Source organism: Nycticebus coucang, chromosome 6 (assembly GCF_027406575.1).
Source record: "Nycticebus coucang isolate mNycCou1 chromosome 6, mNycCou1.pri, whole genome shotgun sequence".
Lineage (NCBI taxonomy): Eukaryota > Metazoa > Chordata > Mammalia > Primates > Lorisidae > Nycticebus > Nycticebus coucang.
In genome coordinates, this window is record NC_069785.1 from 206,200 (window position 1) to 278,288 (window position 72,089).

At 40.6% G+C, this 72,089-nt stretch overlaps 1 protein-coding gene and 2 gene segments (V, D, J or C); all 3 read left to right on the forward strand.

Annotated features, from left to right (window-relative positions):
- Positions 1–11,841: 11,841 nt before the first annotated feature.
- Positions 11,842–48,907, forward strand: LOC128587709 (immunoglobulin heavy variable 3-23-like). The segment is given in 2 exon segments: positions 11,842–11,974; positions 48,543–48,907. Coding segments are annotated over 2 exon segments (411 nt in total).
- Positions 48,908–55,979: 7,072 nt separating this feature from the next.
- Positions 55,980–56,696, forward strand: LOC128587767 (40S ribosomal protein S9-like). The gene has a single exon (XM_053594130.1). It carries the CDS (start codon positions 56,024–56,026, stop codon positions 56,606–56,608), a length of 585 nt encoding a protein of 194 aa, XP_053450105.1. The 5' UTR covers positions 55,980–56,023; the 3' UTR covers positions 56,609–56,696.
- A 6,752-nt stretch (positions 56,697–63,448) lies between these two features.
- Positions 63,449–64,355, forward strand: LOC128587710 (immunoglobulin heavy variable 3-23-like). The segment is given in 2 exon segments: positions 63,449–63,596; positions 63,700–64,355. Coding segments are annotated over 2 exon segments (702 nt in total).
- Positions 64,356–72,089: the final 7,734 nt, after the last annotated feature.

A 72,089-nucleotide genomic window follows, 5' to 3' on the forward strand; every position in this document is an offset into this window, starting at 1 on the left:
AATTAGGGAACTTAAAGATGGAATGGAAAGTATCAGCAACAGGTTAGACCATGCAGAAGAAAGAATTTCAGAGGTAGAAGACAAAGTTCTTGAGATAACTCAGATAGTAAAAGAGGCAGAAAAGAAGAGAGAGAAAGCAGAACGTTCACTGTCAGAATTATGGGACTTTATGAAGCGTTCCAACATACGAGTTATAGGAATTCCAGAAGGGGAAGAAGAATGCCCCAGAGGAATGGAAGCCATATTAGAGAATATTATAAAGGAAAATTTCCCAAATATCACCAAAGATTCTGACACACTGCTTTCAGAGGTCTATCGGACCCCAGGTCACCTCAACTCTAACCAGCTTCTCCAAGAAACATTGTGATGAAACTGTCCAAAGTCAAGACAAAAGATAAGATTCTGCAAGGTGCCAGGAGTAAGCGCCAGTTGACCTACAGGGGCAAATCCATCAGAGTGACCGCAGACTTCTCTAATGAAACTTTCAAGCAAGAAGTCAATGGTCATCTACCTTTAATCTAAAGATAGATTAGATTAATCTAAACAGAACAATTTCCAGCCCAGAATTCTGTACCCTGCTAAGCTAAGCTTAAAAATTGACGGAGAAATGAAATCATTTACGGATATACAAACATTGAGGAAATTCGCCACAACAAGACCAGCTCTACAGGAAATACTTCAACCTGTTCTGCACACTGACCACCACAATGGATCAGCAGCAAAGTAAGAACTCAGAAATTAAAGGACAGAACCTAACCTCCACACTGATGCAAAAGATAAAACTAAGCAATGGACTCTCACCAAATAAGATGAATAGAATACTACCACACCTATCAATTATCTCAGTAAATGTTAATGGCTTGAATTACCCACTGAAGAGACATAGATTGGCTGACTGGATTAAAAAACACAAGCCATCCATTTGCTGTCTGCAAGAAACAAACCTGGCTTCAAAAGACAAATTAAAGCTCCAAGTCAAGGGTTGGAAGACAATTTTTCAGGCAAATGGAATTCAGAAGAAAAGAGGAGTTGCAATCTTATTTTCTGATACATGTGGATTTAAAGGAACTAAAGTCAAAAAACACAAAGATGGTCACTTTATATTGGTCAAGGGAAAACTACAACAAGAAGACATTTCAATTCTAAATATTTATGCACCCAATTTAAATGCTCCCAGATTCTTGAAGCAGACCTTACTCAGTCTGAGCAATATGATATCTGATAATACCATCATAACAGGGGACTTTAACACACCTCTTTCAGAGCTGGACAGATCCTCTAAACAGAAATTAAACAAAGATATAAGAGATTTAAATGAGACCCTAGAACAAATATGCTTGATAGATGCATATAGAACACTCCACCCCAAAGATAAAGAGTATACATTCTTCTCATCACCCCATGGAACATTCTCCAAAATTGATCATATCCTGGGACACAAAACAAATATCAACAGAATCAAAAGAATTGAAATTTTACCTTGTATCTTTTCAGACCATAAGGCACTAAAGGTGGAACTCAACTCTTACAAAAATGCTCGAGCCCACCCAAAGGCATGGAAATTAAACAATCTTCTGTTGAATAACAGATGGGTGCAGGAAGAAATAAAACAGGAAATCATTAACGTCCTTGAGCATAACAACAATGAAGACACAAGCTACCAAAACCTGTGGGATACTGCAAAAGCAGTTTTGAGAGGAAAATTCATCGCTTTAGATGCCTACATTCGAAAAACAGACAGAGAGCACATCAACAATCTCACAAGAGATCTTATGGAATTGGAAAAAGAAGAACAATCTAAGCCTAAACTCAGTAGAAGAAAAGAAATATCCAAAATCAAATCAGAGATCAATGAAATTGAAAACAAAAGAATCATTCAGAAAATTAATGAAACAAGGAGTTGGTTTTTTGAAAAAATAAATAAAATAGATAAACCATTGGCCAGACTAACTAGAAATAGAAAAGTAAAATCTCTAGTAACCTCAATCAGAAACGATAAAGGGGAAATAACAACTGATCCCACAGAGATACAAGAGATCATCTATGAATACTACCAGAAACTCTATGCCCAGAAATTTGACAATGTGAAAGAAATGGATCAATATTTGGAATCACACCCTCTCCCTATACTTAGCCAGGAAGAAATAGACCTCCTGAACAGACCAATTTCAAGCACAGAGATCAAAGAAACAATAAAAAAGCTTCCAACTAAAAAATGCCCTGGTCCAGATGGCTTCACTCCAGAATTCTATCAAACCTTCAAGGAAGAGCTTATTCCTGTCCTGCAGAAATTATTCCAAAAACTGAGGAAGAAGGAATCTTCCCCAACACAATCTATGAAGCAAACATCACCCTGATACTAAAACCAGGAAAAGACCCAAACAAAAAGGAGAATTTCAGACCAATCTCACTCATGAATATAGATGGAAAAATTCTCAACAAAATCCTAGCCAATAGATTACAGCTTATCATCAAAAAAGTCATTCATCATGATCAAGTAGGCTTCATCCCATTGATGCAAGGCTGGTTTAACATACGCAAGTCCATAAACGTTATCCACCATATTAACAGAGGCAAAAATAAAGATCACATGATCCTCTCAATAGATGCAGAAAAAGCATTTGATAAAATCCAGCATCCTTTTCTAATTAGAACACTGAAGAGTATAGGCATAGGTGGCACATTTCTAAAACTGATTGAAGCTATCTATGACAAACCCACAGCCAATATTTTACTGAATGGAGTAAAACTGAAAGCTTTAACTCTTAGAACTGGAACCAGACAAGGTTGTCCTCTGTCACCTTTACTATTCAACATAGTACTGGAAATTCTAGCCAATACAATTAGGCAAGACAAGGAAATAAAGGGAATCCAAATGGGAGCAGAGGAGGTCAAACTCTCCCTCTTTGCTGACGACATGATCTTATACTTAGAGAACCCCAAAGACTCAACCGCAAGACTCCTAGAAGTCATCAAAAAATACAGTAATGTTTCAGGATATAAAATCAACGTCCACAAGTCAGTAGCCTTTGTATACACCAATAACAGTCAAGATGAGAAGCTAATTAAGGACACAACTCCCTTCACCATAGTTTCAAAGAAAATGAAATACCTAGGAATATACCTAACGAAGGAGGTGAAGGACCTCTATAAAGAAAACTATGAACTCCTCAGAAAGGAAATAGCAGAGGATATTAACAAATGGAAGAACATACCATGCTCATGGATGGGAAGAATCAACATTGTTAAAATGTCTATACTTCCCAAAGCAATCTACCTATTCAATGCCATTCCTATCAAAGTACCTTCATCGTACTTTCAAGATTTGGAAAAATGATTCCGTGTTTTGTATGGAACCGGAAAAAAGCCCGTATAGCTAAGGCAGTTCTTAGTAACAAAAATAAAGCTGGGGGCATCAGCATACCAGATTTTAGTCTGTACTACAAAGCCATAGTGCTCAAGACAGCATGGTACTGGCACAAAAACAGAGACATAGACACTTGGAATCGAATTGAACACCAAGAAATGAAACTAACATCTTACAACCACCTAATCTTCGATCAACCAAACAAGAACTTACCTTGGGGGAAAGACTCCCTATTCAATAAATGGTGTTGGGAGAACTGTATGTCTACATGTAAAAGACTGAAACTGGACCCACACCTTTCCCCACTCACAAAAATTGATTCAAGATGGATAAAGGACTTAAATTTAAGGCATGAAACAATAAAAATCCTCAAAGAAAGCATAGGAAAAACACTGGAAGATATTGGCCTGGGGGAGGACTTCATGAAGAAGACTGCCATGGCAATTGCAACAACAACAAAAATAAACAAATGGGACTTCATTAAACTGAAAAGCTTCTGTACAGCTAAGGAGACAATAACCAAAGCAAAGAGACAACCCACACAATGGGAAAGGATATTTGCATATTTTCAATCAGACAAAAGCTTGATAACCAGGATCTATAGACAACTCAAATTAATCCACATGAAAAAAGCCAACAATGCCTTATATCAATGGGCAAGAGACATGAATAGAACTTTCTCTAAAGACGACAGACGAATGGCTAACAAACACATGAAAAAATGTTCATCATCTCTGTATATTAGAGAAATGCAAATCAAAACATCCCTGAGATATCATCTAACCCCAGTGAGAATGGCCCACATCACAAAATCTCAAAACTGCAGATGCTGGCGTGGATGTGGAGAGAAGGGAACACTTTTACACTGCTGGTGGGACTGAAAACTAGTACAACCTTTCTGGAAGGAAGTATGGAGAAACCTCAAAGCACTCAACCTAGACCTCCCATTCGATCCTGCAATCCCATTACTGGGCATCTACCCAGAAGGAAAAAAATCCTTTTATCATAAGGACACTTGTACTAGACTGTTTATTGCAGCTCAACTTACAATCGCCAAAATGTGGAAAGAGCCTAAATGCCCACCAACCCAGGAATGGATTAACAAGCTGTGGTATATGTATACCATGGAATACTATTCAGCCATTAAAAAAAATGGAGACTTTACATCCTTCGTATTAACCTGGATGGAAGTGGAAGACATTATTCTTAGTAAAGCATCACAAGAATGGAGAAGCATGAATCCTATGTACTCAATCTTGATATGAGGACAATTAATGACAATTAAGGTTATGGGGGGGAAGCAGAAAGAGGGATGGAGGGAGGGGGGTGGGGCCTTAGTGTGTGTCACACTTTATGGGGGCAAGACATGATTGCAAGAGGGACTTTACCTAACAATTGCAATCAGTGTAACTGGCTTATTTTACCCTCAATGAATCCCAACAATAAAAAAAAAAAAGAAAAATTTTATTCAGTGTAGGACTGAACATTCTAGCCAGAACAATTAGGATAGAGAAAGAAATACAAAGATCCAAATTGGCAAAAAGAAAGAAAAGTAAATTTCCCTTCTTTGCTGATGATAAAATCCTATACCTAGAAAATAAAATAGATTCTGCAAAAAAATTCTCAAAAATAATCAATGAATTCAGGATATTTTCAAAATACAAAATCATGGACACAAGTGAGTAGCATCAGTAGAATTTCCATGCAGCAGTTCTGTCCTAAAACCCCATTAACTAAAGCTACCAAAGATGCAAAACTTAGAAGTACACTCACCAATAAGGGGAAAGAAGTCTGCAAGGAGAACAACAAAACAAGGATGAAAGGAATTCTAGGTTACATGGACATATGTAGAAATATCCTATGATCATAGGATCTATGATCATAGATTGGAAGAATTAATCTAGCTAAAACCACCATACTGACCATAGTAATACACAGATTAAATCCAATCTTTACCAAAATGCCAAGATCATTTGTCACAGAATTATAAATCTAAATTATAGCATTTATGTAGAACCAAAATGGGATTTGAATAGCCAAAACACTCCTAAGAGGATAAAAGTAGGCTTGAAGCACCACAGTGTTTGACTTCAAATGATAGCACAAGAATCCACTAACTAATCAGCATGGTACTGGCATAAATGTCTTGGCGAAGTAACTAAGAAAATGCCAGGAGGGCTATGTCAACTAATGAGATGAAAATGTGTCAAATATTCTATGAACCAAGTGTATGGTGCCCCATGATCATATTGATGTACACAGCTATTGCAATCAGTGTAACCTGGCTTATTGTACCCTCAATGAATCCCCAACAATAAAAAAATAAATAATAAATAAATAAATAAATAAATAAAATAAAACACTTAATTCTAAAAAAAAAAAAAGTGCAGGTAGGTCAACAGAACAGAATAGAGGACACAGAACAGTTCACATACTTACAACTGATCATTGACGATGTCTATACTAACATACACTGAGGGAAAGGCATCATGTTCTTTTTTAATTTCAGATAATATGAGGGCACAAATGTTTAGGTTACAATGTTTGCATTTCTAATCTAAAGCTCAAGTTGTAGTTGAGCCATTCACCCAGGACTGTGATATAGACCCTGCACTGAGCCCCTTAGGCGAGAACTTACCAACCCACCTCCCTCCTCCCATTTTTGCTTTCCTTCTTTTCTTCTTCCCTCTCTCGAATATACATGAATTTTTACTACATCTGTGCGTGTAGTTCTTTATATGTTGGTTTCATGTTACTATTGAGTACATTGGATTCTTGCTTTTCCTTTCTCATGATACTTCACTAAGAAGAATGTGTTTCACCTTCATCCAGGTAAATACAAAACGTGTAAGTCTCCATCCTTTACATGGCTGAATAGTATTCCATGCACTATTCAGGTATACTGATGGTATACATATAGAATAGTTTGTTAATCCATTCATGAGTTGATGGGCACTTGGGTTTCTTCCATAAAGACAGTGTTTGCAATAGATGGTTCTAGGAAAATTGGGTCACCAGATCCAGAAAAATGGAAATGTACACCTGTATCTCACCAGATGTAAAAGTCAACCACAGATAAACTAAAGAATTCAATGTAAAACCTGAAACTGTGAAGACAGTATAACTAAACCCGCAGAAAACACTTCTGCACATTGATCGAGACAAGGAATCCATGACTATGACCTCAGAAGTACAGGTGACCACAGCAAAGCTGAACAAATGAGACTTAAGATAAAAAGCTTGTGCACAACCACAGACATAATCACGATAGTGAACAGAGAATTCGCAGAATGGGAGAAAATATATATGCACATTGTTAATCATACAGGGTGCTAATATCCAGAATTTACAAGGAACTTAAACAACTAACAACAAAAAGATAATAATGATCTCATTAAAACAAAGGCTGTATACATAAGTAGACTTTCTCTTTCCCTTTTTCTTTCTTTCTTTTTTTTTTTTTTTTGAGGACACATTGGGTAAAACCTTGTGGATGTTTCTGAAATGAATGGTCTTTTCAAAAGAAGATTTGGAAATGTTCAACAAGCATAAGAGAACACGTTCAACAATAATTATTTTCTGAAAAAGGCAAATAACAAATGGAGTGAGATAATTATCTTCCCAGCTGTCAAATATCTAAAACGCAGAAGACACAGGGTAACAGATATAGGCAAAGTTACCGATAAAAATAACTCACATAAGTGCACCCTATAAGGAAATTGCTATTGAGATGTCCGAATGAACTAAAAATAGAACTATGAATTTGATACAGCCAGCCCTCTACTGGGTATCTAAGCAAAGGAAAAGAAAGAATTATGACAAAAGTATACCCACAAGTGTACTGCAATTCTATTCACAACATCAAAGACATATAATCTACCCAAGGGCTTCTCCACAATGACTGGATGGGTGTTTCTGTTAATGGTGACATCATGGTCATCAGACTATGGCAGAAACAGCTGTCACTACCTCAGATGAAACAAGTGTCTAAACACATGAACAGGTGGACAACAGCACCAGGGCAGAGCGGGGGATGGGCAAGTCAGTATCCAGAGGTGCTAACATATGCTATCTCACTGTCTAGTGGTAGCAAAAGTTATAAAATATTCAGAGAAAAAACCAAAGTCCTACTAATGGACAAGCAAAAATTTTAGGTAACAAAATCCTTATATGAGTGAGGTCTGATGTTGGGCATCAGAAGCTGAGACTTGACAGCAACCATTACAAATATTAAAAATGATAAGGGAAATTATCTGCAGGAAAGTAAAGGTACTAATATAACAGGATTAAATTAGTTAATTCCGTGGAGAGATTTTTATAAGGAATGTAATGGAAATTGGAATTATTTTGGCCAGTGGTGTAATGTTACTTTCCTAGGTAGGTAATGCTTTTTATAAACATTTCTGTTTTTTTTTTTGTTGTTATTGTTGTTGTTGTTTTTATAAAAGTAAATTGATTTCAGGTTAACGTAACGGTACAAACAACCAGGTCAAAATATTTTATTTTGTCAGGTGGAGTCCCTCTTGTCTTTATGGTTCCCACACAAAAGAGGTGCCAAACAGGGCGGTGCCTGTGGCTCAATGGAGTAGGGCTCTGGTCCCATATGCTGGAGGTGGAGGGTTCAAACACAGCTCTGGCCAAAACTACAAAAAAAAAGGGGGGGCAGGGGTTCCAAATACCCTACCCCATTCCCATTTCGTGAGAGCACAACAAATGACTCCCCCTACCTAATTACCCCCCAATTTGAATTGTAATGGGTTTTTTCTCCTAACTGGCTGTACATGAGATTATCTGATGGCTTCATAATAGTATTGATACATTGGATAAATGATTTTCCATTCTTGTGATATCTTACTAAGAGGAATGTGTTTCAACTCCATCCAGGGTATTACAAGGGATATAAAGTCACCATCTTTTTATAATGGCTGATCTTTTTTTAATATGTTGATCTATTTCTGAGTTTATGGGCCTTTAGGTTCTTTCAACTTCTTGGTAATTGTAAATTAAGCTTCAATGAACAGCCTAGTGCAAAGTCCTTAATATAAAATGATTTTTTTTCTTCTGGGTAGATACCTAGTAGAGGGATTTAAAGACAAGATTCCCCATGTGTTTTTTGAAAGAACTCCTTCAGTGTATTAAATATTCATGTGTTTCATTACATTAGAAGGCTCTGCATGAAAATTAAAAAGTGCATTGTATTTTTTGAATAGCATCAAAACTTCATGCAACGTAGAAAGATACGTAAATATAGAAGAGTCCCCAAAATAATTTTACACATTTTTCACAAATAATATGTTACTTATGTGACCACTGTCATTATAAATTGACGTTAACAAATGCACTCATTTTAAAAAACACACTTTCTGAGCTTGCTACATTTGTATGTAAAAATTTCCAGTGCTCTAGGAAACAGAGTCCAAAGCAACTGACATTCAGAGAAACCCATTCTCAGAAGGTGACTGTCTGATGCCTCTACCTGGACCCAATCCAGTTCTTTATTAAATTCAATCAAATTCTCACTGAAATTGGTCCCCTGTTCCTGATTTCTAAGAGGTGACAGCTCTGATTCCTTCTTCCAGCTCCCAGCTCTATGCAAGGCACAGAGAAGAGGTACAATAAATGTTTAGGAACAATGCTCCCAACACCACTCCATGTCCCTGTGACTTTCAAGTCTTCCCATCTGAGGACACCCCAGAGCAGGTCACACTAGGGTGATCTGAAGCCCATCTCAGCCTCCCTGCTGAGTCCATGTGTCATGCACAGGTAGGATTCTAGGGCACTCAGGGGTCCCTGCAGGACAGGCTGCCTGGTGTCAGGCACAGCTGGCTGCTGATTCACAGGCACCTCTCACAACTCACACACTTTATGTCCCATGTGTGGCATGATGCTGAAACACCCCAGGGCAGCACCGCAGGTGATCCCACTGGGTCTGGGGTCAGACAGTGCACAGCACACCCCCTGGGGAAGGGCTCAGCTACAGCTCGGACCTCACCTGACAAACAAACTATGTAACCTAACCATTTGTACCTCATATTAATCTGAAATTTAAAATATAGCAATTTAAACAGGAATGAGAACATACATAATCATGAAAATATATTTTAGAAAAAAACATTAAGTTCAACGGAAGCAGATGGTCTGAGTGTTGTACTGTGGGGCTGAAGGGAGCGGCAAGACTGAGAGTGGAGGCAGCTGCAGCCTCTGCTTCCTCAGAAGAACCGAGACATCCAGGAGACACCCTCCCTTCCACTAGATTGTCCCAGAAACAGCACTTGAATAAAACAGAGAGGTGACAGGGGCCACCGGGGATGGACGAAGGGGCAGTGAGGCTGCCTTCCCAGGGTGCTCAGAGCACTGCCCAGCCCCAGACTGGACCCAGAGAGCTGTGACTGAAAGTCCCCAGGGCCACACGATTCCCTTCAGAACCTTTACCCTATACTCACATGATGTTTAGAATGTGCCTGAATTCCTCACTAAAGAGATTGAAAATAAACAAATGCACAGTTTTGTCCAGAAGGACAAAGAGAAAGACAAATAATAACATGAGAAATGTCTGCGATACATGAAAATGCACCTGTTTAATTCTGCTTCTCTTCACACGCATAAGGTAATAACAGGAGTGAAAAGACATCAAGCCATATTCCCATAAAAGTAAGAGGATCTGCGTGTATGATCACTCAGTCTGTCCTGGGGTGGTTGGTTCAGTGAGCATTTGGGTACAGGCATGAGAAGCACAGGCCCAGATATAGGGCTCATTCTGCCCAGGTGAGAGCTCTGAACACAGAAAGAGAATATGAGCCTCTCTTTGAAACTGTGCATCTGCACATAGAAAACATTTGACTGTACATACTGTGTTTCCTCTGCATGTGTAAAAGAAAAATGTTACCTGTAACAAGCTTTTATTAAACAGAGGGAATACTTGTTGACCAATTATACCTGCATAATATTCCATGGTGTACATATACCACAATTTACTAATCCTTTCGTGGGCTGATGGGCACTTGGGCTTCTTCCATGACTTAGCAATTATGTATTGGGCTGCAACAAACATTCTGGTGCTAAGATAAAACTGCTTTTGGGCTGCAGTAAACATTCTAATTGCTAAGATAAAACTGCTTTTAAATGTAAAAATATTTTTACTGAAATTAGATGATATCCCAAGGTACTATTGATTGCATTTCTCTGATGATTAAGAATTATGAGCATTTTTTCATGTATCTGTAGGCCATGCGCCTGTCTTTTTCAGAGAAGTTTCTATTCAAGTTCCTTGTCCACAATGAGATATGATCACTTGTTCTTTTCTTGCTGATATGTTTGAGTTCTTTGTTGATTCTGATTATCAAATCGTTGCCAGAGACATAACCTGCAAATATCTTCTCCCATTCTGAGGGCTGTCTGCTTGCTTTATGTACTATGTTTTTGGCTGTGCAGAAGCTTTTTAGAAAGAGTAGCCCACATCACAAAACCCCAAAACCATTGATGTTTGCATGGATGTGGAGAAAAGGGAAAACTTCTGCACTGCTGGTGGGAATGCAAACTAATATGTTCCTTTTGGAAAGAAGTTTGGAGATCATTTAGGGATCTCAAAACAGACCTGCTATTCCATATTGTAATCCCTCTACTAGGTATATATCCAGAAGACCAAAAATCACTTTATAACAAAAATATTTGCACCACAATATTAACTGTAGCCCAATTCATATTTGCTAAGTTATGGAAGAAGCCCAAGTGCCCATCAACCCACAAATAGATTAATAAATTGTGGTATATGTACACCATAGAATATTATGCAACCTTAAAATGGATGGAGATTTTACCTCTTTTACGTTTACATGGATGGAGCTGGAACATATTCTTCTTAGTAAAGTATCCCAAGAATAAAATAAAAAGTATCCAATGTCCTCAGACCTACTATGAAACCTTTATATAATCACCCACACCTCCATGTTTAAGCTGTAACCCAATTACAGCCCAAGATGAAGGGAAAAGAGGAGGGGAAGGGGAGAGGAAGACGGAGGATGGGTGGAGGGAAGGTAATTGGTCAGACCACACCTATGGTGCATTTTACAAGGGGAAATGTCAAATCTCCTAAGTGTAGAGTATAAACATCTTCAACAATAATTAAGAAAGTGCAGTGGAGGCTATGTGAACCAGTTTATTGTAAGAATTTCAAATTGTATGTAAAACCAGCACATTCTACCCCATAAAAGCATTATTATACATAGCTATGATTTTATGACTAAAAAAGGTAAAAATGTTCAAAATAAACATGTCAGATATGCTACACTTCTATCACAGCTCAACCTCAATCAATCACAACGTTCCAAATCCTACAATGGTTAAATATTTGCCCCAGCACACCCACACCTTCTATGGGCTCTGCCCTCCCTCAGCCTCCCACCCAAGACCTCCTATATAGCAGAAGCACATGCAAATAGGGGCTCCCTCTTCTCATGAAAACCAGCCCAGCCCTGACCCTGTAGCTCTGGGAGAGGAGCCCCAGCCCCGGGACTCCCAGGTCTGCCCACTCGCTGCTCAGAACTGAACACAGACGACGCACCATGGAGTCTGGGCTGAGCTGGCTTCTCCTGGTTGCTCTGTTACAAGGTGATTCATGGAGAACTGGAGACTTGGAGTGTGTAAATGGGTGTGAGAGAGAGAGAACAGAGGGTATGTGTGGAGGTTTCTGACCAGGTGTCTCTGTGTTTTCAGGTGTCCAGTGTGAGGTGAAGCTGGTGGAGTCTGGGGGAGGCTTGGTCCAGCCTGGGGTATCCCAGAGACTCTCCTGTACCGCCTCTGGATTCACCTTCAGTGATTACTACATGCACTGGGTCCGCCAGGCCCCAGGGAAGGGGCTGGAGTGGGTTGGTGTTGTTAGAAACAAAGCTAATGGTGGAACCGCTGAATATGCCACATCCGTGAAAGGCAGATTCACCATCTCAAGAGATGATTCCAAAAGTGTTACCCATCTGCAAATGAACAGCCTGAAACCCGAGGACACAGCCGTGTATTACTGTGCCAGGGACACAGCGAGGGGACAGCAGTGTGAGCCCAGACAAGAACCTCCTGAGGGCACAGGAGGCCACCAGGGGGCGCCCCGGACCCACAAAGCACATACTCAGCCCAGGGCAGGTGCAGGTGGAGACTAAGAGCTGGTTTCCTGCCAGGGTCTGGGGCTTCCTCCCCAGATAACAGTTTCCTCTGGAGAATGTCTCTACAGTTATAATCCTGTCTCAACAATCCCTAAATACAATACATTGTTGTTGTTTGGTTGGTTTGGTATCGTAAGGACTCTCTCCCACCTGCACAAAAGTCAGGAAATCACTTTAAGGGCCAAAATGACCCTAGAGTTGTCACCAGAAACAGGGTTCTGAGGAAGTTTAGGGGAATCTCATGTGACTTCCGTCACATTCTGGGCACAGCGCTCAGTGGGATTTCCTGATCAGGAGCAGTGGGAGATGGGACAGGGTCAGTGCCCTGGAAAGGCTGACGTTTAGAGTCTGTCCTTCTCCTAGTGTGTAACTGCACGTCTGACTCAGAACTGACCCCATTGTCCTCTTTTCTGCTAATCCATTTTTGCATTTGTATTTAGCATTCCCTATCTCAATTCCCTTTTCTCCACGTTTTTCCTGAAAATGGGTGGGAGGGTGCTTTCTATGTTCTAAATCCATGGGATCAGGCCCTTTACCTGCAGCTCAGGTGGGGTTCAGGCTGTGGCCACTGCACAACCTCAGAAAGGCTCATAGAAGGTTCTCAAACCTCCTGCTTCCCTAGTAACTGAATTAAAGACCATACCACTCACCACATGACAACCAATATGTTCAAAGACCACATGTGGAGCAAGGAGAGTGATTTATTCAGAAAACCATCCAACCCAGAAGATGGGAAGAAGTGTCCTAAAGAAACTTCTGAAGATGGTGTGAACTACAGCATCTTTCTGGCATTAAAGGAAATGGGAGAGAAGAGGAATGACTGACAGTCACAGATATCTAGATGCCAGCAGGCTGTGAGAAGGTTGTGAAATTTGTTTGATTTTCATCACCTGACTGTTGGCGATGTAATCTAGGAGAAAGTGTTCCTACAAGTCTTCACCATGAGACTATCACTTGTGTGTGCACTTCCTTATTTCATTAGGAAACAGTTTGGGGACTGGGCTATTATAATTTATTTTTCAAAGTTGAATTATAATCTAGTTCTTTCTATCATTAGCTAGTCTATGTGCAGATCGCAGCAAAAATTTTAACCTGAAGGATATAACCACAGGGTTCAGAGGAAAATGGATTCAGTCAGGATAAGCCTCCCTGTACTGTTACCACTGCTCCATCGCCAAATTTTTTTCCACCAACTTGTGGGTCTGGGGACTGAGAGGCATCATCTCTCAACTGGACACTCCCTGCTCTGAGGGGTCACTTGGGAAGACGATGGAAGAAAAGCCTTTGACCTGGATAGTATTATACCCTTTCATGTCCCATTAAGAGCAATGGTCACAGGTATCTCTTCTCTTGTTCTGATAGTTTCAGGCAGCCTTGCATAACTATGGGTCATAACACATGAGTTTTGCTGGTGTGAAGGTCACCATGACCAGAGAAGGAACAGGAAGGCCTAACTGAAGAATGTCTCCCATGAGTGAAGGAATTTTACATGTAATAGGAATCCAAGGATATAAATCTAGGAGCCAGTCTCTGAAGGATCCCAGATTAAACCTGCCCTAGTGCTCTGACAATTGCTGAGGCCAAGCGCCCTATTCTGTGCCTGTATCAATACGGCCTCTAAGCTGGAGGAGGGCTGAACAGGAGTGTAGGAGGGGGTCTGTGACCACACAGACTCGCTGCCCTGCAGTCACAGTCCAGGGTAATGTGATGTCAAGTGTTACTGTAACAAAGGAGTCTGAGAACTTTTTAGACAGCAAGGACAGAAACAGTTTATCAGTGACATGTTTATACTTTCAGATACATTTCTTACTCTGTGTTAATGGGTAGCCATAACCCCCACTTAAGAAGACCATAACCAAAGCAACATGCAACTGGGATAGCCCCTTGGAGGCCTCAGGCTACCCTGATGAACAGTTTAAGGGAGATGGTCAAACAGGAACCTTCTGGTATTGTATGTACAGAAAAGTGGGTAGTGAGTGTCCCCAACAAGCAACTTTCCCCACTGTCTTTCCCTTTAAACAATCATCTGCCTGAAGGGAACTTCCATTGTCCACACAGACAAACATTTTCCCAAGGTTATACAAACAGTGTCTGCTCCTATCTGAAAGTTTGCAGAAGCGTTCTGGGTAACATAAAGTTCAGGTTATTGAACCAGGAGTCTGGGTGAGGGGGTTGACCATGTCCCTCTGGAAGCTGGCTCTCTTTCACTTCATCTAGTCTTTGAGAAAACATTTTTTTGTTTGTTTGTTTTTAGAGACAGAGTCTCACTTTGTCACCCTTGGTAGAGTGACACCTCCAACTCTTCAGCTTAGGCGATTCTCTTGCCTCAGCCTCCCGAGTAGCTGAGACTACAGGTGCCTGCCACAATGCCTGGCTATTTTTTTGTTGCAGTTTGGCTGGGGCCGGGTTTCAACCTACCACCCTCAGCACATTGGGCTGGTGCCCTGGTAACTAAGCCACAGACATGGCCCAGAGAAAACATTTTTTATTAAGACTTATTTTATTTTATTTCAAAGTCTTATAGGGGTATAACTTTTCTTGGTCTCATACACCAATTTTTTTATGGTTGAGTCAGGGTTATAAGGGTGCTGATCCCAAGAATAGTGTTCATCGTACCTGTTGGTGGGTTTCACCCCTTCCCTCCTCCCCCTCCCTCCACTCGATTTCCACTGAGCCTTACTTGGCTCCGTGCACTTCTGTGCTCACTGGTAAGTTCCAGTTTAATAGCGAGTGCATGTGGTGTCTGCTTTTCATTCCTTAGATACTTCACAAAGGATAAGCATCTGTGGTTCCACCCAATGTAAAAGGCATCAGTTCATCCCTCTTCATAGCTGAGAGTATTCCTTAGTACACAAATACCATGTTTTGTTAATCCCCTCATGGGCTGATGGACACTTGTATGAATTCCACATCTTTGCAAATGTGAATTGGACTGTAAGATGCAAGACTAAATATTCATGATAAAATGATTTCTTTTCCCTTGAGTACAGCCCAGTAGTAACATTGCTGGATTCATGATAGGTCTGCTTTTACTTCCTTGAGGAGCATCCGCACTGCATTCCACTGAGGTTGTCCTAATGTGCAGTCCCTCCCACCATGTGTAAGCATTTCTTTCTCTCTGCATCCACACCACCTATACTGTTTTCATCTTATAATTAGAGTAGTTCTAACTGGGGGAAGGTGACAACTCATTGCAGTTTTACTTTGCATTTCTGTAATTATCAGTAATGTTCAGTGTTTTTTCAAAATTTTATTGGCCATTTGTGTATCTTCTTTTGGAAAACTTCCATTTACATCTTTCCCACACTATTCAGTGTGTTTTTTCTTGCTAATTTCCTTCAGTTGTTTATAGATTCAGGTTGTTTTCCCAAATTGTTGTTAGAATATAGATTCTGAATATTTTCTTCCATTCTGCCAATTAACTGTTTACTCTGTTGATTATTTCCTTAGCTATGTAGAAGCTTTTTGATTTAATGAAGTCCCTTTTATTTCTATTTTCTGGCCGTGATTTCCATTGGGGTCTTCTTCAGAAATTCTTTCCGTGATGTAACATTCTCACCAGGCATAAATTGACAAATAGGCGCCCAAGTGTTCCCATTTGAGGAGTTAAATAATTTATTAATGAATTAAAATAAAGAGGAAGCCTCTGAAAAGACTGAAGTTTGAGTCTCCAGAATAGGTGGCCAAATTAGGGAGACAATTTGGCCAGTAGAAAGGACCCCTGTAGACTGGTGGGTCCTTATCATTACTTTCCACCAGGGCCTGAGTAAGAGAGACCCACAGAGAATCAAAGTGGAGAGTTGTCAGTGGACGCACAGGTGCTCTGATAAACTGGCTACTCAAAGTCTAATGTGTAAGAGGAGACACGGGTACAACTGAACACAGCAGAAAACACAGGATCAGAGTGGCCCTGACCTGGCTGAGGCCGAGGCTCTCAACCCAGCCATGGGATAGGTTAGGGAGTGTAAATACACTGAGGTATCCTAAGTAAAGGACTGTTTTTCCAGTCAAGTGAAAATCCGAAAGGACAAGTCAAGCAAATGGTGGTCATTTCCAGTTCACTTCTCCTCTTCATGACAGAGCAGGTCCTCCAAGCCTCATAAGCCCCCAGTCTTCCTGCTTCCAGAGATGGCAGGAGTCTGCTGGACGTGCCCCTTAGACTGAGTGTTCTGAGCCCTCAAATTTTTTCTGAGAGTTTAACTGAGGAGTGAAGATGAAAGCAGCACCTTAAATGGTCTCATTTCCCAGGCACAATTGATCTTTGGGACCTTTTTCTGTCCATATCTGCAGGAAGCCCAACCTCTTGTCCAAAGTGGAGGTACAGCCCTGTCTGGGGAAGAGTGGTCCTGCTGGAAGCAGCCTTGTGAACAGAGGTCAGTACAGTGCCTGGAGTCATAACACATTTGGCAATGGTAAATCTCCTCATGCATCATGTGGTTGTTGTACCAAGGCAGGAACCAGATATGGCCTCCAATGTAATATTCTAAAGGGGCTCAAACTTAGCCTGCCTGTGGGAACCATTCTAACCCACAGCAGGATGACTGGCAGCATCTCATCCCCAGTCAAATAAGTTTCCTGACATACTTTTGCAATGTTTCTTTGTAAAGTGTGATTCATTTCTTCAATTTGACTCAACAGTGCAATTTCAAGAGGAATGTAGTTCTCAGCTAATCCGTGAGCTTTGCATGTTTGTTGAGTATGTTAGAAATGAAAGAAGGTCCATGATCACTTTAAAGGGTATTGGCAGAGTAAATGTAAATTTCCACATTCACCCGAGGTGCATTTTTCCTTAATTTCTCCTAGTCAGTGTTTCCACTGACATGAGGGATTGTTAAATGTACTGTGAGATGAATTGGTTGTCATATCCATTTGTTTCTGTCCACGTGCAGAAGTCCTGGGTAGAGTAACTTTAGTCACCTCCAGATACAATGTTACCCTGACCTAGAGCAAGAGCAGAGACCTCCCTGACTGCTGAGTTTGAGTTGGGAGCTTGCCCTGCCCACCTCAGAGCCTGCAGAAACCCCAAACATCACTCCATATATCAGGTGCTGCCCCGTGTGCAGGGAGCTCAGACTGTCCCCTCTGCTGACAGTGACTCAGGTGTGACTGTGGGGCACAGAATCAGGACAGTTGAATTGTATTCTGAATTTTAACCTTCCTCACAGATGTAGGTGATGATCCAAACCCCCTTCCCCTGACCTCTGTTTTATTTAACTATGGTTGAATATGTGAGGAGAGTAAAGTGCGGTCATAGAGTTGCCTCAGTCTCCCTCAAAATAGACAGAATTTGTCTGAGAAACAACAGATGGGACAAAATTGGGTTTAACTTTCATACCAAAATATGTGTGTTTGTCGTAAAGGCTATGATAACCAGTTTGAAGAAAATATTTGAATTTGTATATAAAAGCATCATATTGTATCAATTGCATTAATGCACACAACTATTATTTAATAAAAAAAAGTATCTTTGCAAATTTCAATGTTTTGAATGTTCCTAAACACCAGCAGTTGTACTTTTCAGTTGACTTGGAAACACATCTATGTTACAATGTTTTATAATCATTCCTGTTTTCTTCACTCCTTTTTGTCTTTGCAACTTGGTTTGCCTGACTTCCAATGACATTTTTTTTAAAGCCCTGACCTCACTTGCAGGCTGAGCCAACCCCACTGCTGAGTGTTCACAAGGCTCCTTCTATGCAGAGCACAGTGCTTCTGACTGTTAGGAAACTCCATCAGATATTAATGTTTCCATCTGTCAGCAGAGTCACTGTCAGATCCTGCAATCTTCCCACGTTGTCATGTAGAGTTTACTGAATATGCTCTTTTATTAGATAGCTCTAAGTGCTCTGTCATTCACAGTCATATTCAGATCGTTTGTCTACTACGGCTCTGGGCTTTCTCTCTGTTGTATCTCATATTTATGTTCATAACCACATTGGGTGCATTTTCTGCCTGTAGATTCTCATGTCCTACCTTTGCTAGGCACTTAGTCTACAGCTTCTTCTGACCCTCCTCAGAGGTCCCTGTGCAGTCTGTATTTTCAGTGGTGACCAGGGTTGAATCTGCTTCTTCTGCGTCCATCAGAGACTTCAGGTTTCCCAGTGACACCTTGTCTGTGCTCCCTGCTTGGCTTCATGTTCTCCCCTGTGCTCTCCTGCAGAGCCTCTGTCTGTTCCAACTATCCACATACAATCCACTATGAAACTCCCCTGACAACTGTCAGCGTATGGAAGGTCTCAGACTATCATCAGAGTCTCTGACCTTCTCCTGAGCTGTAATTCTAGGCAGGCTTTGGGACCCAGGGTCTGGGTGCTGCCTTCCTGGTGCTGCTGTCTCTGCCCCAGGTTTGTTGATTGTCCCAGTTTTCTTGCCTCTCGTCCTGGGAAGTGTCTCCTGTTAGTATTTATTGTTGTCTCTCACAGCCCCAGTGTTTTTCCATCAGGGTCCTCAGCTTCCAGATGTGATGCCCTTCTCTGCAGATCAAGGCCTTTATTCCACTGGGAAGGAGTTGGGGAGTGGTTCTGAAGAAAACTTTGGTGGGGACCTCTGTGCCCCTCTCAGCTCCTATGAGGACCACTGTGCCCCCAGGATGCCAGATTTGTAGATTTCATTGAAAATCAAGTTTTTAATTTTATAACAGTAATAAAATAGGTGAGTCAAAGTAAATTTCAGAAGTATGTCCTCTCTGTCTCTCTCTCCCACTGTGAATTTTGTGGAAAGGGAGATTTTTGTGACTGTCCTTTTTCCAAAGAAAAGAGATAAGAGGATAGACACCTCCTTGAGCTTGTGACCCCGGAGAATTTCCCACCATCAAGCCTTCACCACAGTTAGCTCCCCACGGTTAAATACAAATCCATTGTTTCAACTTCTCACACCCTACACTGTGTGTAGCAGCCTCTGCCCCAGATCAGATAATCCCAAGGCCTTGTTTACTCCTGCAAGAACATGTCTCTCCCCTCATGACAGGATTGTTGTGAGTTCTGTAACTTCAATTATCTGAAGTATTAAGGAATGTTTCCCACATTGCAGCTCTGCAGTTTTTGTGTTGTTGTCAGTGTTGTTCTACGGATGACAACAAGAAACTGCTTCTCACCTGTGTACAACTTCAGGATGTGTGAGAGACTTACTAGTTAGATGTCGAAAATGTAAGAGTTAACATGGTTTTTTTGTTTGTTTGTTTTGTTTTTTATTTATTTATTTTATTAAATCATAGCTGTGTACATTAGTATGACCATGGGGCACCATACACTTGGTTCAAAGACCGTTTGACACATTTTCATCACACTAGTTAACATAGCTTTCATGGCATTTTCTTAGTTATTTTGCTAAGACCTTTACATTCCACTTTTACCAGGATTCACATATTCCCTTGTAAGATGCACTGCAGGTGGGAATGCAAATTAATGCATTCCTTTTGGAAAGGGATAAGGAGAACACTTAGAGATCTAAAAATAGATCTGCCATTCAATCCTGTAATCCCTCTACTGGGCATATACCCAGAAGACCAAAAATCACATCATAACAAAGATATTTGTATTAGAATATTTATTGCAGCCCTATTCATAATTGCTAAGTCATGGAAAAAGCCCAAGTGCCCATCGATCCCCGAAAGGATTAATAAATTGTGGTATATGTACACCATGGAATTTTATGCGGCCTTAAAAAAAGATGGAGACTTTAACTCTTTCATATTTAAGGAGCTGGAACATATTCTTAGTAAAGTGTCTCGAGAATGGAAGAAAGAGTTACATGTTGATCAAGAGCTTAATAGACAATAATTACATGAAATTTCTGCAGTGGAATACTACCCTCATTAGAATTCATGACTGTTTCATACAGTCATCCTATGGATAGCAAGTATATATGCTCAGTGAATAAGCAAAAGTAATAAGCATAAAAACTGTAGTATTCCATTTATATGAATTCTACAAAATAATAACTCATTGAAAGTAGCATAATAATGATGAATATTTGCCTAGGGAACTAACAGAATAAGGAAAATGGAAAGAAAGAAAAATAGAAGAACAGAAGATAAGGTTAAAGGAATTGATTTGTTCACTATCTTTATAATGATTATTGATATGCCAATATTTATAACTTATGCACATTAAATATATGAAATTAGTCCATATGAATTATACCTCATTCAAGTAATTACAGAAATAATAAAATGCTGAGAGGGAAGAAGTGACAGAGATAAAAATGACCCAGATCCCTGAAAATTCAACTCCATCAAACCTAATCCTCTCCATTTGGGAGGTAAAATCTCAAAGCAGCAAAATTACAAATGTTCCCATTACAGACTTATTCAAACCTCATTAGGCAGGCCCAACTCTATCCGGGAGTGGATTTGAGGGTCATGGGATTCTAGTGCTGAGGAGTTCATTCTCAGATGCCAAAAAGTCACTCTGACCACACGTGAAATACTGGACACATCTCTGAGCCCCTCTGTGTTCCATGGTGAGCCTTACATTTGTAACATGGAAAAATCAAGAAAACCTACAACACATGATCCTTGCACATATGTAAACATGAAATAAGAACCAAGTATGCTAAGGTTTATCACATTGTAATCGCATGATAAGAATTTTTTTTTTTAAGGGAACCATATGTAGATGTCTTTATTTAATAAGGGGCCTTGGGATATGAGGCAACTGAGATAATATGACCCATGTAAAAAATACTTTTTTTTTTTTAATGAATATATTTTATTTTCTTATTTTTTTATTTTATTGTTGGGGATTCATTGAGGGTACAATAAGCCAGTTACACTGATTACAATTGTTAGGTAAAGTCCCTCTTGCAATCATGTCTTGCCCCCCAAAAGTGTGACACACACTAAGGCCCCACACCCTCCCTCCATCCCTCTTTCTGCTTCCCCCCCCCATAACCTTAATTGTCATTAATTGTCCTCATATCAAGATTGAGTACATAGGATTCATGCTTCTCCATTCTTGTGATGCTTTACTAAGAATAATGTCTTCCACTTCCATCCAGGTTAATATGAAGGATGTAAAGTCTCCATTTTTTTTAATGGCTGAATAGTATTCCATGGTATACATATACCACAGCTTGTTAATCCATTCCTGGGTTGGTGGGCATTTAGGCTCTTTCCACATTTTGGCGATTGTAAATTGACCTGCAATAAACAGTCTAGTACAAGTGTCCTTATGATAAAAGGATTTTTTTCCTTCTGGGTAGATGCCCAGTAATGGGATTGCAGGATCGAATGGGAGGTCTAGGTTGAGTGCTTTGAGGTTTCTCCATACTTCCTTCCAGAAGGGTTGTACTAGTTTGCAGTCCCACCAGCAGTGTAAAAGTGTTCCCTTCTCTCCACATCCACGCCAGCATCTGCAGTTTTGAGATTTTGTGATGTGGGCCATTCTCACTGGGGTTAGATGATATCTCAGGGATGTTTTGATTTGCATTTCTCTAATATATAGAGATGATGAACATTTTTTCATGTGTTTGTTAACCATTCGTCTGTCGTCTTTAGAGAAAGTTCTATTCATGTCTCTTGCCCATTGATATAAGGGATTGTTGGCTTTTTTCATGTGGATTAATTTGAGTTCTCTATAGATCCTGGTTATTAAGCTTTTGTCTGATTGAAAATATGCAAATATCCTTTCCCATTGTGTGGGTTGTCTCTTTGCTTTGGTTATTGTCTCCTTAGCTGTACAGAAGCTTTTCAGTTTAATGAAGTCCCATTCATTTATTTTTGTTGTTCTTGCAATTGCCATGGCAGTCTTCTTCATGAAGACTTCCCCCAGGCCAATATCTTCCAGTGTATTTCCTATGCTTTCTTTGAGGATTTTTATTGTTTCATGCCTTAAATTTAAGTCCTTTATCCATCTTGAATCAATTTTTGTGAGTGGAGAAAGGTGTGGGTCCAGTTTCAGTCTTTTACATGTAGACATCCAGTTCTCCCAACACCATTTATTGAAAAGGGAGTCTTTCCCCCAAGGTAAGTTCTTGTTTGGTTTATCGAAGATTAGGTGGTTGTAAGATGTTAGTTTCATTTCTTGGTGTTCAATTCGATTCCAAGTGTCTATGTCTCTGTTTTTGTGTCAGTACCATACTGTCTTGAGCACTATGGCTTTGTAGTACAGACTAAAATCTGGTATGCTGATGCCCCCAGCATTATTTTTGTTACTAAGAACTGCCTTAGCTATACGGGGTTTTTTCCGGTTCCATACAAAACGCAGAATCATTTTTTCCAAATCTTGAAAGTATGATGTAGGTACTTTGATAGGAATGGCATTGAATAGGTAGATTGCTTTGGGAAGTATAGACATTTTAACAATGTTGATTCTTCCCATCCATGAGCATGGTATGTTCTTCCATTTGTTAATATCCTCTGCTATTTCCTTTCTGAGGAGTTCATAGTTTTCTTTATAGAGGTCCTTCACCTCCTTCGTTAGGTATATTCCTAGGTATTTCATTTTCTTTGAGACTATGGTGAAGGGAGTTGTGTCCTTAATTAGCTTCTCATCTTGACTGTTACTGGTGTATACAAAGGCTACTGACTTGTGGACATTGATTTTATATCCTGAAACATTACTGTATTTTTTGATGACATCTAGGAGTCTTGTGGTTGAGTCTTTGGGGTTCTCTAAGTATAAGATCATGTCGTCAGCAAAGAGGGAGAGTTTGACCTCCTCTGCTCCCATTTGGATTCCCTTTATTTCCTTGTCTTGCCTAATTGTATTGGCTAGAACTTCCAGCACTATGTTGAATAGTAAAGGTGACAGAGGACAACCTTGTCTGGTTCCAGTTCTAAGAGGAAAAGCTTTCAGTTTTACTCCATTCAGTAAAATATTGGCTGTGGGTTTGTCATAGATAGCTTCAATCAGTTTTAGAAATGTGCCACCTATGCCTATACTCTTCAGTGTTCTAATTAGAAAAGGATGCTAGATTTTATCAAAAGCTTTTTCTGCATCTATTGAGAGGATCATGTGATCTTTATTTTTGCCTCTGTTAATATGGTAGATAACGTTTATGGACTTGCGTATGTTAAACCAGCCTTGCATCCCTGGGATGAAGCCTACTTGATCATGATGAATGACTTTTTTGATGATAAGCTGTAATCTGTTGGCTAGGATTTTGTTGAGAATTTTTCCATCTATATTCATGAGTGAGATTGGTCTGAAATTCTCCTTTTTGTTTGGGTCTTTTCCTGGTTTTGGTATCAGGGTGATGTTTGCTTCATAGAATGTGTTGGGGAAGATTCCTTCTTCCTCAGTTTTTTGGAATAATTTCTGCAGTACAGGAATAAGCTCTTCCTTGAAGGTTTGATAGAATTCTGGAGTGAAGCCATCTGGACCAGGGCATTTTTTAGTTGGAAGCTTTTTCATTGTCTCTTTGATCTCTGTGCTTGAAATTGGTCTGTTCAGGAGCTCTATTTCTTCCTGGCTAAGTCTAGGGAGAGGGTGTGATTCCAAATATTGATCCATTTCCTTCACATTGTCAAATTTCTGGGCATAGAGTTTCTGGTAGTATTCAGAGATGATCTCTTGTATCTCTGTGGGATCAGTTGTTATTTCCCCTTTATTGTTTCTGATTGAGGTTACTAGAGATTTTACTTTTCTATTTCTAGTTAGTCTGGCCAATGGTTTATCTATTTTATTTATTTTTTCAAAAAACCAACTCCTTGTTTCATTAATTTTCTGAATGATTCTTTTGTTTTCAATTTCATTGATCTCTGATTTGATTTTGGATATTTCTTTTCTTCTACTGAATTTAGGCTTAGATTGTTCATCTTTTTCCAATTCCATAAGATCTCTTGTGAGATTGTTGATGTGCTCTCTTTCTGTTTTTCGAATGTAGGCATCTAAAGCGATGAATTTTCCTCTCAAAACTGCTTTTGCAGTATCCCACAGGTTTTGGTAGCTTGTGTCTTCATTGTTGTTATGCTCAAGGAAGTTAATGATTTCCTGTTTTATTTCTTCCTGCACCCATCTGTTATTCAACAGAAGATTGTTTAATTTCCATGCCTTTGGGTGGGGTCGAGCATTTTTGTAAGAGTTGAGTTCCACCTTTAGGGCCTTATGGTCTGAAAAGATACAAGGTAAAATTTCAATTCTTTTGATTCTGTTGATATTTGTTTTGTGTCCCAGGATATGATCAATTTTGGAGAATGTTCCATGGGGTGATGAGAAGAATGTATATTCTTTGTCTTTGGGGTGGAGTGTTCTATATGCGTCTATCAAGCATATTTGTTCTAGGGTCTCATTTAAATCTCTTACATCTTTGTTTAATTTCTGTTCAGAGGATCTGTCCAGCTCTGTAAGAGGTGTGTTAAAGTCCCCTGTTATGATGGTATTATCAGATATCATATTGCTCAGACTGAGTAAGGTCTGCTTCAAGAATCTGGAAGCATTTAAATTGGGTGCATAAATATTTAGAATGGAAATGTCTTCTTGTTGTAGTTTTCCCTTGACCAATATAAAGTGACCATCTTTGTCTTTTTTGACTTTAGTTCCTTTAAATCCACATGTATCTGAAAATAAGATTGCAACTCCTCTTTTCTTCTGAATTCCAATTGCCTGAAAAATTGTCTTCCAACCCTTGACTCAGAGCTTTAATTTGTCTTTTGAAGCCAGGTTTGTTTCTTGCAGACAGCAAATGGATGGCTTGTGTTTTTTAATCCAGTCAGCCAATCTATGTCTCTTCAGTGGGGAATTCAAGCCATTAACATTTATGGAGATAATTGATAAGTGTGGTAGTATTCTATTCGTCTTATTTGGTGAGAGTCCATTGCTTAGTTTTATCTTTTGCATCATTGTGGAGGTTTGGTTCTGTCCTTTGATTTCTGAGTTCTTACTTTGCTGCTGATCCATTGTGGTGGTCAGTGTGCAGAACAGGTTGAAGTATTTCCTGTAGAGCTGGTCTTGTTGTGGCGAATTTCCTCAATGTTTGTATATCCGTAAATGATTTCATTTCTCCGTCAATTTTGAAGCTTAGCTTAGCAGGGTACAGAATTCTGGGCTGGAAATTGTTCTGTTTAAGTAGATTAAAGGTAGATGACCATTGTCTTCTTTCTTGGAAAGTTTCATTAGAGACGTCTGCGGTCACTGTGATGGATTTGCCAATGTAGGTCAACTGGCGCTTACTCCTGGCAGCTTGCAGAATCTTTTCTTTTGTCTTGACTTTGGACAGGTTCATCACAATGTGTCTTGGAGAAGCTCCGTTAGAGTTGAGGCGACCTGGGGTCCGATAGCCCTCTGAACGCAGTGTGTCAGAATCTTTGGTGATGTTTGGGAAATTTTCTTTTATAATATTCTCTAGTATGGCTTCCATTCCTCTGGGGCATTCTTCTTCCCCTTCTGGAATTCCTATAACTCGTATGTTGGAACGCTTCATAAAGTCCCATAATTCTGACAGTGAACGTTCTGCTTTCTCTCTCTTCTTTTCTGCCTCTTTTACTATCTGAGTTATCTCAAGAACTTTGTCTTCTACCTCTGAAATTCTTTCTTCTGCATGGTCTAACCTGTTGCTGATACTTTCCATTGCATCTTTAAGTTCCCTGATTGACTGTTTCATTTCCTTCACATCTGCTATATCTTTTTATATTCTTCATATCATTCATCTCTGATTTGATTCTGTTTTTGGATTTCCTTTTGGTTATTTTCCACTTTCTTAGCAGTTTCCTTCATTGTTTCCATCATTTCTTTCATTGTTTTCAACATGTGTATTCTAAATTCCCTTTCTGTCATTCCTAACATTTCTTTATAGGTGGAATCCTCTGCAGTAGCTACCTCATGGTCCCTTGGCGGGGTTGTTCTGGACTGGTTCTTCATGTTGCCTGGAGTTTTCTGCTGATTCTTCCTGTTGAGTGATTTCTTTTATCTGTTTCTTTGCCCTAATTTTCCTTTCACTTCCTCTTGCTCTTTAAGTTCTTGTGCCTGTGGACTAACGGTTACAGGACCAGAAGGGTGAGAAGGTTGAGGAGCGAAAAAGGGATGAAAGAAAGGAGGACCAAGTGATAAGAAAAAAAAGAAAGATAGAGAAAGGAGAGGGGGTGGGGATAAGGAATATTGACAAAAAGAAGAGAGGTACAGAAAGAGGGAGACAGGGCAATATAGGTGTACAGTAGGGTACTTTGACACAACGTTAAAAAACCCCACCTTCTGGGGGTGCCCAGTTGGGTGGTTCCCTTGAGGTCAGCAGCTCTTTGCTAACCTGATCAGACACAGTACCCCACCTCCACCAAGTAGAGAGGAAAGACAAAATGCTATAAATCAAACCAAAACAAGCAAACAGAAAATTTACGGGGATACAATTGGGTGAAAAACCAAATGATAGGGGTAGAAACACTAGCAAAAATGAAGTTGTAGTTATTAAAAAAGGCAGCAATGGGAAATTATAATTAAACTAGAAAAATTGAGAAAGAAAAAGGGATCTGTATGGAAAAGATTGAAATTAAAAAACAAAAGAACATCAACAACGTCAAAATAAACAAACGAAAAAAACCAAACAAACAAAAAAAAAGAAAAAAATACACAACCAAAAACCAAGCAGTTTGTATATGTTATTGAATATTGTCTGGGCAACATGTGATCTTCTGGGGTATGAGATGTTAGTCACAGTTCTGATACGACTGGAGGCTGCTGATTTCTCAAACCCCAGCAGGTAGACACCCTAAATCTCTCTTCAGCCCACTTATAAGGCACTTTGAACTTGTAAACTTGCAAACTTGCTGAGCAGAAGCTTTCCCAGCTTTCTCGCTGGAATCACTGCTGAAGTGGCTATCCACTTACCCAGTGTGCCAAAACCGGTCTCACTCTGCCCCTGAGGGTTAGGGCTGCAAGGCGGCTCAGACCCCACCCTTAGGCTACTTGGTTGCTGGGTTACAAGCTCCCACCTGTTTCTAGCTCTGCGACCCTGAGGGCGGAGCTTGCCGGGGCAGATCACTGGCAATGGTTCCGTGTGACCCACCGCCAAACACTATTAGCTCCGTCTGGCTCAGCGGCTCAGACTGGGGCCCTAGACAATGGCCAAAGTTCTCCGCACTCCTGCTCAGGCCTTCCCCAGGGCAGTTCAACTCAGTGCCAAGTCCAAGGACATCAAAACAGTTCACAGGTAAGGCCTTTCTGGTTTGCAGTCTCGCTGCTACTGAACTTACAGTTGTGGGCGGGTTTAGACGGATTGAACACATGCGACCACTTGCCGGTTTTCCACTGTTTTAGTCCTCCTCTTGGGGTCCAGAAGTCTCTCGCTGACTCCCTGTATCCTCATAGGAGTGATGCTAGGCAGTTCCCACCAGTCGGAGATGCCTGGAGTCCTATCTCCCCAGACTCACGGTGCCCAGATGCAAGGAAGCTGTTACTCGGCTGCCATCTTGCTCCGCCCCCCCGCATACTAAGAATTTTTATTTTATCACGCAGCACACAGGTCATATTCTTGACCTAGAGCACTCACACCTCCTCTGGGCCCTGCCGTCCCCCAGGCATCCCACACAGACCTCCTATATAGCAAGAGAACATGCAAATAGGGCCTCCCTCTGCCCATGAAAACGAGCCCAGCCCTTACCCTGCAGCTCTAGGAGAGGAGCCCCAGCCCTGGGACTGCCAGGTCTGGACACTCGCTACTCAGGACTGAACATAGATGGCGAACCATAAATTCTGGGCTGAGCTGGCTTCTCCTTGCTGCTCTATTACAAGGTGATTTACGGAGAACTGGAGACTGGGAGTGTGTGAGTGGATGTGAGAGAGAGAACAGAAAGTGTGTGCCGAGGTTTCTGACCAGGTGTCTCTCTGTTTACAGGTGTCCAGTGTGAAGTGCAGCTGGTGGAGTCTGGGGGAGGCGTGGTCCAGCCTGGCGGGTCCCTGAGGCTCACCTGTGTAGCCTCTGGATTTGCATTAAGGAGCTACGACATGAACTGTGTCCACCAAGCCCCAGGGAAGGGGCTGCAGTGGGTATCACGCATTAGTACTGCTGGTAGCACATACTACCTGGAGTCTGTGAAGGGCCAATTCACCGTCTCCAAAGACAATGGAAAAAACACTGTATATCTGCAAATGAACAGTCTGAGCACTGAGGACACGGCCATATATTTTTGTGTGTGGGACACAGTGAAGTAATGGCAGTGTGAGCCCATACTTGAAACTCCTGTGGGGCACGGCCATCAAAGGAGCTCATCCTCCAGCTTGGGATCTGGTGCAAAGGGAAACTGTGGTTTCCTTCCAGCCCTTGGTGTTTCCCCTCTTCTCTATCATTTATCATCATCATGACAGTTAGTGATTTCTGATAAGGCCTTGGCTTCTAACATCTGAAAGGCAATGACTTGGAAGCTAATTTAAATAAAATTGTAAGACTTTTTTTGCAGTTATCTGCTAGATACAGACTATCATTAAAATTCTTGCAACAGATGGTGACTGTGGCTCAAAGGAGTAGGGCACAGCCCCATATGCCACAGGTGGTGGGTTCAAGCGCAGTCCTGGACAAAAAAAATCCTTGCAACAGGTGGAGTCTTGGGCAATATTACCGACTGGAGCTACCTTTCCACAGAGGTTCCCATCCAGAAGGACAGTTAATGACAATTGTTTACAGAGTAAGCTATTGAATAGTAAGATGTTGGTTTTGGGCGAAGTCAACAGGGAAGGTTGAAGAATGCACATCAACTCTGCTGATGTGAGCTGCGACCCCAAGGGAACAAACAATAGCTGAGACTTCAATCCTACTGAATCACTAGGATTAGACTGATATCAGTTGAAAACAAGACATAGCCACTTAGCCACACCACACCAAGGACCGCCCCCCCTCCAGTGTCTCAGACCATGGCACTGTACGGGTCCTTTGCAATGCTCTAGGGGGAAAGGTGCAGACAGCAGTCCCACCTCTTGAGCAAAGAGCTGGTTAATCCCTACTCCAGGATCCCCCCAACTCAACTTCACCTTAACTGCTCATCTAGCCAAATGCTGTAAAGCAATCCTTGGGCAGAATCAGTGGAAAAACTCTGGAAACATGAATAATCAGGGTAGTTCAGCTCCCCAAAGGAATGACATGGCAGACACAACTGAAGATCCCATTCATAAACAGATGGCTGAGATGTAAAAAATTGAATTCAGATTTTGGTTTGCAAATAACATTAATAGAATGCAAGTAAAGTTGGAGTTAGAAATTCACGGAGCATTTCAAAAGTTGTCTCAAGAATTCAATGAATTCAAAGAGAAAATCACCACAGTTTTTAACACTGAGATAAGAACTTGCAGCCCTCAAAATATCTGAGAAATACATTAGAATCCCTCAGTAACAGAAGGGAGCAGGCAGAAGAAAGGATTTCTGACATTGGAAACAAAGCTTTTGAAAGCTCCCAAACACTAAAAGAGGAAGAGAAGTGGAGAACAAAAATGGATCATTCTCTCAGAGAGCTCTATGATAACTCAAAGAAAACTAATATTCACCTTACAAGAATTCCTAAAGGTGTTGAGGTGGCTTCAAAAGGCCCAGATGCTCCACTATATGAGATAATCAAGGAGAACTTCCAAGACATGCCAACAAATTCTGAAATTTAGATAGCAGACATTTTCAGAACCCAAACTCAAGTCAACAACTCTGAAAGCAGACAGACAGAAGAAAACCATAGCCTATAAGGGGAAGAATATTAGAATGACTGGAGATCTCTCTGCTGAAAACTTTCAAGCTAGATGAGGGAAGTCATTGACTTTTAATCTCCTGAAAAAAAAAAATTTTAACCCAGGATTTTGTACCCAGCTAAACTGGAGAAATTAAATACTTTAATGACATTCATATGTTGAAGAAATTTGCCATAACTAAAACAGCTCTCCAGGATATTCTCAGACCTATCCTCCATAATGACCTGCAGAATCCTCTACCATCAAAGGAAACTCATTCAGAAACTTTGGATCAAACTTCAACATCCACTGTGGTGAAAAGATTAAAAATGTCCACTGGATTTTCAAAAATCTCGATATCCAAAATTCCACCAGTCTTATCAATATTCTCAATTAATGTGAATGGTTTGAATTGTCCTCTAGAGAGGAACAGGTTGGCAGACTGGATACAAAAACTCAGAACATATATTTGCCACATACAAGAGTCTCGTCTTACCTTAAATGTAAATATAGACTCAGTGTGAAGAGATGGTCATCTATATTTCAGGCAAATGGAAATCAGACAAAAGCAGGTGTTGCAATTTTATTCACAGATCCAATTGGATTTAAACCAACAAAAGTAAGGAAAGATAAGGATGGTCACTTCATATTTGTTAAAGGTAACACACAACATGATGAGATTTCAATTATTAAAATGTATGCATCCAACCAGAACGCACCTCAATTTATAAGACAGACCCTAACAGACATGTGCAACTTGATTTCCTCCAGCACCATAAAAGTCAGAGATTTTAACACTCCTTTGGCAGTGTTGGATAGATCCTCGAATAAGAAACTAAGTAAAGAAATTTTAGCCATAAAATTTACTATTCAACAATTGAATTTAACAGACATCTATAGAACATTTCATCCCCCCAAAATTGAATAAACATTCTTCTCATCAGCCCATAGAACATTCTCAAAATTGGTCACATTTTAGGTCACAAAGTCTAGCCACAGAAAATTCAAAAGAATAGAAAATATTCCTTGCATCTTCTCAGACCATCATGTAATGAACATTGAACTCAGTAACAATAGAAATCTGTATTCTCACACAAAAACATGGAAGCTAAATAATCTTATGATGAATGATAGCTGGGTCACACACACGATTAAAAAGGAAATTACCAAATTTTGGAACAAAACAATAATGAAGACATGAATTACCAGAACCTCCTGGATACCACAAAGGCACTCCTAAGAGGGAAATTTATAGCACGGCAAGTCTTCCTCAAGAGAATGGAAAGACAGGAAGTTAACAACTTAATGGGAGATCCCACACAACTGGAAAAGGAAGAACCAATCCCAAACCCAGCAGAAGAACAGATATAACAAAAATTACAGCAGAATTGAATGAAATTGAAAACAAAAGGATTATACAGCAGATCAATGAATCTAAAAGTTGGTTTTTTGAAAAGGTCAATAAAATATATAAACCAATGGCTAATATAACCAGAAAGAAAAGAGTAAAATCTCTAATTTCATCAATCTCAAATGGCAAAGACAAAATAACCACAGACACCTCAGAAATTCAAAAAATCCTTAATGAATATTACAGGAAACTCTATTCTCAGAAATACAAAAATTTGAAGGAAATAGACCAAAACTTGGAAGCATCCCACCTTCCCAGACTTAGCCATAATGTAGTAGAAATGTTGAACAGACCTATATCAAGTTCTGAAATAGCATCAACTATACAAAATCTCCCCCCCCCCAAAAAAAAAAAAAAAAGCCTGGGACCACATGGCTTCACGTCAGAATTCTACTAAACTTTTAAAGAGGAACTAGTACTTATGTTATTTAACCTTTTCCAAAACATAGAAAAAAGAAGGAATACTACCCAACACATTCTATGAAGTAAACATGATCTTGATCCCCAAACAAGAAAAAGACCCAATAAGAAATGAAAATTATACCACTAATGAATATTGATGCAAAAGTATTCTACAAGATCCTACCAAACAGAATCCACCAACACATCAAACAAAGTGTACACCATGACCAAGTGGGTTTTATCACAGTGTCTCAAGGCTGGTTCAATATACATGAATCTATAATTATAATTTATCACATAAATAAAATAAAAAACAAAGACCATATAATTCTCTCAATTGATGCAGAGAAAACTTTTGATAATATCCAGCATCCTTCCATGATCAGAATGCTTTAAAAAATTGGTATAGAAGGGACATTTCTTAAACTGATAGAGGCCATCTACAGCAAACCCACAGCCAATATCATATTGATTGGTGTTAAATTGAAATCATTTCCACTCAGATCAGAAACCAGGCAAAGTTTCCCATTGTCTCCACTGCTTTTTAAATTGTAATGGAAGTCTTAGACATCGCAATTCAGCAAGAAAAGGCAATCAAGGGTCTCCATATAGGGTCAGAGGAGATCAAACTTTCACTCTTCACAGAGGATATGGTTGCATATCTGGAAAACACCAGTGACTCAAACACAAAACTCTTAGAAGTGATCACAGAATACAGCACTGTCTCAGGATACAAAATCAACACTCACAAATCTGTAGCATTTATGTATACCAACAATAGTCAAGCTCAAAAAACAGTGAAGGACTCTATCCTTTTCACAGTAGTGCCAAAGAAGATGAAATATTTGGGAGTTTACCTAAAAAAGGATGTGAAAGATCTCCATAAAGAGAACTATGAAACTCTAAGAAAAGAAATAGCTGAAGATGTTAACAAATGGAACAACATACCATGCTTATGGCTAGGAAGAATAAACATTGTTAAAATGTCCATACTACCCTAAGCAATACATAATTTTAATACAACCCCTATTAATTTTACACTGTCATACTTCAAAGATCTCAAAAAAAAAAACTGCTCGCTTTATATGGAATCAGAAAAAAACTCAACTACCCAAGATGTTTTTTTTCTGAGTACAGAAATAAAAACAAATCAAGAGGAATCATGCCACCAGACCCTAGATTATACTACAAATAGATAGTGATCAAAACAGCATGATACTGGCACAAAAACAGAGAGGTAAATGTATGGAACAGAATAAAGAACCAAGAGGTGAACCCAGCTACTTACCATTACTTGATCTTTGACAAGCCAATTAAAAACATTCAGCAGGGAAAAGATTTCCTATTTAACAAATGGTGCTGGGTGAACTGGCTGGCGACCTGTAGAAGACAGAAACTGGACCCACACCTTTCACCATTAACTAAGATAGACTCTCATTGGATTAAATATTTAAACTTAAGACATGAAGCTATAAAAATACTAGAAGAAAGTGCAGGGAAAACACTTGAAGAAATCAGCCTGTTCGAATACTTTTTAAGGAAGACCTCCTGGCAATTGAAGCAACACCAAAAATACATTACTGGAATTTGATCAAAGCAAAAAGCTTCTGCAAAGCAAAAAATAATGTAAGTAAAGCAAGCAGACAACTCTCAGAATAGGAGAAGGTATTTGCATGTTATGTCTGTGACAAAGGTTTAATAGCTAGTATCCACAGAGAACTCAAACGTAATAGCAAGAAAAGAACTAGTGATCCCATCTCAGGCTGGGCAAGAGACTTGAAGAGAAACTTCTCTGAAGAAGACAGGTGCATGGCCTACAGACACATGAAAAAATTCTCATCAACCATAATCATCAGAGAAATGAAAATCAAAATCACTTTGAGATATCATCTAACCCCAGTAAGAGTAGCCCACATCACAAAATCCCAAAACCAGAGATGTTGGTGTGGATGTGGAGAAAACGGAACACTTCTGCACTGATGGCAGGAATGCGAACTAATTCATTCCTTTTGGAAAGATTTTTGAGATCACTTAGGGATCTAAACATAGACCTGCCATTTGATCCTTCAATTCCTCTGCTAGGTATATATCCAGAAGACCAAAAATCACTTTATAACAAAGATATTTGCACCAGAATGTTTATTGCAGCCCAATTTTTAATTGCTAAGTCATGGAAGAAGCCCAAGTGCCCACTGATCCATGAATGGATTAATAAATTGTGCTATATGTACACGAAGGAATCTCATGCAGCCTTAAAAAAGATGGAGACTTTACCTATTTCATGTTTACATGGATGGAGCTGGAACATATTCTTCTTAGCAAAGTATCTCAGGAGTGAAAAAAAAAGTATCCAATGTACTCAGTCCTACTATGAAACCAATTTATAGCTTTCATATGAAAGCTATAATGCAACTCAAGCCCAAGAAGAAGGGGAAAGAGGAGAGGGAGGGACGTGTAGGGAGGAGTATGGGCGGAGGGAGGGTAATTGGTAAGACCACACCTACAGTGCATTTTACAAGGGTACATTTTAAATTTACTAGGTGTAGAGTATAAATGTCTTAACACAATTAAAAAAACATCCTAAAAACGTGTCAAATGGTTTATGAAGTGAGTGTATGATGCCCCATAATCATATCATTGTATACAGTTATGATTTAATAAAAAAAATTAAAAAAAAAAAAAAAAAAACATCCTTGCAACAAGAAGCCATCCTCCCTCCATCCACACTGCAGTGTCCTGAGAAGGTGTTGTATTTCCTACACGGTGTCTGTTATTCAGTAGGAAACTTGTCTCTGAGATGACTCTGTGTGTCTGGGAGTTTGACTTAGCTCTTGCCTCTTATCTGAGGGGTGTGGGGAGGAACCCTCATTTCAGTGTGTCTTTCCCCCATGTGAATCTGCCTGTGTGACCTCAGGTGGTTCCTCCTCTTTACTCTCCTGCTGAAGCTCCTGGTCTCCCTTGTGGCCCACACAGACGGCACCAGGTCCTTCAGTGTCACCCCTCAATGTCTGGTGAATCACCTCCCTAGTCCTTATTCCTACGATACCACCACTGTTCTTGCAGCTGACCAGGCTCACTAAACACCCAGAACCCACTGGCTGTACCCCAACCATGGCTTTTGTATCAACAATGGAGAACGAATGCCCACCCAAGTACTGGCTTCTCCTGGGCTGGCAGAGTGAGGGTCGTTTGCACACCATGGACTGGTCAGGAGAGAGCTCACATCAGTGCACTTGTGCCCTGGTCAGACTTGAAGCTGTCCTTTCAGGTGGGTACAGGGATCCTGCAGGAGGTGGGCGTGCACCATGGGGGCCTGCCTCAGAGCCTCCTGGGGGCTGGGTGTGAGATATTGGTAACTCCTCATTTTAGATGGGATGGTGCTGTCATCCATGGGAAATAAACCAGCACAGAGCTTAGCACGCAATGCCAATATACTTTCTAATTTGATATTTGACAAAAGTGGTATTAAGATTTAGTTGTACCTAAACATATATGTGTGTGTGTGTATAAACATATTTAGTTTTTGAGATTGGAATATACAGACATACACATGGAAGAATATAATTTTGGACCATCATTTCTCACTATTAATAAATTATTAGTTAAATTAAGTCACATAATAAAATGGAAGCTGTGTGTGTTCTGTGGAGAAATTCACCTTCGTTATTTCACGTGTGTATGTGTGCATCAGTGCTGTGTGTGTCTCTGTGTACGTGCATTTGGCTGGAGGTTTTCTGAAATTCCCGGATCTGTGATTCACACATCTGTCATGGGGTAGAGCCCTACTGACATTGTGACTTCGATATTAATTTTTCTTAGCTGGCAGGTTTGCTATTGAGATTCCAGTTATACCAGTTCTCACTCTCCAGGTTGATGTACCGCTCCTTCTCTTTGCATTTTATGTTTGCAATTCTTCAGACCTATTTGCAGGGTCATGGGTTCTTTTTGAAGGTGAAACCACTGCGTTTATGACCCTGTGAAAGGCTTGATTATTTCTTACTCCAGTACTTTTTATTACTTTGAGCATTTCTATTTGAATATTTCTTAATATCGTCATATCCCTGCTAAGATTACCTATCTGGTCCTGTATTCTGACTATGTTTGCTTTTATATATGCGTATTTTAAGATACTATTTACAGTAACTTTACAATTCCTGTTTAATCACAAATTTCTACTATCTGTGTAATTCAGGAACTCATTTTGATCATTTTCATTATGCCTTTTTACATGAGTCTTGACTGATGCATGTAGCTACACAGTGTAAGTGTCATTGCTGGGTGCTAATCTGTAGCATTCTGAACCCCAATTGATTCAGCCTCTTTGGGGTGGGTGTTCAGGATTTGTGGTGTTTAAGGTTACTTTCTGTCTTAGACTGTCTGGATCAGGCCTACCCATGGTTCAGAAGTCAGCTTGGACCCTGAGTCTTACTGAGCATGTGACCTACCGTGAGACTCTCTGAGAGCCCATTGGGGGTGTGCACCACAGTGCAGACTGAAGCTGATGACATGAAAATTAAGCTTAAGTCTATTCTGGGTCACCTCAATTGCTATTAAACCTGTTCACAGGCTACAGGGTCTGCTACATCCATTTGAAGATGGCAGCTACGCTCTGATCGGTACATCGGTAGGACATTCCCTCTGCCCCTGGTCTAAGCAACCACTGGAGACAAGGTTAAGGTGAGATGAGGTGTGGGGCTCCATCCTTCTCCTCTCTCCTCAGGAGAACCTGGTGTCTGGCTATGTCCCTCTCACAAACGCACAAATGCCAGGTCTCTGCTTTCTTGCAGAATTCCCCACACTTTGGAATGAGAGTCCTGTGTTTGCTGCAAGCTGAAACACCCGGGTAGGAGTGGAGAGCCCCTCACCCTTCTACGTGGCTCTGGGTCCCCTGGATTTGATCTTTGCTGGTGACCTCTTTTTTCTAGTCTCCTCTCTCAGCTTCACAACTCCTCTCAGAGGGGTCCTCGCATTTCTCTGCTGTCTCTTCCAGTGGTCCACAATTGTTCTCTGCCCTCCTCAGCCTGACCCCCTACTCTTCAGTGGAGAGTCTGACAATGGTGTCTCTACTTAGCCATCTAGGTGGTGTCTCAGTGTAAATTTTTAAATTTGTAATGATATACTTTGTTTTCCCTCTAAGCTAGACATGTCGGGTTTGATAGTCACTTGACTTCTTATTTTATGTACATTCCCTCCTATACATGACACATCCTGTCCTTTCTAGGCATTGACTGTGGAAGTTGTTGTGAAGTTGCTCAGTCTGCATGTCCCATATTTGGTGCAGTGGCTGCTCATGTTGAAGGTTCTCTCTGGCATGAGCACAGACTTTGGACTCCTCCAGGATGGTCTATTGGTGTTTCCTGCCAGGCTTTGTATTTACCTTATGTTTTCCTGGAAACAGTGTATTTTATCTCTCCCAGGCACATTCTAATTTTAAATTTACCTGCCAGTTGTTGATATGGTGGGAAGGCATTGCATGAGAGGGCAGTCTTTGACCTTGACACTGACACAATTTTTTAGGCCGGAATTGTAACCCTTGGTCTGCAATGAGCTCTCCCATGTTACTGTCCCTCCTGCAGAGGTGATGCCAATCTGCATGTGTTTCCCTCTTCAACTATTGTAAAGTGTCTTTTTGATTTTCCACAAACCTTCTTTGCCATGGCCCAAGTATGTCTCCTTCAATCTTCTTGGCTGGTACATTTTCCTGTTGCTTAAAGCTTGTGATCTGAGTGATGAGAGAGAAACTATAGTTCTGAATGTAACCCTCATCAGGACCACTGCCCCACCAGTTTGCTGGCATTGCTCAAGTGTCCCTAAGATTTCAGGTTTGTCATTCCTCATACAACATCCTTGCTTTGAAGTTTAATTCCTTAGTTCTGAGTTTGTGATGGGGAAAATAGGCCTGGATGCATTTCAGAAATATGAATAAATTTTCCCTCATGCTAACATCCGTGAGGAAGAATTTTGTCATATGTCCCCAACACTGTAGCAAAAGGCTTCAAGGGAAATAAAATAGCAGCACCACAACTCGGTAACCCCTAGGACATTCTAAGGATCCAACCCTGACTATGCTCAGGTTCACAGGATCCAGTACCTGCTTCTATAAACAGCCCTATCCAGTCCTGTCCTATGTGCCTCCTGCTGGCTGCTTCCTAACATGGACCAATACTCTGGGCCTGCTTCTCCCTGGAAGTGCTGTTTCCCCCACAGATTCCACCTTTTCACTCCATACACCACTTCCATGTCTGAGGTATTGAACACATGGTGCTCATGTGCAGCTAGTCCCTTAGGCTATTGTTGGTGATGGCGATTACGGTGGAGATGTTCTTGTTCGTTACTGTGGAAAGAAAAATGCTCTTTTCTCTGCAGTCTCATCTTCCACTTGAGTAGCAGCTTTATCTATGAAACCAGCATACTGGGAATAATATGAATATCAGTCAGTACCATGATAAACATGCAAACTCGGTAAGTTTACAAACTGGAATGTCACTCGTTGTTAGTAACTGTACAAGCTTACTTGGTAAACACTACACCATGGCTGAGTTCACAGGGATTAATGCTGAATTAAGCAAATCAAAGAAATAAAAATATATATTCTGCTGGGATCCTTCCCTAGGGGCAGGGTCCATTAAGACCTGTGGATCTGTCAGTGACCAACTGAAGAAATATAAAGTTAGAAACGACAAGAAAGAAAAAGACAAGACACCCAGACTAGAATTTTCAAAGATGGAAGCTCAGGGGACCATCGCCTGCTTGTGGGGTTCCAGTGGTGGCCCCCAGTGTCAGTTCCACTCAGTTTTTTTGAAGACTATTTGTGCATTAGTCCAGAGGGTAAGCTGAGGAAGGGGACAATGACTCCAGCAGTTTCTCTTAGCGAGCTTATCAGCTTGTATTTTTTTCAATAATCATTAACTTTAAGGGTCTGAGCAGTCTTGATAAATCCAGACCCTGAGCCTAGTCTGGGAGCAGCCTTCTGTCTGAGGTCACACACACAGATTCCTAGTGAGATGTTAAACTCTGCTAGTTCACTGTGGAGTAAAACTCCACTGGTGTCAATCTCCTCTGAAGAATTGGTGGGAGAGAGAAATTTTCCTCTCATCACCACCATAGAGGGTCTTTCTCTGTGATAAGGGATATAATCCCTCCTACCAGTATTTCAAAGTTCCAGCTTTTTCCTTGATTTCTGCCCTTGCCGAATACAAATCTCCACAACGGGTATTTGCTTTGTCTGTTTACTGGGCAGTAAACGGCCTAGTTAATGTATCTTTCCAGGCCTTGCCACAGCATCTTCTGTGGCCATTAATTCTTCAGATTGTTCACAGATGTAGCAGGGGTGTTAGTAAACTGTATCCCTAGTACGTCGGAGTATTAGGAAAAGCAGGAAACTTTCTCACATAATAAATTTAGCAGCAGCTGCTTAAAGATAAACTAGCTGACTTTGTTCTGACTTACTCATCTTACTTTTTAATTTTTCCATTCTTCTGGGGGTGTTTTCCCTTGCCAATAATGGGGGCTCAAGTCCCCACTCTGCCTGTAATACTGCATGATTCCACTTTTATAAATTGTAGAAAATAGAAAATAATCAGCAGTGACATGAAATAGATCAGTATAAAGTATAAGAGAAGGAAAGGGGATTAAGAAGGCATTTCAAAAAAATAATAATAAGACAAAATGTGAATTGGCCTGTTCACTGTCTTATACATGGTGATGACTATCTCAACGTTTCTTAATAATCTTTAAATATGTGAACTTCACTGTATGTCAAAGGTTAATTGACATTAAGTAAACAAACAAATGGATGGATTCAGTAGGAAATAAGTGAAGAAAAGATGGACAATAACACATGAACCAGGAGACACTCCTGAAACCACATTGTGTGAACCCTGCTCCTCTGTGAACCCAGGATATCTGTGCCTTTAGGTAAACACTAGAATGCAGTAAAATCACTAATATTCTCATAACAAGAAGGGATTTTTGCAAACTACATGACTCATGACAAGCCCCAGCCTAGAGTTGTTACAAGAGGCATTCAGCTTCAGTGGTGAGAAGGATAGGCCCAGAAACCAAGCTCCCTCTAACCAGATGGTAGCTCGTAGACACATCATACAGTGCACCTGAAATTGTGGGTTTTATTCTACATGTGTCAATGAAAGCAATGTTGATATCTGTCACTCAGACTCATGTTTCAGGGTAAACCAGATGCCCTCATAAAAACTAAATTTTTCACAGTAGAATACTTCCGGACCTCCATCAACATCCCACTTCACACCTCCTATATACTGGGAGGACATGCAAATTGGTCCTCTTGCTGCTCATGAAACCGAGCCCAGCCATGACCATGCAGCTCTGGGAGAGGAGCCTCAGCCCCGGGACTCCCAGTTCTGCCCACTCGCTGATCAGGACTGAGCACTGTCAACCATGGAGTCTGGGCTGAGCTGGCTTCTCCTCGTTGCTCTATTACACGGACGTTCCTGGGAAACTGGAGACTTGGAGTGTGTGAGTGGATGTGAGAGAGAGAACGGAGGGTGTGTGTGGAGGTTTCTGACCAGGTGTCTCTGTGTTTGCAGGTATGCAGGGTGAGGTGCAGCTGGTGGAGCCTTGGGGAGGCTTGGTCCGGCCTGGAGCCGGAGAGTCCCTGAGACTCTCCTGTGCAGCCTTTTGATTCACCTTCAGCAGCTACTGGATGGACTGAATCTTCCATGCTCCAGGGAACGGGCTTGAGTGGGTCTCATACATCAGTGCAAATGGTGGTAGCACAAACTATGTGGACTCTGTGAAGGGCCGATTCACCATTTCCAGAGACAACAGCAAGAACACTCTGTATCTTCAAATGAGCAAGCAGTCTGAGGCCCAAGGATACAGCCGTGTATTACTGTGCAAGGGACACAGTGACTGGACAGCAGTCTCAGCCCAAACATGAACCTCCTGCGTGGTGCGGCCGCCAGTGGGCGCCCGGCACCTACAAAGCACAGACTCAGCCCAGGGCAGGTGCAGGTCGTGAATAAGAGCTGGTTTCCAGCCAGGGTCTGAGACTTACTCTCCGGATAACAGTTTCATCTGTTATAATCCTGTCCAAACAGTTGAAGACTCCAAACACAAAACGTTGTTTGGTCGGTTGGTAACGTAAGGACTCTCTCCCACATGCCCAAAAATCAGAAAATCACTTTAGTGGCCAAAATGACCCTAGAGTTGTCACCAGTAATAGAGTCCTGAGGAAGCTTGGGGAAAACCGATGTGTCCTCAGTCACATTCCAGGCACAGCGCTCAGTGGGATTTCCTGATTAGGAGCAGTGGGAGCTGGAACAGGGTCAGTACACTGGAAAGTCTGACGTTTAGAATCTGTCCTTCCCCTAATGTATAACTGCACATCTGACTCAGAACTGACCCAGTTGTCCTCTTTTCTGCTAATCCATATTTTCCTTTGTATCCAGGCTTAATTATCTCAATTCCCATTTCTCCATGTTTTTACTGAAAATAGTTGGGGAGGGTGAGTTCTATGTTTAAATCCCAGGGCTCAGGCCCTTTACCTGCAGCTCAGGTGGGGCTCAGGTTGTGACCCCCGAAGGACCTCAGAAAGGCTTATAAAACTTTCTCAAACCTTCAGCTTCCCTACTAACTAAATTCACAACCATATCACTCATCACATGACAGCCAATAATTTGAAACACCACATTTGGGGTGAAGAAAGTGATTTAATCAGAAAGCCATCAAACCAAGAAGATGGGGATAATTGTCCTAAAGAAACTTCTGAAAGTGGTGAGAACTTCAGGATCTTTCCTGTGTTAAGGGAAGAGGGGGACAGAAGGCATTGGTGTTAAGGGATGACTGACCACCACAGACATCTAGATGCCAGCAAGAGTCTGAGAAGGTTGTGACGTTCATTTCATTTCTGTCACCTGACTATGAGTGATGTGATCCAGTTTACAGTATTCCTATAGTGTTCACATGAGACACTCACTTGTGTGTAAACATCCTTATTTCATTGGGAATTAGTTTAAGGACTGGGTTATCATTATTTATTTTTAAAAAACGAATTATAATCTAGATTACTTGTATCATTAGCTGCTCTATGTGCAGATCTCAGAATAAAATTTAACTTGAAGAATGTGAGCACAGGGGTGAGATGAAAAATGCATCCAGTCAGGATAAGGCTCCCTGTACTGTTACCACTTCCCCATGGCCAGCAATTTTTCCCACCAACTTGTGGGTCCGGGGACAGAGAGACATCATCTCTCAACAGGCTACTCCCTGCTGTTAGGGGTCACCGGAGCAGACCATGGAACAAAAGCCTTTGACCTGGCTAGGAGAATACATTTCCGTGTCCCTTTAAGAGCAAGGGTCACAGGTGTCTCTTCTCTTGCTCTGACAGTTTCAGGCAGCCTTGGATAACTCTTAGTCATAACATATGAGTTTTGCCTGTATGAAGGTAACCATAACCAGAGAAGGAACAGTAACAGGGATAAATGGAAGAATGTCTCCTATGATTCATGGAATTCCACATGTAATAAGAATCCAGGAAAATAAATCTAGGAACCATACTCTCAAGGATCGCAGATTAAACCTGCCCGGGTGCTTTGAAGTCTCTTGAAGCCAAGTGGCCTGCTGTCTGATTGTATCAATATGGCCTGTGTGCTGTAGGAGGGCTGAACAGGAGTGTAGGAGGAGGTCAGTGACCACACAGACTTCCTGCCCTGCAGGAACAGTCCAGGGTAATGTGAGTGTCAAGTGTTACTTTAGCAAAAGAGTCTGATGCCTTTGTAGACAACAAGGGCAGAGAGTGTAAATAGTTTCTCCCACTCTATTAGCTGTTTTCTCTGTTGATTATTTCCTCAGCATGTAGAAGCTTTTTGATTTAATGAAGTCCCATTCATTTATTTTTTTTGGCTGTGATTTCCATTGAGATCTTCTTTACAAACTGTTTCCTGATGGAATATTTTCTACAAGCATATATTGGACTAACAGTGGTCCATGGGCCTGTTTAAGGAGTTCAATAGTTATTAATGGGTTAAAATAAAGAGGGTGGTTCTGAAAAAAACTGAAGTTTCAATCTCTAGAAAGGTGGGGGAATTTAGGGAGATAATTTAGCAAGTAGAAAGGGTATCTGTAGGCTTGTGGGTCCTTATCATTACTTTGCACAAGGGCCTGAGTAAGAGAGAATCATGGGGATGCAGAGTAGAGAGTTATCAGTGGATGGCACAGGTACTCTGATAAACTGGCTTTCCTATGATTAATGTGTAAGAGGCGACACAGGTACAACTCAACATAGCAGCAACCATAAGATCAGAGTGGCCCTGAACTGGCTGAGGCTAAGGCTCTCAACCCAGCCAGGGTTGGGATAGGTTAGGAAGGGGTCAGTAGACTGAGAGATTGTAAGTAAAGTGTTGTCTTTCCAGTGAAGTGAACATCCCCAAAGGACAAGTCAAGGAAATGGTGGTCATTTCCCCGTTACTTATCCTCTTCCTGACAGAGCAGCTAAGCTCCTCCTGGGCTCCTGAGCCCACAGTCTTCCTACTTCCAGAGATGGCAGGAGTCTGCTGGACATGCCTCGTAAACCTGAGTGTGCTGTTTCCACAGATTTAACCAGGAAGTTTAACTGAGGAGTGGGGACAAGAGCAGCACCTTAAATGGTCTCAGTTCCCAGGCACACTTGATCTTTAGGCCCTTGTTCTGTCCATGTCTGCAGGACGCCCAACCACTTGTCCAAAGAAGAGGTCCGGCCCTGACTGTGGAGGAGTGGTCCTGCTGGAAGCAGACTCATGAACAGAGGTCAGTACAGTGCCTGGAGTTGTAACACATTAGGCATTGGTAAATCTCCTCATGTGTTGGTTGGTTGTTGCACCAAGGCAGGAACCAGGAATGGCCTCCAATGTAATATTCTAAAGAGTCTCAAACTTAGCCTGCCTGTGGGAGCCACTCTAACCTACAGCAGGGTGACTGGCAGCATCTCACCCAAAGTCAAATAAGTTTCCTGACATACTTTTGCAATGTTTCTTTGTAAAGTGTGATTCATTTCTTCAATTTGCATCCACAGTGCAGTTTCAAGAGGAATGTAGTTCTCAGCTAATCTGTGAGCTTTGCATGCTTGTTGAGTATGTTAGATATGAAGGAAGGTCCATGATCGCTTTCAAGGGTATTGGCAGAGTAAAACTAACATGTTCACATTCACCCCAGGCACATTTTTCCTTAATTTCTCCTAGTCGGTGTTTCCACCGACATAAGGGGTTGTTAAATGTACTGTGAGATGAATTGGTTCTTTTTTTTCTTTTTTTTGTAGAGACAGAGTCTCACTGTACGGCCCTCGGTAGAGTGCCATGGCGTCACACGGCTCACAGCAACCTATAACTCTTAGGCTTACGCGATTCTCCTGCCTCAGCCTCCCAAGCAGCTGGGACCACAGGCACCCGCCACAACGCCCGGCTATTTTTTTTTGTTGTTGCAGTTTGGCCGGGGCTGGGTTTGAACCCGCCACCCTCTGAATATGGGGCTGGCGCCCTACTCACTGAGCCACAGGTGCCGCCCGATGAATTGGTTCTTATATCCATTTTTTTCTGTCCATGTGCAGAGGTAATGAGTAGCGTAAGTTGGTCATCTCTTGACACAACCACTACCCTGACCCAGAGAAAAAGCAGAGACTTCCCTGACTGATAAGTCTAATTTGGGAGCTGACCCTGTCCACATCAGAGCCTGCAGAGACCCCAAACATCACTCTATATTTCAGGTGCTGCCCCATGTGCAGGGAGCTCAGACTGTCCACTCTGCTGACAGTGACTCAGGTCTGACTGTGGGGCTGAGAATCAGGAGAGCTGAATTTTATTCTAAATATTAACCTGCCTCAGAGATGTAGGTGATGATTCCAACCCCTTTCCCCTGACATCTGTTTTATTTCCCCACTGCTGAATATATGAGGAGAGTAAAGTGGGGCCATATAGTTGCCTGAGTCTACCTCAAAATCTACTGAATTATCTGAAAAACAGACAAATTGGACAAAATTGGGTTTAACGTTCATACCAAAAGATGTATTTTGGAAATTTCAATGTTTTGAATGTTCCTGAACACCAGCAGTGTACTTCTCAGTTGACTTTGAAACATATCTATGTTACAATGTTTTATAATTATTCCTGTTTTCCTCTCTCCTTTTTGTCTTTGTAATTTGGTTTGCCTGACTTCCAATGACATTTTTTTAAAGCTCACTTGCAGGCTAAGCCAACAGCACTGCTGAGTGTGCAGAAGGCTCCTTCTATGCAGAGCACAGTGCTTCTGACTGTCATGAAACTCCATCAGATATTAATGTTTCCATCTATCAGCAGAGTCACTGTCAGATCCTGCGGTATTCCCACATTGTCATGTAGAGATTTTACTAAATATGCTCTTTTATTAGATAGCTCTAAGTGCTCTGTCATTCACAGTCATATTCAGATCATTTGTCTACTACGGCTATGGTGTTTTTCTCTGACGTATCTTGTATTTATGTTGATAACCACAAATGTTGAGTTGTAGAATTGATCTTGCCTTGTTAGTTTATTGGATGCATTTTCTGCCTGTAGTTTCTCATGTCCTTCCTTTGCTAGGCACTTAGTTTACAGCTTCTCCTGAACTTGCTCAGAGGTCCCTCTGCAGTCTGTATTTGCAGTGGCGACCAGGGTTGAATCTGCTCCTTCTGCGTCCATCAGAGACTTCAGATTCCCCAGTGACACCTTGTCTGTGTTCCCTGCTTGGCTTCATGTTCTCCCCTGTGCTCTCCTGCAGAGGCTCTCTCTGTTCCAACTATCCACATACACTCCAGTGTGAAACTCACCTGACAATTGTCAGTGTGTGGAAAGTCTTGGACTAATGTCAGAGTCTCTGACCTTCTCCTGAGCTGTCATTCTAAGCAGGCATCGGGACTCTGGGTCTGAGTGCTGCCTTCTGGGTGCTGCTGTCTCTGCTCCAGGTTTGCTTATCGTCCCAGTTTTCCTGCCCCTCCTCCTGAGCAGAGTGTTTCTCCCCAGTGTTTCTCTATCAGGGTCCTCAGCTTCCAGATTTGATGCCCTTCCCTGCAGACAAGACCTTTATTCCACTGGGATGTAGAGTGGGGGCGCTCTGATGAAAGCTTAGGTGGGGACCTCTGTGTCCCTGCCAGTTCCTATGCGGTCCACTGTACCACCAGGTTGCCATATTGATGATTTTATTGAAAATCAAATTTTTAATTTTTACTAAAATATGTGACTCAATATGCATTTCAGAATTGTGTGTTCTCTGTCTCTCTCCCACAGTGAATTTTACAAAAAGGGAGATTTTTGTGACTGTCCCTTTTCCAAAGGGAAGAGATAAGAGGATAGAAACCCCCTTGAGCATGTGACCCCAGAGAACTTCCCACCGTCAAGCCTTTACCACACTCAGCTTCCAGCAGGGAAAGACACATTCATAGCTTGATCCTCTCACAGCCTACACTGTGTGGCAGCCTCTGCCCCAGATCAAATAAGTTCCTGGCCTTGTTTATTCTTGCAAGAACATGTCTCTCCACACATGTCAGGTTTGTTGTTAGTTCTATAACTTTAATTATCTGAAGTATTAAGGAATGTTTTTCACATTGTAGCTCTACAGTTTTTGTTTGTTGTCAGTGTTTTTGTTTTAAGAATAAAAACAAGAAGCTACTTTTCACTTGTGTACAACTTCAAGATGAATGACATATTTACTAGCTAGACCCTGAAAATATAAGACTTACATAATGATCAACAGCTGTTGCGTGACCAGAGACGCAAACAAACAGCAGCTTTGCTGTGGGTGTAAGCTCACTCCTGTAATTATTAAATCAAGAAACAGACTATACACCATGGGGTGGCATATAGCAAAAGTTTTTATTCCAAGTTATAGTTTTATACTCTTTCAGTCACGTACACACTTAATCTATTATCTATTAGTTCCATCATCTTATCTTCTTTTTTACATATCTGTAATTTAACTTGAAAGAAAATATTTATCATATCAATGCAATCACTTGTGTAGTAAAACTCTTCTTCTAAACAGGGACTAATTTCCGAGCAGGTCACAAAGATGAAAGTAGCCACAGGGCAGCAGAGTTAATAGAAGAATATCTTTAAGCATTCACTCAGTTCACTCAGTATGAAGTAATGACTGTGTCCTTTCCTCAGGGCAGAGTACCTATAGACCTCTGACAATATGTTGTTAACATATATCAACCCTCTGGCCCGTATCTCTGGGGAAGGGCGGCATGCCCTTGGATCTCAGGCTTCATGGGGTGTACAGCTTCAGAGAAAAGGCCTAAGGAATTTTACAACTCCAAAAAAGCCTAACTCTGTGAGTAACCACGGGGGTCCAGATCTCTTAAGCCTCTGGAAGAAAAGCAAGTCATTTTAAACTCACACTGAATTTACTTTGTGTGCTTGATGTAAGATAAGTTTATTTCTAAATATTATCCTACAACAGCTTAATAAACAATAATTACATTAAATTTCTGTAGTGAAATACTACCCTCATTAGAATTCATGATTGTTTCGTACACTCCACGCTATGAATATATTTTCAAGTATAGGTGCTCAGTCAATAAGCAAAAGTAATAAGCAGAAAAAATATATTATTCCATTTATATGAATTCTACAAAATGAAAACTAATCTAAAGTACTATAAGAACAATATATATTTGCCTAGGGAATTATAAGAAGGAGGAAAAGGGAATGAAGGAAATATAGAAGAACAGAAGATAAGGTTGAAGGAATTGATTTGTTTACTATATTTATAATGATTATGGATATGCCAATATTCATAACTTATACACTTTAAATATATGCAGTTTAGTCTGTATGAATTATACCTCATTCAAGTAATTAAAAAAAATAATAAAATACTGAGACAGAAGAAGTGACAGACAAAAAAGTGTCCCAAATTCCTGTAAATTAAACTCCATCAATCCTAATACTCTCCATTTTGGGGTAAAGTCTCAAAGTGGCAAAATTACAAATGATCCCGTTACAGAATTATTCAAACCTAAATAGGCAGGCCCAACTCTGTCCTGGAGTAGGGTCAGGGGAGTCTACTGCTGAGGACTTCATGCTCAGATACCAAAAAAGTCACTCTGACCAGATGGGAAATACTGTGCACATCTCAGAGACTCAGGGTGAGTCTCACATTTGTAACACGGAAAAATCAGGGAAACTTACAACACATGATCCATGTCCACGTGTAAACAGAAAATACAATGATGAACGCTAAGATTTATCACATTACAATCTCATAATAAGAATTTATATTTTCACAAGAATTACCCTTCTCATATTCCTGCTCCAGCACACTCACGCCTGCTATGGCCCAGCCCTCCCTCAGCGTCCCACCCCAGACCTCTGATTTTGCAGAAGGACATGCAAATAGGGCCTCCCTCTTCTCATGAAAACCAGCCCAGCCCTGACCCTGCAGCTCTGGGAGAGGAGCTCCAGCCCCGGGACTCCCAGGTCTGCCCACTCGCTGCTCAGTACTGAACACAGACGACCCACCATGGAGTCTGGGCTGAGCTGGCTTCTCCTGGTTGCTCTCTTACAAGGTGATTCATGGAGATCTGGAGACTCGGAGTGTGTGAGTGGATGTAAGAGAGAGAACAGAGGGTGTGTGTGGAGGTGTCTGACCCGGTGTCTCTGTGTTTGCAGGTGTCCAATGTGAGGAAAAGCTGGTGGAGTCTGGGGGAGGCTTGGTCCGGCCTGGGGTCTCCCTCGAACTCTCCTGCGCAGCCTCTGGATTCACATTCAGCAGCTTTGGGATGAGCTGGGTCCGCCAGGCTGAAGGCAAGGGACTGGAATGGGTCTCAAGCATCAGTGGTTATGGTGGTAGCACATACTACCCAGACTCCGTGAAGGGCCGATTCACCATCTCCAGAGACAACGGCAAGAACACTTTGCATCTGCGAATGAGCAGCCTGAGGCCGGAGGACACGGCCGTGTATTTCTGTGCGAGGGACACAGCGAGAAGGCAGTGGGAGCCCAAACACAAACCTCCTGCGGAGCGTGGCCTCTAGGGGGCACCCGGGACACAGGCGAGGAGTCACCCAGGGCAGGTGAAGGGACTGGGGCTAGGGAGTGCTCAGCCCAGGTGTCTGCTCAGGGTGGTGGTTTCCTCTCTATGTGGCAGTTTCCTCTGGGGAACATCTCTGGATTTATGATTCTGTGTTTTGCTCCGACATTTCTGAATTGGATGTGTTTGAGCAAATAACCAAAACCTCACACCTGCACAAAAGTGAGAGGGAGAAGCTTTCAGTCGCTTTATCTGTCCCCAAATGGACATGAATTATCAACACTTTGAAGTCAGTAAATCTATAAAAAAATTTCTCTTGTATCCACAGTGCAGCACAGAACACAGAACTGAAGGTGCCTGTGGTGAGAAAGCAGGACAACACGACTCCTGGACCTCAGGGACAGAGGGAGGCACCTTCCTAAGTGAGAGGATGAAGACCCCACGGTGGTCAGTGTCTAAGCAACCAGCTCACAACGTCCAATGCAGTGGACAGACGCCAAGTTGGAGAGGCTCCACCAGTGTAGACTGAGGGTTTTGGGTCTGCCGGTGTTACACAAGCACAGCAAGGGAATATGGGCAGTTTAGTACCTCCCTTACCCAGATGTCTGCTGAGAGAAGGGACGTTTCTCAAGAATCCCAGCATGGCTGAACAGGCAGGAAAGGGGGCTTGCTCAAGGCTTTCATACTGCTTTGGTGGAGGGGTTGTTGAGGGTTCCCACTGACAGAGAAATATTTCTGGGATTAGAACCTCCACTGGCGTCTAAATGAGGGTGACCCCAGGAGGCCTTACTAAATTTTCCATGTCGGGGGGAATAGTATAGGATGAATGGATGCCCCTGAGGTGTCAGCACTGAGACATTGAAAAGTCGATTCTGACACTTATTTCACTCAGCAACTCTAAAAGAAAAGAAACAGTTAAATAAATGAAATCTGGGCGGAACTGGAGACCATTCTCCAACGTATCTCAAGAACATGAAAACAAAGACCACATGAACTCACTATTAAATTAAAACTAACTGAAGTGCACGGGGGTTCACAGAAGAACGTAAAATTGAGGTAAAATCAACAAGAAGGGAGACTGTAAGCGGGGAAGTAAAAGAACTACCTAATGGGCACAGTAAACACTATTTGGGTGATGGGCACACCTATAGCAAGGACTCAATCTTTACAAAAGCAATCCATGTAAACAAACACATTTGTACCCACTCATACTTTGAAATAAGAAAGGAAATAAAGTCCAAATGAATAGACATTAACCATGTCTATAGAAAAATAGAAGGAAGTTTTTTAGTACATAGTAATTATGATGGTAAGGAGTAGTAGTAATTAGACAGGTGTCTTTGTGAAATGTCTTGACTGGAAGCTTTTCACTATTTGAGATCATCAGATTATTATTATTTTTTATTGTTGAGGATTCATTGAGGGTACAAAGAACCAGGCTATACTGATTGAACTTGTTAGGTAAAGTCACTTTTATAATTGTGTACTGCTCCCAAGAGATATGTCATATATTATGACCCCCCAACACCCTCCCTCCTTCCCACTCTCCAGTCCCCCATTACTCCACCCCCCACATTGTACTAGGTAATCATTTGTCCTCATATCAGAATTGAGTGCATAGGATTCTTGCTTCTCCATTCCTCTGATGCTTTACTAAGAAGAATGTGTTCCACCTCCATCCAGGTTAACATAAACTATGTGAAGTCTCCACTTTTTTAGTGGCTGAAGAGTATTTCATGGTATACATATACCACAGCTTGTTAATCCATTCCTGGGTTGGTGGGCATTTAGACAGTTTGGACAATTTGTTAATTGTAAACTGAACTGCAATAAACAGTCTACTGCAAATGTCCTTATGATAAAATGATTTTTTCCTTCTGTGTAGATGCCCAGTAATGGATTGCAGGATCAAATGGGAGGTCTAGCTTGAGTTCTTTGAGGATTCTCTATATTTCCTTCCAAAAAGGTTGTATTAGTTTGCAGTCCCACCAGCCATGTAAAAGGGTTCCCTTCTCTCCACATCCATGCCAGCATTGGCCGCTTTGAGATTTTGTGACGTGGGCCCTTCTAACTGGGGTTACTTGACATCCCTGGGTAGTTTTCATTTGCTTGTGCTTTATGACTAGGAATGATGAGCATTTTTTTATGTCTGTTAGCCATTCATCTATCTTTTTTAGAAAAGGTTCTATTCATCTCTCTTGCCCATTGACTTAGAGGATTGATGGCTCTTTACATATTGATTAATATGAGTTCTCTATAGATCCTAGTTATCAAGCTTTTGTCCGATTCATAATGTGCAAGTATCTTTTCCCCTTCTGATGGTTGTCTATTTGCTTTGGTTATTGTCTACTTAGCTGTACAGAAGCTATTCAGTTTAGTTAAATCCCACTCATTTATTTTTGTTGTAGTTGCATTTACCAATGAGGTCTTCTTCATGAAGCCTTTCCCCAGGTCTATAACTTTAAGTGTTTTGCCCATACTTCCTTCAAGAATTTTTGTTTCATGCCTTGGATTTAAATCTTTTATCCATCTTGAATCAATTTTCATGAGTACAGAAACTTGCGGGTCCAGTTTCATTCTTTTACATGTGGTTATCCAGTTCACCCAGCACCATTTATTGAATAGGGATTCTTTCCCCTAGTTTATGTTCTTGTTTGGTTCATCAAACATTAGGTGGCTGTAAGATGATACTTACATCTCAAGATTTTCTACTCTGTCCCAGATGTCTATGTCTCTATTTTTGTGCCAGTACCATGCTCTTTTGATCACTATGGCTTTATAGTACAGCCTAAGGTCTAGAAGACTGATGCCCCCAGCTTTGTTTTCCTTACTAAAAATTGCCTTAGCTATTGGGATTTTTTCTGGTTCCATACAAACTGAAGAATTACTTTTTCCAAATCTTGAAAGTATGATGTTGAAGTTGTAATGGGAATTTCATTGCCCCTGTAGATTGCTTTGAGAAGTATAGACATTTTAACAATTTGAATCTTCCCAGCTAGGAGCATGGTATGTTTTTGCAATTGTTAGTATCTTCTTCTATTTATTTTCTTAGAATTTCATGATATTCTTTATAGAGATCCTTCACCTGTTTTGTCATGTGTATGACCAGGTATCTCATTTTCTTTGAAGCTACTGTAAAGGGAATTTTGTCCTTAATTAGCTTCTCATCTTGGCTGTTATTGGTGTATACAAAGGCTACTGATTTGTGGACATCAGTTTTATATCCTGAGATTTTACTTTATTTATTTTTATTACCTCCAGGGGTCATGGGGTTGAGTCTTTGGGTTTCTCTAACTGTAAGATAATATCATTGGCAAAGAGGAAGAGTTTGACTTACTCTGCCCCCCGTTTGGATGCCCTTTATTTCCTTCTCTTGCCTCATTTTATCAGACAGAACTTCCAACACTATGTTGAACAGTAATAGTGATAGAAGATGGCCTTGTCTTTTTCCAGTTCTAAGTGGAAAAGTTTTCATTTGTATTCCATTCAGTATGATATTAGCTATGGGTTTGTTATAGATGACTTCTCTCAGTTTAAGAAATGTGCCAGCTATGCCTATATTTTTCAGAGTTCTAATTAGTAAAACATGCTGAATTTTATTAAATGCTTTCTCTGCATCTATTGAGAGGGTCATATAGTCTTTATTTTTGCTTCTATGGATATGGTGAATTACATTTCTGGACTTGCATACGTTAAACCAGCCTTGCATCCCTAGGATGAAACCTACATCATCATGTTGTATGGCATTTTTAATGAGAAGCTAGAATCTATTGTCTAGGATTTCATTTCTAGAATTTTTGCATCTATATCCATGAGTGAAATTGTTCTGAAGTTCTCCTTTTTAGTTGGGGCTTTTCCTGGTTTGGGCATCAGGGAGATGTTTCCTTTGTAGAACATCTTGGGGAAGATTTTTTCTTTGTCAATTTTTGGAATGGTTTCTGCAGTATGGGTATAAGCTTTTCTTTGAAACTTTGATAGGATTCTGGTGTGAAGCCATCTGGACCAGTGCATTTCTTTCTTGGGAGGTTTTATTGTTTCTTTGAAGTCAGTGCTTGAAATTGGTCTTTTCTAGAAATCTAGTTCTTCGTGATTAAGTCTAGGGAGAGGGTGTGATTCCAAGTATTGATTCATTTCCTCTGCATTATAAAATTTCTGCACATAGATTTTCTTCTAGTATTCAGAGAAGAATTTGTTGCATTTGTTATTTCCCCTTTATTCTTTCTGAAATAGATTACTAGAGATTTTACTTTTCTGTTTCTAGTTAGTCTGGCTAATCTATTTTTTTTATGTCTTAAAAAAAAGAAAACAACTTTTGGTTTCGTAAATTTTCTGATTTTTTTTTTTTGTGTGTGTGTGTTCTATTTTATTAATCTCTGATTTAATTCTGGTTATTTCTTTTCTTCTCTTGAGATTAGGATTAGATTGTTCTTCTTTTTCCTATTCCATAAGATGGTTTGTAAGTATGTTGATGTAGTCTCTGTTTTTCAAATGTAGGCATCTACTGGGATGGATACATTTTGCTCTCAAGACTGCTTTTGCAGTTATTGGCTTTAGTAACTTGTATCTTCATTGTTGTTATGTTTGAGGAATTTGACAATTTCTTATTTACTCTCTTCCTGAATCCAACTATCTTTTAGCATAAGGTTGTTTAATTTCCATGCCTTTGTATGTGGATGAACATTTTTATTGGAGTTGAGTTTTTGCCTTGAGAAGTGACAAGGTATAATTTCTGTTCGTTTAATTTTGCTGAGGTTTGATTTATAGGATGTGATCTATTTTGGAGTATGTGCCATGGGCTGATGAGAAAAATTCATATTCTTTTGCTTTGGGATGGTGTGTTCTATATATTTCCAATATTTCAGTTGTTCTAGGGTCATGTTTAATTCCTTTGTATCTTTCTTTACTTTCTTTTTAGAGGACCAGTCCCCTTCTGTAATGGGGGGTTAAAGTCCCAAGCTGTTGTGGGGTTATGGGATATCATATTGCTCAGACCCTTCAAGGTCCATTTCATAGATCTGGAAGCATTTAAGTTAGGTACATAAATTTTAAAATTGAAATGTCTTTTGTATTGTTCCTTTGATCAGTATGAAGTGCCAATTTTCTCTTTCTTAACTACAGTTGTTTTGAATCCACTTGTATCTGAGAACAATACTGCAACCCCACCTTTCTTCTGATTTCCATTTGCTTAAATTACTATTTTCTATACCTTGACCCTGAGTCTTGATTTTTCCCCCAAGGCAAGGTGTGTCTCATGGAGACAGCATATGGATGTCTTATGATTTTGTTATGCAATAGCCAGCCTGGGCCTCTTCAGTGGGTGAATTCAATCCACTCACATTTATTGAGAGTATTGATGTGTCTTAGAATTTTATTCATCTTGTTATGAGAACTTCTATTGTGTAGTTTTATCCCTGGTGCCATTGTGGAAGTTACATTGTTTACTTTAGTGGTGGGCCGTTTTGGTGTTCAGTGTTGAGAAAGGGTCTAATAATTTCCTCTAGCGCTGGCCTTGTTGTGTTGAATTTCCTCAGTGTTTCTATATATGCAAAAAATTTTATCTGTTCTAAATTTTCCAGTTTACTTTTGCAGGATACAGAATTATATGCTGTAAATTGTTGTATTTAAGAATGTTGAAGGTGGATGACCATACTCTTCTGCCTTGGAAAGCTTCAGGTGAAACGTCTGCAGTCTACCTAATGGCTCTGGCCCTGTACATCAGTTGACACTTACTCCTGGCTGCTTGCAGAGATTTGTCTAGCTTCTTGACTTTGTACAAGATCATTATAATGTGTCCTGGAGAGGCTCTGTTTGAGTTGAGATGACCCACAGTTTGATATCCATCTGGAAGAAGTCGGTCAGTATCTTTAGTAAAACTTGTTTTCATTTTTGATAGTCTCCAGTAGGGTTTCCATACTTTGGGACAATCTTCTTCCCTTTCAGGGATTCCTATTACTCATATGTTTGAACACTTCATGGATTCTCATGGTTCTCAAAGTGCCTGCTCTGCTTTCTCGCTCTTCTTTTCTGCCTCTGTAACTATCTGGGTTAACTTGAATGCTTTATCCTCTAGCTCTGATGTTCTTTCTTCTGCATGGCCTAATCTATTTTTGATACATTCTACTGAATATTTGCATTTTTTGATTGTCTCATTCATTTCCCTAAAGTCTGCCCTATTTGTACTATATTCTACATTTGTCTCACCTGACTTTTGGTTCTTTCTATTTTCAAATCCATTCCTTTTATTGCCTTCATTATCCATGTTTTAAATCCCCTTTGATCAACTCCATTAATTCTTTGTAGGAGGAGTCTTCAGTAAAACCTGCCTCATGATCCTTTGAAAAAGGTGGTCTATGTTTGCTTTTCATGTTGGTGCTTCCTCATATATTCTTCCTTCTTGTTCACCTCCTGGTGCTCCTTTTTCTTTCTCCCTTCCTCCTTGGCTTCAAATTACCTTGCCTCAGAGGTTAAGTGATGAAGAGGCCACTTGATATGAGGTCAAAAGGAGGAGAAGAGTAAAGAGTGAGCAGGAAGAAAGAAGAGGAAAAGAAAGAATGAGAAATAAAAGAAGGAAATAGTAAAGTAAAAGCAAAAGAAAAAAGTTAAGGGTAATAACAGAAAAATACTGAATAAGAAGAGAGGAGGATAGGAAGAGAGTATCAGCTTGATTGAAAAAATGGTATTCATCAGCACTGTTCTTAGAAAACAGAGGTAACTCAAGGATTTTGAGAGGTGAAGCTGTGCTGGGTGGGTTCCTCAAAATCAGGTGCTCCTTACCATCCCAAGCAGAGCCAGACTATGCCAAAATAAGAAAATAAAAAGAGAAAAAAAAAAAAAAAAGAAGGAAAAAAATTGAGTAAAGATGAAAAAGAAATAAAAAATTCTGCAGAGTGATCTTGCTAATACTTTCATCCTAGGGCCAAAATAGAAGAGTACCTTGGCCTCCTTGAGCCAGACTACTGCTGTGGCCTACCTGCCAAACCATAGCTTTTTTACTCCATCTCTCAGCAAAATAAGAAATAAATAATCATAAAATAAGAATAGGTAAAGGAAATTAAAAATACTGTTACATCTTTTCTGTTACCCGGATCTTGTGTTTGCAGACGGATAAGCAGCACCAAACATGCCAGTGGCCCGGAGCTGGGTTTGTCGCAAAACTTATGTGACCCTGCGCAGACCCTTCGAAAAATCCCACCTCGACCAAGAGCTGAAGCTGATCTGCGAGTATGGGCTCCGGAACAAACGTGAGGTCTGGAGGGTCAAGTTTACCTTGGCCAAGATCCGCAAGGCCGCCCGGGAGCTGCTGACGCTGGACGAGAAGGACCCTCGGCGTCTGTTTGAAGGTAATGCCTTGCTGCGGAGACTTGTCCGCATTGGGGTGCTGGATGAGGGCAAGATGAAGCTGGATTACATCCTGGGCCTGAAGATAGAGGACTTCTTAGAGAGGCGCCTGCAGACCCAGGTCTTTAAGCTGGGCCTGGCCAAGTCCATCCACCATGGTCGCGTGCTCATCCGCCAGCGCCATATCAGAGTCCGCAAGCAGGTGGTGAACATCCCATCCTTCATTCTTCGCCTGGACTCCCAGAAGCACATTGACTTCTCCCTCCGCTCTCCCTATGGGGGAGGCCGCCCTGGCCGAGTGAAGAGGAAGAACGCCAAGAAAGGGCAGGGTGGGGCTGGAGCTGCAGATGATGAGGAAGAGGATTAAGCCCACCCATCACCTCCTGGGTTGGTGGATTGTCTAGTTTTCCAGGAAGATAATAAAACAAGGTTGACACTTTGGAGTTAAAAAAAAATACTGTTACATCAAATAAAGGAGAGAGAAGGAAGAGGAATAAAGAAATAAATGAGAAAGACAAAAAAAATGGAGGGGATTTTGTAACTGTTGCAGAAGTGACTTATGTGGGAGAGATGAGACAGGTAGAAGAATCTCTATCCAAAGAGAAAATGTACTGGAGTGATATAGGAATAGACAATAGATAAGGCTAAAATACTGTAAGCACAAAAAGCAGGATCCCTTGCTCTTGACAAGAGGAAAAATGAAAGTTTAGAAAAGATCCAACCAAAGAAATTAGCAAAATAAATAAATCAATCAATCAAAATTAAAAAGAAAGCTCTGATAACCAATAATAAGCAACCTCAGCAACAAATATAAGAAGAAAAATAAAGAAAACAACACTAATAACTACAAGAAAAAAGAAAACATTTAAAAAATTTAAAAATAATTATAAATGTACATATATAAAAGTATATACATATAGCAGAAGGGTCCTACTTTAGTAGCACTATGTATGTGTTAGAATTGACTGCAACGACACCAGGTGGCGCTGTACCATGAGGGGATGGACAACACCACTGGTCAGCTCCCTCAAATTTCCAGGCATAGACCAGTTTCCCACCTTAATTTTTCACCGTCATCACCTGATCATCTCCTGAGCATTCAGATCTCACCAGGTTGGGATCTTAAAGCTCTCCAGAATCCTACAGAGGCAAGTCTCACCGTGTCCACTGCCAACAGCTCCTGTGGGGTGCAGGAGTCCCTGAGACCTGTCATTAGTGAAGTTCTGATCACAGCAGGTGAAACTAAGAAGGTCGTGTCTTAGGGCCCTAGTAAAAGGCCCACCCTCAAGACCTTCTCCCAGCCTTCCCACAATGGCCACCTGGCTACTGAGACCTTCCCAGTATGGCTGTCTCAACCGCTGCCAAACTGATGGCAAGTCCACTCCAACCAATGCTGCAATCTACTGTACACTCTGAGGGTGTACCCATTCTTCCAAGCTGTCTATTAAACACAAGATTTCCCCCTGAAAACTGCAAACTCGAAAAAGGTTTCCTCATGTCCTGGACATCAGCAGAGGGGGTAGTTGTTGCCACCAACCTGCAAAAACTTGCCTAGTATGTCAGAACTCCACCGCTGCAGTTCGTGCACTATATCCAGTACATCAACAGCTCAGTACACACCCTGAGCCAAAGCTCCAAGCAGGATCTCCAGCCAGCTACAGCGTGGATTTCTTGGAATCCCCAGTTGTACTAAAAGAGCTCCGTCCAATGATCCTTCCAGTCTGCCATCTTGCTCTGCCCCTCAATCATCAGGTTATTCTGACAGACTTAGGTTATCTCTCTGCTTCATCCTATCAAGAACATCACACAGCCTATGGGGCCTCAAAGTGGAGAGTTACATTGGTCATTTCTTTTTTATTTATTTTTTTTTCCCTTTTATTAAGTCATATACACATAGGTAATGAATTATGAATTTACGCATTTGTGAGGTACAATGTATTGATTTATAATTTTATTATTTATATTTTATTTATTTTTATTGATTTTTTATTTTATTATTTTCTGACAGACAGGGTATTCTGAAAGACTTAAGTTATCTCTATGCTTCACCCTATCAGGAACATCACACAGCCTGAGTAAAGAGAATCATGGGGCCTCCAAGTGGAGAGTTACATTGATCATTTCTTTTTTATTTATTCTTTTTTACTTTTATTAAGTCATATACACATAGGTAATGAACACATTTATGTATTTATGGGGCAAAATGTGTTGATTTTTTATACAATTTTGAGTGCTTACATCAAACTAATTAATACAGCTTTCACCTCATTTACTTAATTATTCTGTTAAGACATTTATGTTCTATACTTGATAGATTTGACTTGTATCCTTGCAATATACTCCATAGGTGTGGTCCTACCATTTACCTTCCCTCTATCAAACCTCTCCCCTCCTCTGCCCTCCCCCTACACTTCTCTCCTTCATCCTGGGCTATAGTTGAACACTTCTGCACTGCTGGTGGGAATGAAAGCTAATATGTCCCTTTTAGAAAGAAGTTTAGAGATTACTCATGGATCTAAAAGTAGACCTGCTGTTTGATCCTGCAATTCCTCTACTAAGTGAATATCTAAAAGACCAAAAATCACTTTGCAACAAAGATAATTGCACCAGATTGTTCATTGTAGCTCAGTTCATAATTGCCAAGTCATGGAAGAACCCCAAGTGCCCATGGACCCATGAATGGATTAATAAGTTGGGATATATGTACACCTTGGAATACTATGCAGCATTAAAAAAAGATGGAGAATTTACCTCTTTAATGTTTACATGGATGGAGCTGGAACATATTCTTCTTAGTAAAGTATCTCAAGAATGGCAGGAAATGTACCCAATGTACTCAGTACTTTTATGAAACCAGTTTATAATTACTCACACTTTCTTATGAAAGAGAGATCACATTAGTCATTTCTGTGTCATTTATCCTCTTCATAACAGACCAGCATCAGGTCCTCCCAGAGCTCCTGATCCTACGGTCTTCCTGCTTCCAGAGATGGCAGGACTCTGCTGCATGTGCCTGGTAGACCTGAGTGTGCTGTGTCCAGAACTTTAACCAGAGAATTTAACTGAGGAGTGGGGACAAGAGTAGCACCTTAAATGGTCTCAGTTCCCAGTCATGGGTATATCTTTAGGCCCTTGTTTTGTTCACATCTGCAGGTCACTCAGCCTTGTGTCCAAAGAGGAGGTATGGCCAAATCTGTGACAGGTGTGGTACTACTGGAAGCAGACTTGTGAACGGAGGTCAGTACAGTGATCGAAGTGGTAATATATTTGGCAACAGTAAACCTACCGATGTATCGGTTGTTTGTTGCACCAAAGCAGGAAACAGGAATGGCCTCCAATGTAATATTCTAAAGGGGCTCAAAGTTAGCTTGCCTTTGGGAGCCACTCTAACCCACAGCAGGGCAACTGGCCACATCTCATCTCCAGTCAAATAAGTTCCTGGACATATTTTGACAATGTGTCTTTGTAAAGCATGATTTATCTCATCAGTTTGTCTCACCAGTGCAGTCTCAAGAGGAATGTATGTTTCAGCTAATTTGTAATTCTTTGCATGCTTGTTGAGTATGTTAGAAATGAAGGAAGGTCCATGATCACTTTGAAGGGTATTGGCATAGTAAAACCACAATTTCCACATTCACCTCAGGTGCATTTTGTCTTGATTTTCTCCTGTTCAGAGTTTTCATTGACTGATGTATTGTTAAATGTAGTATGAGATGAATTGGTTCCAATATCCATTGGTTTCTGTCCATTCGCAGAGTTCTTATCCTTCTTTCTTTCTTTTTCTGGTTTTTTTTTTTTTTTTTTTTTTTTTTTTGAGACAGAGTCCCACTATGTTGCCCTTGGTAGAGTGCTATGGTGTTACAGCTCACAGCAACCTCAAACACTTGAGCTAAACTGATTCTCTTGCCTCAGCCTCCCCATGTGCAGAGTTCTTGAATAGAGTAAGTTTGGCCATTTCTGGACACAGATGCTACCCTGACCAAGAGAAAGAGCAGAGACTTCCCTGACTGCTGTGTCTGAGGCAGGAGCTGACCCTGCCCACCTCAGAGCCTGCAGAGACCCCAAACCTCACTCCCTGTATCAGGTGCTGCCCCATGTGCAGGGAGCTCAGACTGCCCCCTCTGCTGACAGTGAGGGTCTGATTGTGGGCTGAGAATCAGAACACTTGAATTTATTTCTAAATATTACATTCCTCAGAGACGCAGGTGATAATCCAATCCCTCTACCCCTGACATGTTTTTTTTTTCTTTATTGTTGCATATGTGAGGAGAGTAAAGTGTTGCCACATATTTACCTGAATCTATCTCAAATATACTGAATTTTTGAGGAAAACTTCGTGGTTGGATGAATGTGGATTGAACACTTTTTACCAAAATACGTGTGTTTAGTAATTCAATATGTTGTCTTGAAAGCCAGAAGCTGTGTTCACAGTTCACTTTGAAACACATCTATGTTATATGTTTTATAATCACTCCTGGGTTTTTTTTGTTTGTTTTGTTTTTTGGTTTTTGTTTTTTTGGGTTTTTTGTTTTTGGTTTTGGTTTTTTGCAGTTTTTGGCCAGTACTGGGTTTGAGCCAGCCGTCTCTGGCATAGGGGGCCGGCGCCCTACTCCTTTCACCCACAGGCGCCGCCCATCATTCCTGTTTTTTTCACTCCGTTTTGTCTTTGCAATTTGGTTTGCATGACTTCCAATGACATTTTTTCAAGCCTTGACTTCACTTGCAGGCTGAGCCAAGCCAACTGCTGAGTGTGCACAAGGCTCCTTCTATTGCAGAGCACAGTGCTTCTGACTGTATGAAACTCCGTCTGATATTAATGTTTCCATCTGTCAGCAGAGTCACTGTCCAACCTTGTGCTCTTCCCATGTTTTCATGTAGAGATTTTACGAAATATGCTCAGCAATTAGATAGCTCTAAGTGCTCTGTCATATTCAGATGTTTTGTCTATGAATCCTTTGGTCTTTCTCTCGGATGTATCTTACATACATGTCGATAACCAGATAGGTTGTGTTGGACAGCTGATGTTGCCTTGTTAGTTTATTGGATCCATTTTCTGCCTGTAGTTTCTCATATCACATCTTTGCTGGACACTTAGTCTACAGTTTTTCTGAACCTCCTCAGAGGTACCTCTGAAGTCTGTATTTTCAGTGTTGACCAGAGTTGAATCTGTTCGTTCTGTGCCCATCAGAGACTTCAGATTTTTCCAGTGACACCTTGTCTCTGTTCTCTGCTTGGCTTCATGTTGTCCCCTATGCTCTCCTGCAGAGGCTCTGTCTGTTCCAGCTCTTCCACACTCATTCCAGTGTGAAACTTACCTGACAATTGTCATGGTGTGGAAGGATTTGGACTAAAGTAAGAGTCTCTGACCTACTCCTGAGCTGTATTTCTAGGCAGGCATCAGACCAGGGTCTGGGTGCTGCCTTCCAGGTGTTGCTGCCTCTGCTCCAGTTGAGCTGATGGTCCATGTCCTCCTACATCTCCTCCTGGACAGAGTGTCTCCTATTAGTATTTATTGTTCTATCTCACAACCCCAGTGTTTCTCCATCAGGGTCCTCAGCTTCCAAATTTGATTCCCTTCCCTGCAGATCAAGGCCTTTATTCCACTGGGAAGTTTTGGCTCTGATCAAAACTTTGGTGGGGACCACTGTGTCCTTCTCAGTTCCTATCAGGTCTGCTGTGCCCCCTGGATGCCATATTGATGATTTTATTGAAAATAAAATTTTTAAGTTTATAATGGTAATAAAATAGGTGAGTCAAAATCCATTTCAGAAGTGTGTGCTCTCTGTCTCTCTCTCCCACAGTAAATTTTGGTGAAAGGGAGACTTTTGTGACTGTCCTTTTTCCAAAGGGAAGAGATAAGAGGTTAGAAACCCCTTTGAGCATGTGACACCAGAGAATTCCCCACCATCAAGCCTTTACCACACTCAGCTTCCAGCAGTGAAAGACACATTCAGAGCTTCATCCTCTCACACCCTACACTGTATGTGGCAGACTCTGCCCCAGATCAGATAACCCACTGGCCTTGTTTACTCCTGCAAGAACATGTCTCTCCCCACGTGTCAAATTTGTCGTTGGTTCTATAACTTCAATTATCTGAAGTATTAAGGAAGGTTTCCCACATTGTTTCTCTACAGTTTTTGTGTTGTTGTTTTAAAAATAAAAACAAGAAACTGCTTCTCACCTATGTACAACTTGAAGATGAATGACATATATACTAGTTAGACCCTGAAAATGTAAGAGTTACATATTGGTTAACAGCTTAATGATTACATTAAATTTCCGCAGTGGAATACTACCCTCAGTAGAATTTTTGACTGTTTTGTACATGCCATGATATGGATATATTTGCAAGCATATGTCCTCAGTCTAGAAGCAAAAGTAACAAGCATAAAATCTATATTATTCCATTTATATGAATTTTACAAAATGAAAACTAATCTAAAGTAGTATATGAACAATGAATATTTGCTTAGGGAATTAATAAAGAAGGAAAAAGGAAAGAGGGAAATATAGAAGAACGGAAGATAAGGTTAAAGGTATTGATTTGTTCACTATCTTTATAATGATTATGGATATGCCAATATTTATAACTTATACACTTTAAATATGTGGTTTATATGAATTATACCTCATTCAAGCAATTACAAAAATAATAAAATACTGAGAAAGAAGAAGTGACAGAGAATAAAATGTCCCAAATCCCTATAAATTCAACTCCATTAAACCTAATCCTCTCCATTTGGGGGTAAAGTCTCAAAGTGGCAGAATTACAAATGTTCCCATTACAGAATTATTCAAACCTAAATAGGCAGGCCCAACTTTATCCTGGAGTAGGTTCAAGGGTCAGGGAAGTTTAGTGCTGAGGACTTCATGCTCAGATACCAAAAAAGTCACTCTGACAAGATGGGAAATACTGTACACATCTCAGAGACTTTCCATGTGAGTCTCACATTTGTAACACGGAACAATCAGGACACGAACAACACATGATCCATGTCTACGTGTAAACAGGAAATACAATGATGGATGCTAAGATTATCACATTACAAGCTCATAATAAGAATTTATATTTTCACAAGAATTACCCTGTCATATTCCTGCCCCAGCACACTCACACCTGCTCTGGCCCAGCCCTCTCTCAGGGTCCCACCCAGACCTCTGATTTTGCAGAACGACATGCAAATATGGCCTCCCTCTTCTCATGAAAACCAGCCCAGCCCTGACCCTGCAGCTCTGGGAGAGGAGCCCCAGTCCCGGGACTCCCAGGTCTGCCCACTCGCTGCTCAGGACTGAACACAGACGACGCACCATGGAGTCTGGGCTGAGCTGGCTTCTCCTGGTTGCTCTGTTACAAGGTGATTCATGGAGAACTGGAGACTCGGAGTGTGTGAGTGTATGTGAGAGAGAGAACAGAGGGTGTGTGTGGAGGTGTCTAACCAGGTGTCTCTGTGTTTTCAGGTGTCCAGTGTGAGATGAAGCTGGTGGAGTCTGGGGGAGGCTTGGTCAGGCCTGGGGGCTCCCTCGAACTCTCCTGCGCAGCCTCTGGATTCACATTCAGCAGCTTCGGGATGCACTGGGTTCGCCAGGCTGAAGGCAAGGGACTGGAATGGGTCTCAGCAATCAGTGGTAATGGTGGTAGCACATACTACCCAGACTCTGTGAAGGGCCGATTCACCATCTCCAGAGACAACGGCAAGAACACTCTGAGTCTGCGAATGAACAGCCTGAGACCCGAGGATACCGCGGTGTATTTCTGCGCAAAGGACAGACACAGTGAGGGGAAGGAAGTGGGAGCCCATACACAAACCTCCTGCGGAGTGTGGCCGCTAGGGGGCGCCCGGGACACAGGCGAGGAGTCACCCAGGGCAGGTGCTGGGGGTGGGGGACGGGGGCTCAGCCCTGGTGTCTGCTCTGGGTGGTGGTTTCCTCTCTATGTAACAGTTTCCTCTGGGGAATATCTCTGGATTTCTGATTCTGTGTTTTGTTCCGACATTTCTGAATTGGATGTATTTGAGCAAATAACCAAAAACCTCCCTGCACAAAAGAGAGAGAGGAGCTTCCCGTCACTTTATATTGTCCCCAAATGGACGTTAATTGTGAACACTTTGGACTAAGTCAGTAAATCTATTTTAAAAATTTCTCTTGTATCCACAGTGCAGCACAGAACACAGAACTGAAAGTGCCCCTCGTCAGCAAGCAAGACGACACAACTCCTGGACCTCAGGGACAGAGGGAGGCACCTTCCTAAGTGAGAGGACAAGACCCCACGGCGGTCAGTGTCTAAGCAACCAGCTCACAACATCCAATGCAGTGGACAGATGCCAAGGCGGAGAGGCCCCACCAGTGTAGAGTGCAGGTGTTGGGTCTGACGGTGTTACACAAGCACAGTAAGGGAATGTGGGAAGGTTAGTACCACAATTACCCAGATGTCTGCTGACAGAAGGGACATTCCTCAAGAATCCCAGCCTCGCTGAAATTGGGATCGCTCATGGCTTTCGTACTGGTTTGGTAGAGGGGTTATTGAGGGCTCCCACTGCAGAAAAATATTTCTGGGGTTAGAACCTCCACTGGCGTTTCAATGAGGGTGACCCCAGGAGGCCTTATTAGATTTTCCATGTGGGGGGAATAGTATAGGATGAACGGATGTCCCTGAGGTGTCAGCAGTGAGACATTTAAAAGTCAATTCTGATACTAATTTCACTCAGCAGCTCTAAAAGAAAAGAAACAGTTAAAGAAATGAAATATTATGGATGGAACTGGAGACCATTCTCCAAAGTACCTCAGGAACATGAAAAAAAAGACCACATGAACTCACTATTAAATTAGAACTAACTGATGAGCACAGGGTTGCACAGAGGAACATAAAATTCAGGTAAAATCATCAAGAAGGGAGGCTGTAAGTGGGAAGGTAAAAGAGCTTCCTAATGGGTACAGTAAGCACTATTTGGGTGATGGGCACACCTTTCGCCAGGACTCAATCTTTGCAAAACCAATCCAGTTAACAAACACATTTGTACCCACTCATACTTTGAAATAAGAAAGGAAATAAAGGCCAAATGAATACACATCAACCATGTCTATAAAAAAATAGAAAGAAGTTTATAAGTACAGAGTAATTATGATGATAAGGAGAAGTAATTAGATAGATGTCTTTGTGAAATGTCTTGAGGGAAAGCTTTTCACTGTCACAGATCATGAGGTTATTATTATTTTTTATTGTTGGGGATTCATTGAGTGTACAAAGAACCAGGGTATACTGATTACATTTGTTAGGTGAAATCCCTCTTATAATTGCGTACTGCCCCCAAGAGATGTGTCATATGCGATGATCCCCCATCACTCTATCTCCTTCCCTCTCCCCTTTCCCCCATTCTCCACCCTCCACAATACTAGGTCATCATTTGTCCTCATATCAGAATTGATTGCATTGGATTCTTTCTTCTCCATTCTTCTGATGCTTTACTAAGAAGAATGTGTTCCACCTCCATCCAGGTTAACACAAAAGATGTAAAGTCTCCATCTTTTTTAGTGGCTGAATAGTATTTCATGGTATACATATACCACAGCTTGTTAATCCATTCCTGGGTTGGTGGGCATTTAGGCTGTTTCAACAATTTGTTAAGTGTAAACTGAACTGAAATGAACAGTCTACTGCAAATGTCCTTATGATAAAATGATTTTTTCCTTCTGTGTAGATGCCCAGTAATGGATTGCAGGATCAAATGGGAGGTCTAGTTTGAATTCATTGAGGATTCTCCATATTTCCTTCCAAAAAGATTGTATTAGTTTGCAGTCCCATCAGTAGTGTAAAATGGTTCCCTTCTCTCCACATCCATGCCAGCATTTGCAGCTTTGAGATTTTGTGAATGGGCCCTTCTAACTGGGATTGGTTCACATCCCTGGGTAGTTTTCATTTGCTTGTCCTTGATAACTAGAGATGATGAGCATTTTTGCAAGTCTGTTAGCCATTCACCTATCTTCTTTAGAGAAGGTTCTATTAATCTCTATTGCCCATTGACATAGGGGATTGATGGCTCTTTTATATATTGATTAATATGAGTTCTCTATAGATCCTAGTTATCAAGCTTTGGTCTGATTCATAATGTATAGATATCTTTCCCCCTTCTGATGGTTGTCTGTTTGCTTTGGGTATTGTCTACGTAGCTGTACAGAAGTTATTCAGTTTAGTTAAGTCCCACTCGTTTATTTTTGTTGTAGTTGCATTTGCCACTGAGGTCTTTTTCATGAAGCCTTTCCCCAGGTCTATAACTTTGGGTGTTTTGCCTATACTTTCTTCAAAAATTTTTGTTTCATGCCTTGGTTTTAAATCTTTTATCCATCTTGAATCAGTTTTCATGAGTGGAGAAACTTGCAGGTCCAGTTTCATTCTTTTACATGTGGTTATCCAGTTCACCCAGTACAATTTATTGAATAGGGATTCTGTCCCCTAGTGTATGTTCTTGTTTGGTTCATCAAACATTAGGTGGCTGTAAGATGATACTTGCATCTCAAGGTTTTCTACTCTGTTCCAGATGTCTATGTCTCTATTTTTGTGCCAGTACCATGCTCTTTTGATCACTATGGCTTTATAGCCTAAAGTCTAGTAGGCTGATGCCCCAAGCTTTATTTTTCTTACTAAAAATGTCCTTAGCTATTGGGATTTCTTCTGGTTCTATACAAACTGAAGAATTACTTTTTCCAAATCTTGAAAGTATGATGCTGAAATTTTAGTGGGGATTTCATTGCCCCTGTAGATTGCTTTGAGAAGTATAGACATTTTAACAATTTGATTCTACCCAGCTAGGAGCATGGTATGTTTTTGCAATTGTTAGTACCTTCTACAATTTATTTTCTTAGGATTTCATGATATTCTTTATAGAGGTCCTTCACCTGTTTTGTTATGTGTATGACCAGGTATTTCATTTTCTTTGAAGCTACTGTGAAGGGAATTGTGTCCTTAATTAGCTTCTCTTCTTGGCTGCTATTGGCATATACAAAGGCTACTGATTTGTGGACGTTGATTTATATCATGATATTATACTTTATTTATTTTTATTACCTGCAGGAGTCGTGGGGTTGAATCTTTGGGTTTTTTCTAAATATAACATCATATCATTGGTGAAGAGGGAGAGTTTGACTTCTTCTGCCCCCCGTTTGGATGCCCTTTATTTCCTTCTCTTGCCTGTTTGTATCAGATAGAACTTCCAACACTATGTTGAACAGTAGTGGTCAGAGAAGACAGCATTGACTTTTTCCAGTTCTTAGTGGAAAAGCTTTCTTTTGTATTCCATTCAGTATATTAGCTGTGGGTTTGTCATAGATGGCTTTGATCAGTTCAAGAAATGTGTGCCAGCTATGCCTATATTTATCAGAGTTCTAATTAGTAAAACGTGCTGAATTTTATTAAATGCTTCTGTGCATCTATTGAGAGGGTCATATGGTCTTTCCTTTTGCTTCTGTGGATATGGTGAATTATGTTTCTGGACTTGCATGCATTAAACCAGCCTTGCATCCCTAGGATGAAACCTACTTAATCATGTTGTATGGCTTTTTTAATGAGAAGATAGAAACTAATGTCTAGGATTTCATTGGGAATTTTTGCATCTATATCCATGAGTGAAATTATTCTGAAGTTATCCCTTTTAGTTGGGTCTTTTCCTGGTTTTGGCATCAGGGACATGTTTCCTTTGTAGAACATATTGGGGAAGGTTCTTTCCTTGTCAATTTTTGGAACAGTTTCTGCAGTATGGATATAAGCTTTTCTTTGAAGTTTTGATAGGATTCTGGAATGAAGCCATCTGGACTAGTGCATTTTATTCCTGGGAGTTTTTTTATTGTTTCTTTGATGTCAGTGCTTGAAATTGGTCTGTTCAGGAGATTTAGTTCTTCATGATTAAGTCTACAGAAAGGGGGTGATTCCAAGTATTGATTCATTTCCTCTGCATTATAAAATTTCTGCACATAGATTTTCTTCTAGTATTCAGAGATAATCTCTTGTATATCTATTGCATCTGTTATTTCCCCTTTATTCTTTCTGAATGAGGTTACTAGAGATTTTACTTTTCTGTTTCTAGTTAGTCTGGCTAATCTATTTTATTTCTTAAAAAAAACAACTTTTTGTTTCATAAATATTCTGAATTTGTGTGTGTGTGTGTTCCATTTCATTAATCTCTGATTTACTTCTGTTTATTTCTTTTCCTATGCTGACTTTAGTATTAGATTGTTCTTCTTTTTCCTATTCCATAAGATGGTTTGTAAGTATTTTGATTTAGTCTCTGTTTTTCAAATGTAGGCATCTACTGAGATAAATTTTCCTCTCAAGACTGCTTTTGCAGTTACAGGTTTCAGTAACTTGTGTCTTCATTGTTGTTAGGTTTGAGGAATTTGACGATTTCTTATTTTCTCTCTTCCTGAATCCAACTATCATTTAGCATAAGGTTGTTTAATTTCCATGCCTCTGTATGTGGATGAACATTTTTGTTGGAGTTGAGTTCACCTTTTTTGCCTTGCCTTGAGAAGACACAAGGTATAATTTCTATTTGTTTAATTTTGCTGTGGTTTGAGTTATAGAATGTGATCTATTTGGAGTATGTTCCATGGGCTAAATGAGAAAAATGTATATTCTTTTGCTTTGGGATGGTGTGTTCTGTATATTTCTATTTATCCCATTTGTTCTAGGGTCACATTTTAAGTCCCTTCTATCTTTGTTTACTTCCTTTTTAGAGTACCAGTCCCCTTCTTTATCAGGGGGGTTAAAGTCCCCAGCTGTTGTGGTGTTATGGGATATCATATTGCTCAGACCCTTCAAGTTCCATTTCATAGATCAGAAGCATTTAAGTTAGGTACATAAATTTTAAAATTGAAATGTCTTTTGTATTGTTCCTTTGATCAGTATGAAGTGTCCAACTTGGTCTTTCTTAACTATAGTTGCTTTGAATCCACTTGTATCTGAGAACAATATTGCAACCCCTCCTTTCTTCTCATTTCCATTTGCTTGAAATACTGTTTTCTATACCTTAACCCTGAGTCTTCATTATTCCCCCAAGGGTAGCTGTGCCTCCTTGAGAGAGCATATGGATATCTTATCATTTTGTTATCCAATAGCCAGCCTGGGCCTCTTCAGTGGCGAATTCAATCCACTGACATTTATTAAGGGTATTAATGTGTCTTAGAATTTTATTACTCTTGTTATGGGAACATCTGTTTTGTAGTTTTATCCTTGGTGCCATCATGGATCTTATGTTGTGGCCTTTAGCTTCTCTGTGTTTACTTTGGTGGTGGGCAGTTTTGGTGTTCAGTGTTGAGAAAGGGTCTAATTATTTCCTGTAGAGCTGGTTTTGTAGTGGTGAATTTCCTCAGTGTTTGTATATCTTCAAAAGATTTGATCTGTCTTCAATTTTCCAGTTTAATTTAGCAGGATACAGAATTATATGTTGTAAATTGTTGTGTTTAAGAATGTTGAAGGTGGATGACCATGCTCTTCTGCCTTGGAAAGTTTCAGGTGAAACGTCTGCAGTCTACCTAATGGCTCTGGCCCTGTACATCAGTTGACACTTACTCCTGGCTGCTTGTAGAAAGTTTTCTTTCATCCTGACTTTGAACAAGTTCATTTCAATGTGTCCTGAAGAGGCTCTGTTTGAGTTGAGATGACCCATGGTTTGATATCCATCTGAAAGAAGTTTGTCAGGATCTTTAGTAAAATTTGTTTTCACTTATGATAGTCTCCAGTAGAGCTTCCATACTTTGGGACAATATCTGGGACTATCTTCTTCCCTTTCAGGTATCCCTATTATTCATATGTTTGAACACTTCATGGATTCTCATGGTTCTCAAAGTGCCTGCTCTGCTTTCTTACTCTTCTATTCTACCTCAGTAACTATTTGGGTTAACTTGAATGCTTTATCCTCTAGCTCTGACGTTCTTTCTTCTGCATGGCCTAATCTATTTTTGTTACTTTCTACTGCATATTTGCATTCCTTGATTGTCTCATTCATTTCCCTAAAGTCTGCCCTATTTGTACTATATTCTACATTTGTCTCACCTGACTTTTGGTTCTTTTTTCTATTTTCTCATCCATTCCCTTTATTGTCTTTATTGTCCACGTTTTAAATACCCCTTTGATCAAATCCATTAATTCTTTACAGGAGGAGTCTTCTGTAAAACCTGCCTCATGGTCCTTTGAAATAGGTGCTCTATTTTGGCTTTTTATATTGGTGCTTCCTCATATATTCTTACTTCTTGTTCACCTCCTGGTGCTCCTTTTTCTTTCTTCCTTCCTCCTTGGCTTCAAATTATCTTGCCTCACAGGTTAGGTGATGAAGAGGCCACTTGATAAGAGGACAAAATGAGGAGAAGAGTAAAGAGTAACTAGGAAGAAAGAAGAGGAAAAGAAAGAATGTCAAAAAAAAAGAAGGAAATAGTAAAGTAAAAGAAAAAGAAAAAAGTGAAGGGGTAATAACAGAAAAATACTGAATAACAGGAGAGGAGGATAGGAAGAGAGGATCAGCTTGATTGAAAAAATGGTATTCATCAGAACTGTTCTTAGAAAACAGAGGTAACTCAAGGATTTTGAGAGGCGAAGCTGTGCTGGGTGGGTTCCTCAAAATCAGGTGCTCCTTACCAGCTCAAGCAGAGCCAGACTCTTCCTCTGCCAAAATAAGAAAAGAAAAAGAACAAAAACAAAAAACCTGAAGGAAAAATTAAGTATGGATGAAAAAGAAATAGAAAAATTCTACAGACTATTCTTGCCAATACTTTCTTCCTAGGGCCAAAATACAAGAGACTGTTGGCCTCCTTGAGCCAGTTTACTGCTGTGGTCTACCTGCCAAACCATAGCTTTGTTACCCCAGCTCTCAGCAAATTAGAAATAATAATAAAATAAGAATAGGTAAAGGAAATTAAAAACACTATTACATCAAATAGAGGAGAGAGAAGGAAGAGGAATAAAGAAAGAAAGGAGAAAGACAAAAAAATGGAGGGGATTTCTTAACTGTTGCAGAAGCAACTTATGTGGGAGAGTTGAGAAAGGTACAAGAGTCTCTATCCAAAGAGAAAATGTACAGGAGTGAAATAGGGACAGACAATAAATAAGGCTAAAATACTGTAAGCACAAAAATCAGGAGCCCTTTCTCTTAACGAAAGGAAAAATGAAAGTTTAGAAAAGATCCATCCAAAGAAATTAGCAAAAAAAAAAAAAATCAAAATTAAAAAGAAAGCTCTGATAAGCAACAATAAGCAACCTCAGCAACAAATAGAAGAAAAATAAAGAAAAGAACACTAATAACTACAAGATGAAAAGAAAATTTTAAAATTTTTAAAAAATTTAAAAATAATTATAAATGTACATATATAAAAGTAGATATATATATATTGCAGAAGGGTCCAACTTTAGTAGGACTATATATGTGTTGGAATTGACTGCAAGGACATCAGGTGTTGTTGTACCTTCAGGGGATGGACAACACCACTAGTCAGATCTCTCTAATTCCCAGACATAGACCTGTTTCCCACCTTAATTTTTCACTGTGATCACCTGATCATCTCCTGAGCATTCAGACCTCAGCAAGTTGAGATCTTAAAGCTCTTCAGAATCCTTCAAAAGCAAGTCTCACCGTGTCCACTGCCAACAGCTCCTGTGGGGTGCAGGAGTCCCTGAGGCCTGTCATGAGTGGAGTTCTGATCACAGCAGGCAGAACTAAGAAGGTCATGCCTTAGGGCCCCTCATGACCTTCTCCCAGCCTTCCCACAATGGCCACCTGGCTACCGAGACCTTCCCAGTATGACTGTCTTCACCGCTGCCAAACTGATGGCAAATCCACTCCAACCAATGCTGAAATCTGGCTACAGTA

Bases quoted from the DNA above. Each gene is read 5' to 3' on its own strand.
- LOC128587767 (XM_053594130.1), top strand. From the start codon at position 56,024: ATGCCAGTGGCCCGGAGCTGGGTTTGTCGCAAAACTTATGTGACCCTG.